Source organism: Castor canadensis, chromosome 1 (genome assembly GCF_047511655.1).
Source record: "Castor canadensis chromosome 1, mCasCan1.hap1v2, whole genome shotgun sequence".
In the NCBI taxonomy this organism is placed as follows: Eukaryota; Metazoa; Chordata; class Mammalia; order Rodentia; family Castoridae; genus Castor; species Castor canadensis.
The window spans coordinates 47,293,824-47,365,912 of NC_133386.1; the positions used below are offsets into that span (position 1 = coordinate 47,293,824).

At 36.4% G+C, this 72,089-nt stretch overlaps 1 long non-coding RNA gene and 1 pseudogene across 1 annotated transcript; one reads left to right on the forward strand and one right to left on the reverse strand.

Moving 5' to 3' along the window:
- Positions 1–19,731: 19,731 nt before the first annotated feature.
- On the forward strand, positions 19,732–56,883 carry LOC141420726 (uncharacterized). Its single transcript, XR_012445281.1, has 3 exons — positions 19,732–20,048; positions 51,117–51,388; positions 56,461–56,883. It is a non-coding gene; the product is annotated as an uncharacterized lncRNA (long non-coding RNA).
- On the reverse strand, positions 49,798–50,979 carry LOC109674795 (glutamate dehydrogenase 1, mitochondrial-like; annotated as a pseudogene).
- Positions 56,884–72,089: the final 15,206 nt, after the last annotated feature.

Genomic DNA, 72,089 nt, shown 5'->3' on the forward strand with positions numbered 1-72,089 from the left:
TGTACTCATGTGTAAATGGAAAAATGGGACCTGTTAAAACTATTTCAGGAATGGGGGAGTAAGGATAAAGGAGAATGATGGAGAGGGTGAATTCAACTATAATGTATTGAAAGAACTTCTGTAAATGTCACAGTGTACCCCCAGTACAACAATAAAAAAAATGAAAAAAGCGATTTAGAAACTGATATAGAGAGTCAAGAAACATAGAAGATTAAGAATCAGGGAAAGTTGACTGGATATTGGATGAGCAGGCTACCTGAGAGGTGAATGACTATAAGTTCTTGAGAACAGCTGGGCACAGTTACTTTGATAATATTAAAGGTATTTGGAGCCAAGAAAAATAGTTTTATTGTAATAGTGTGACCAGGAACTTCTAAATAAAAGGTATCCCTATAAATCAACTGAACTTATTCTGTCAGCTGGAACTTATGAACTAGAATTAATATTTTTGAATAACTGAAGCTTATGTCTTAAGCTAAAAACTAAGCAAATACAACTAGCAAATAACTACATTTCTTATCTCTAATTGGCAAATATATAAATAAAGCAGTTGGACCAGATGATTTTAGAATTTTTACTGAACTATTAATATCTTTGAGTTTAAGGCAAACCGTTGAAAAAACATTGAGTGAAAGAAAGTCAAATTTAAAAAGTTCAATATTTTACAACTTACCTTCCACATTATAAGATATTTAGAAATTGATACTATCTATTTTTAGCAACTGTTTAGTGAAACTCTTAAATGTGGTGTTGAGACTAATTCAATGCTAATGTAAATGTGTTAATAATTATTGAAAACCTTTAAATTATTCATAATCTTTGACTCTGTTCTGAAAATTTATACAAGAAAATAGTTTTAAACATTGAAAAAGTATTATTCAAACTGTGTTAAGATATATAGTTTACTACACTGAAAAATTAAGATTTATTTTTGATAAAAATTATGGTATATCTAGTAAACCAAAAGCAATATTTATAGAAAATAGTTTATCACACAACTTTTCATGAAAAGCCAAACATAAAATTATGTAAGAAGTATTAAAATAGAAAGACAAGATAATTGGACAATATAATTTCAAACACAAAATACAAGACCAACCTATTCTTAGAATATAAAAAGCCTGAAGAAATAACTCAGAATATTGACAATGTTATATTTGATAGGGAAAGTTGAAGATTCTCTGATATTTTCTATTTTTCTGCATCCCCAAATTTCCTTCATGAAATTATTAGATAAACAAATATTAAATAACATTAGAACAAAAGAAAACTGCAGTTCTATAAAAACCTGCAAATTATTTCTTAGATAAAGATAGAAGACCACAAGTGGCAAAAGGCCTTTATTTTTTTCCAGGGACTTAAAAGGATTCACTTGAGTTGACAGGTAGTAATTACATATTTATTATTTCTCTTTTTACAATCCAGATAAATATTTCTCCCTCCATCAAAACCAATTCATTGTTAACTCAACACTATCTGTGTAATTGAGCAAGTATAATTAATAAAAACCAAAGGGGACTTGGGAATTAGAATGTGTGCTCTATCTAAAGACTTTTTTAAACAGATTTTTTTCCCTAAATACTATGCAGTTTGTAGAAAATGCATAAGCCTAGTTGACTGACTTTTGACCTGCTGTTTTGAAGTCAAAAATCTAGACTTCTTTATTTCTGTTACTGTTAGATGAAGAATTCCAGAATCTTTTACAGAAGATAGAAATCTGGATATGTCCACTTAGTAAGCTCTTGTAGATGTCAGAGAACACAAAATGTTTCCATTCTTCTTCTGAGCTGAAAGAAAAAAAAATGAGCACAATTTTATTGAGTTCCATGTTATTGTCTCTCTGCTGGAATTTAAATCTGATCAGCCACTGGGTCAAATAAAAAGGGCTAATAACTAGATTCTGATCTAAAATTATGCTTTTCTTCAAAAGGAGCACAGTTTTTATGCTTGGAGAATTAAATTTGCTTTATTATTTGGAATTAAACCTCTGCTCTGTGCCCTGGGGTTGCATAATTATTCTTTTAGAGAGAATTAGTCTTCTGATGACACATTAAGAGGTTCTTTTAGAAAACAGTACATTTTAAACATTGGAATAAATCCCAGGATATTTGAAATTAGTGTAAGTAATGGTTGGAATGCCCCCAAATGATGGCTGTAAATGACACCCAGAGTGGTAGGCTCAATGGAGGTAGAGACTTAATGGGCACAGAGTCCAACACCCTTTAGAAGTAGAATGCCATGCTAAAGGATTAAATGACCAGTGTCTAACAGGCTTTATGCTACCATTTGAGATTCACTGTGGCTGTTCTAGGATGATTTTCTCAAAATGAACTATGCAATTTCAAACAGTGTTTCCAGGGAGGTTTGCTTAAATGAAATTTGAGTCTGATGGAGCAAAACATTTTAGATGTATGTTGGCTACAAACATACATTCACCTTCTCTTTCTCTCTCTCTCTCCTTTTTCTTCTCTGAGAGGTAGATGCTGTGATGCTAAGCAAGAATTATTGCTAGAGCTGTGAACATTACTCGCATATTAATGGAGTCCCAGATGGGTTGCAAGAATGCTCATGAAGGGTGTAGATGAGGGAAGTCACAAACTGCTGTTATGTTGAAGAGGTGTTTCACAAACATTGGGAAGTGTTGTACCATTATACAAAGAATAAATTTTAAAGCTTTTTGTCTCAACTTCAATGTACTAACTTGTGAAGTAGCAACTGATGACTGGGTGAAATTGTTATAAATATAATCTGCTAATATGTGAAATATTGGCTCCAAAGGAAGCAAATAATATGCATAATCATTAGATAGCACGTTTTTATTCTTAGGTTTGTTAAAATAGTATCCTCCTCTATTCATCTAGATGACTGCTTTTCTTCCCATTTGCTCATTGTGAATACTCATTCCCTAAGGATTCAGACATCATTCAACTCTGTTTCCATCTCTCTCTATCCTTTCAGCCAATGCTGCTAACTTTCCCTTATAAATGGATAGAGGTTCCTACCATAATGCTGTAAGACTATGTGACATGGCCTAAGGGAACAATAGAGAGGTGATGAATTTTATGTCAAAGACATAATTTTGTCCACTTTCTTGTTTTCTCTGAAAGGATTTTTTTGTTCTAATAACCATGGAGATCAAGCCAGTATATAAATATGTAATGGCTGTGAATGGTTCTGAGAGTACATACTCAGATGTAGAGAAAGTGTTAATGGCACTAATGCAGTCTATTATCAGAAGACTTCCAAATTCTTTGTATCCCACCAGAAGGAACCCATGGCAGGACATGCGGTGTAAAGGGAGTTTATTAAAAGTTAGGGAAGAGAAAAACAAATGGAAGCATGTTGGGGCCCAGTAGGAAGCCAGAAGATAAGAAAGCATGGTTCTGCTCTTCAGGTGCTTTTAAAATCTATGATAACCTATTAGAAGGGGAGGAGATTCCTAGCCAATAAGCAATGATTGGGGAGGGGCATGTCTGGGTCCCAGCCAGGTGAGGGTGGTTCCTGAGCCAAAGCTGGTTAATCTAAGAAACAATGTTTTTATTCTATGAGTCCCTAATTTAGCTTGCCTTAAATTCCTCCTGAGAGACAATACTCCAAAAAATTATTTTTGGAGGGTTGCTGAAGTTGGGGAAGTCTATCTTCAGTATCTTCTTCAAGCTGACATGGGGTAGCAGACCATACCTACAAGGGGAAATTGTCTCTCTTATTTTTCCATTAGGACTCATTTGGACACAAGTTGTCTGAATTATTATTCATTACAATTAAGGTTTCTCATGGAAATCTGGGTTGCTCATGATTTGTTTGTAGAGATCAACATCCTGTTGCCTCATGATTTGGGTCCTAAAGGCTTTCATTCTGGAAGAGATAAATCTGATTAAGAAGGCATGACCTGAACATTAACAATGATAGGAGCACAAGAAGGGGCCCTGGCAGATGTACAGGAAGGATAAAGAATCTAACCTTTCATTTTGAAAAGTGACAGTCTTATGGTTACTTTGTCTATAGATGTTTATATCTGTAGCTATTTTTAACTTTTAGATGGCCCTCTATTTTGAACTGTCACTATAATGGGCAGTTAAGTGCTGAATACATTAAGGGCCATGTGTACCAGGGAGCAGGTGTCAGTCCAATTAGAGAGAAAACATCAGTGAGTCAGTTTTGTACAGAAAGAAGACTCACAATGTCCCTAAGAAGAAATTAGACACCATTGAAAGTTATATTGCTTTTGCTTAAACAGAAGGCTTTGGCCAAAGTTGTGAGTTTGCCTTTTGCCAAAAGCCTAGAAGGCTTAAATATTTGAGCACTGTGTAAGAGCCCACTTTCTTAAAAAATCTCTTGGCTTTGGTTACTTTTAGAGGTCTGGCATTATTGACTCCATCTGGATAAGGAGAAGTCCCTTCATTTGTGCAGTCCTTTTGATCTGTCTTGGGAGGCTGAACACCACTTGTTCCTCTAAGAAGTTGGGGGGACGCTGAATGCTTTGGGGTTGTATCTTCTTAAGCTGTTTCTCTGAACAGTCATCTCTGAAGATTTTGCCAATTTGCCAGTTCTGTCCCTCAGTGTAGGAGTGGCTTCTCTTGGAAATTTCAGAAAGCCAGATTTTGTCCCATGGATGAGAGAGAGTTGAACAGATCAGAATTCAGTGTCAGTGTGGACTTTTTCACCAAATTAAGCAACAAAGAGATTAATTAAAAACTGGCTCTTATGCTGGACTTAGTTAAATCTAATTGTCTGTCCCATAGGGGATGTACTGACACTTGTAAATTGCTGTAAAGTGTCAGTAGACAACAGTTATAAAGCTTTGAAAGGAAAATACAAAATGATCCCAATACTTAAGAATGTCTGACATGGTTGATAAATAAGCACATGTCAGAGTCATTTTCCATTAGCTTGTTTGTAAATGTCCCAATAGGATTAGAACTGTGATGACTAAATTTAAAGTAACTGTGGTTAATAGTTTAGCAGTTAATATAATAGTATAGTACTACTAAGCCTCTCTAACTACAATTGGGAACATAGGCACAAACTTGTAAAAGAAGCTAAGACAGCAACTTGGTAGTGTCTTTTTATAACTATTTTAGAAGGCTTATAAACTTGAAGAAGACAAAGACATATGACATATAAAGGAACCAGTAGCAGCATCACAGTTTAAACCTTGAATTTTGGTTAGGTAAAGTAATAAATTAGTGATTATCCATACTATCAATACAGTACTGACAATTAAAACCCCTAAATTCTCCAATGGTCAAGGGAAAGTAGTGTCAGTAATTTCAAGTAGCCGCTATTTTGATGCTCAATTGCATATTATATGTATAAAACAATGTTTATCTAGCCAATGTCAGATAAACCAATGTTTATCTGACAGACAGATGTCAGGACTAAATAGCAGAACTTTTAGCATTTGTCATAAAGAGCAGAAATGTCAAAGACCTTATTCAATAGAAGGGACCTTAGATAAAAGAACTATAGCTGTTTGCATGTATACACTTTTAACTCTGTAAACAATTTTATGACATTTAGATACATGTATAAGGCACTAGGATTATTAGAACCATTTAAAAGAATTTTTACTTAGTTTAAACTTAGTTTATTTAGTGTTATCAGAAAAATACCTTAGGGTTTTTGTGTCTGGCAAGAGACTAATTTAAGCAGGATGTAAAGAATAGTAAATAATCTTAAACGGGCTATGAAGAGAACTAGTCATCTTATTTTTGGTTAGCAGGATCAAGGCATCTCTCAATACTTAAGGATACAGCCAAGTGAATATGTTGGCTTTCCCTATGCTGGCTGGTGGAAAGAGAGAGAGGGAAAGGAAGGGGGAAAATCTGTTTACACTTCCACCCTTGTGTAGCAGGGAGGAGGATCAGAAGAAAACAAACTAGGCCTGAGTTCTGATAAAGTAGCAGGGGGGAAGGGATGGCATAGCAGAGAGCTAAAATCTAAAGAATTCAAAGGTAAAAAAGGTCACATAGCACTAGGGGTAGAAGGGCACTAAGCAACTAGGCTGAAGTAGCCTATAGAATTGTATGTAACCATATATGGGTTAAACCTTGTTTTTAAGTTTTATTGCCTCTGTAAACTGTTTGCAAGGGTATAGAAGGTGAGACCCCTTTGTTCTTGGGGCTCAGGCTTTGGACATGAGTCTGTGGCGTCTGTGCTGGCACAATAAAACATTGCTTCCTGCTAAACTGCTGCAATATCCTGTATCTCAGCTAGCAAATTCCCACAACATTTCTTGGGGGCCATTGTCCAGGATTGTGGAGACACAGTGAATTATCACCTCCTTTGTCACTGGGGTGCATCCCTCTGGAGCACCAGGAGGAGATCCCACCAGGTGCCAACAGACAACTTGATCCAGAGGGGGATTCCTCCTCTCCGTGAATTGGGGTGGAGGCCTTGGGTGCACGATGGAACCTGGTAAGGCAGAACCAGCGAGGGGAGGGGAGCACAGCTCATCAGACTGGTAAGAACCTGGGTTCAAATTCAGGCCTACCTCAGGAAGCAGAAAGGGAGATTGATCTTCTCCCAGAGACTGTTAGTAACCTTTTGGGGTGAAGCATGTCTCTTAGGTTTGGGGAGCAGGGTGGAAGTACTATGCTATGCAAAAGTGTGTAAGACACCTCAGAGAGTTAAATGGGGGTTTGAGCTTTTCCCAGGAAATAGTCACAACTGAGGTTAAAGGATGGATAACAAAACATTCAGTTCCAAAGAGGGGAGACTCCTAAGAGAACAGATGCATTATCCACCATTCCACTGAACCTCTGGGTATAATTTAAATATTTTTTTCTGCTTTTGAGTGTGCATTCTAATTGTGTGTGTGTATGTGAATTTGTTTAAAACACTGGGCTTTCACACATATGTAACACACATGTACATGGAAGCAATGCTAGGAGTCTCTCTGTATAGCTATCTTTACCTCAACTAGCAAAAACCCTTGGTCCTCCTTATTAATGTTTATACTCTCTTCAACAAAATTAGAGATAAGGGCAAAAGAGTTTCTGCTTGGAAGCAAGGGGGTGGTGGGGAGAGGAAGGGAGTGTAAGGAAAGGGAGGGGATGGGGGGAAGGGAGGAGTAATGACCCAAACATTGTATCCACATATGAATAAGAGAAATTTTTTAAAAATCCATTTTTAAACACATTAGGATGTGGATCCAAGATGGTGACTAGAGTGCAGAAGCAGACAGCATGAGCTTCATAAATCAAAAATCTTGCAGAGATGCTAGAGCCACACTTGGCAGAAAAAAAGCACCAAGAAGACTCAAAACCACAACACTCTGAACCCTCAGCCTGTACAAAGCTTCTCCACACCACATTACACTGAGAAAATAGAAGAGCTTCTGCACTGCCAGATGCCAGCTCCAAACCTGCTTGGGAGACACCCAGCAGACCAGCAGGTGAGCAAGTAAACATCACAAAGTATTCCCACAGCCACCCCTGGGATAAACCAGCATAGTCATCTGGACAGACTGACCTCCCCACCCCACAAAAAAACCACAGCTCAATAATAAACAATTTGAACTGAAAAGGAACACGCAGCAGAGGAAGCAGGGTGCTGTAAGTGCACTGGAGAAGTGGTGAGGAGCAAGGAGCTGATCTCTGCCAGAACTTTCAGTAAACAAAGACTGGAAAGGCAGAAGGGCCAATAGTGGGCAGGTGATAAGCCACTGCCAGGAATAAGGCAGATAGTGGTCCACAGAGCCAATCTCCTGAGCCAGCAAGCAACATCCAAAGTCAAACAACATGGAAAAATTAAAAAATAATCACAAACCAACATAACACACTGACAGCAGGGAACCTGGTGACGGATCTCTCACCTTGCCCCAGAGAAAGGGGATGAAGCAAAGAAACAAGTCTCCCCAAAAAACCAACACAGCAAAAACCCAACTCCAAAGGAGGATGGCTGGTGGGCCATAGAGCTGATCTCTGGAACCTGTGGACAAGTCACACCTCACTGAGGGAGGAGCTGACTAAGCAACTGCCACTGAAAGGAAAAAAACACTGGCAAGTCTCCCCAACCACCGGGCGAGACTAAGACAGAGACTCTGCTTAAATGCCAACACCAGGACTGGATGCTGAAGGAGTAACACCAGAACTACTATTGTTCCTGAACCTGGAATTTTTTTTTATGTTTTTTTTTGTTTGTTTGTTTTGTTCCCTGTTTGTTTGTCCAAAACCTCTCCCTGTTGGTTTCTTTGGTGTTCTTCTTTTTCTTTTTCTTTTTTCTTTATTTCTTTGTTTTGTTAGTTTTACTATTGTGAGTTAGCTAATAGAAAATTACATACAGACAAGGTACAGAAACAGCATACATACTCTATCCTAAAACCCAACACATCTACAAAACAAAATTCAACAAAGGGAAAGAAAACAGATGAGTGAAACCACCAATAACCTATCAAAAACATAGTTATACAGTACCAAGTGGAGTGATAGGAAGATGAAAAAGGGATGGGAACCATATTTTCCCACAAAATAAATTAATACAGGACTCAGAGGGAAATGCAGAAAACAGATACCCAGTTCCACACTCCAACAAAACAAAGAAAAACTATGCCAAGGAATCCAACGAAAGCCACAGGAACACCCTGAAAGATGAAATTCTGTAACTAATCACTGAGCGTTTCATGGAGATGTTACTAGACATGGTCAACCAAAACATACAATAGGAACTAAAGAAATGTCAAGACACCAAAAATGCAGAATATGAGAAGACAAAAACAAATAAATGAAATCATAGGAGCCCTACATAAACACCAAAGTGAAATAGAGAACACTATAAATAGAGAGATAAATGGATTACAGACAAAAATTGACAATATTAAAGAGGAAGTTTTCCATGATATGAAAAACCTCAGAAAAAAGAATGCAACAGAAATACAAAAAACAATGGAAGGCCACTTCAGCAGACTAGAACAAGCAGAAGACAGATCTCAAAACTTGAAGATGAAATGGAAATTAAAGGAAAAACTGAAGAGTTTTTAGTCAAGCAACTCAAGACGTGTGAAAGGAATATGTAAGAACTCACCCACTCCAAAAAAGACCAAACCTGAGAATCATGGGCACTGAAGAGGGAGAAGAGGTGCAAGCAAAAGGGAGTCATCATATATTCAACAAAATAATAACAGAAAAATTTCCAAGTTTAGAGAAACTATGCCCATTCAGGTACAGGAAAACTCCAGGACACCAAACAGATTTGACCAAAATAAAACTATCCCACGACATATTATCATTAAAACGACAAGCATAGAGAATAGAGAAAGAATATTGAAGTCTGTAAGAGAGAAAAAAACAAATAATATGCAAAGGTAAACCCATCAAAATCATAGCAGATTTCTCAATGGAGACCTTAAAAGCAAGAAGGGCATGGAGTGACATATTCCAGGCACTGAATGAAAATTACTTCAACCAAGGGTAATCTACCCAGCAAAACTATCATTCAAAATAGGTGGAGCTATGAAAGTCTTCCATGGTTAGAAGAAACTAAAACAATATATGATTACCAAGCCACCACTACAAAAGAATTCTTTCAAGGAATTCTGCACACAGAAAATGAAAGCAAATAAAATCATGAAAAGACAGGCAGTATCAAACCATAGGAGAAGAAAAGGCAAGAAAGTAGAGAGTAACATTGATTTAGCTGCATACAATCAAACCCTTAAACAAAAAAAAACCCTAAATGACAGGATTCACCACATACCTATCAATACTAACACTGAACGTTAACAGATTTAATTCCCCCATCAAAAGACACCGTTTGGCAAACTGTATTAAAAAGGAAGATCCAACCATCTATTGCTTACAGGTGACTCATCTAATCAACAGAAATAAGCACTGGCTTAGGGTGAAAGGCTGGAATAAGATTTACCAAGCCAACAGCCCCCCAAAACAGGCAAGAGTAGCAATACTTATTTTGGACAAAGTAGACTTCAAACTTACATTGATCAAATGAGATAAAGAAGGACACTCCATACTAATAAAAGGGGAAATACACCAACAGGAAATAATAATTATCAACCTATATGCACCCAATTTCATCAAACATACTCTGAAGGACCTAAAAATATAGATAGACTCCACTGCAGTGGTAGTGGGAGACTTTATCAGCCCCCTATCACCAATAGATAGGTCATCCAACAAAAAAATCAATAAAGAAATTCTAGATCTAAATCACACCATAGATCAAATGGACCTAGCTGATGTCTGCAGAATATTTCATATAACTTCTGTACAATATGCATTCTTCTCAGCAGCCCATGGAACCTTCTTCAAAATTCATCATATCTTGGGGTACAAAGCAAGCCTCAGCAAATATAAGAAAATAGAAATAATCCCATACATTCTATCTGATCACAGTGTATTAAAACTAGAACTCAACAACAAAACAACAGTAAAAAACATGCAAACAATTGGAAGCTGAACAACACATTGCTCAATAATCAAAGGGTCATGATGAAATAAAAGAGGAAATTAAAAGGTTCCTGGAAGTTAATGAAAACAAAAACACAACCTACCAGAACCTATGGAACACAGCAAAGGAAGTCCTGAGAAGAAAGTTTATAGCCATGAGTGCATATATTAAAAGAACAGAAAGATCTCAAATCAATGACCTAATGCTACATCTCAAACTCCTAGAAAAACAAGAACAAGCAAATTCCAAAACAAGCAGAAGGAGAGAAATAATAAAAATAAGGGCCCAAATAATGAAATAGAAACAAACAAACAAACAAAAACCATATAAAGAATCAATGAAACAAAAAGCTGTTTCTTTGAAAAAATAAATAAGATTGACAGACCCCTGGCAAACCTGACTAAAATGAGGAGAGAAAAAACCCAAATTAGTAAAATCAGAAATGCAAAAGGGGAGATAACAACAAATACCACGGAAATCCAGGAAATCATCAGAGACTACTTTGAGATCCAATATTCTAGTAAAATTGAAAATCTTGAAGAAATGGACAGATTTCTAGATACTTCTGACCATCAAAAACTGAACCAAGAGGATATTAATCACCTGATTAGATCTATAACACAAAATGAAATTGTAGCAGCAATAAAGTCTCCCAAAAAATAAAAGTCCAGGACCTGATGGATTCTGTAGATCTATGTTTATCACCCTGTACTAGTATCAACTCAAAATGTATCAAGGACATTAATATCAGACTTGAAACTCTGAAGTTAGTATAGGAAAGAGCCGGGAATACTCTGGAAGTAACAAGTATGGGCAAGTACTTCCTCAATACAACCTCAGCAGCTCAGCAACTAAGAAAAAGGATGGACAAATGGGACTTCATAAAAATTAAAAAGCTCTGCACAACAAAAGAAATGGTCTCTAAACTTAAGAGACCACCCACAGAGTGGGAGAAAATATTTGCCAGTTATTCATCAGACAAAGAACTGATAACAAGAATATACAGGGAACCAAAAAAACTAAACCCTCCCAAAAATCAATGAACCAATAAAGAAATGGGCAACTAAACTAAACAGAGCTTTCTCAAAAGAAGAAATTCAAATGGCCAAAAAACATATGAAAAAATGCTCACCATCTCTAGCCATAAAGGAAATGCAAATCAAAGCTACACTAAGATTCCACCTCACCCCTATTAGAATAGCTATTATCAAAAACACAACAAATAGGTGTTGGCAAGGATGTGGGGAAAAAGGAACCCTCGTACACTGCTGGTGGGAATGCAAGCCCGTGCAACCACTCTGGAAAAAAATATGGAGACTTCTTAAAAATCTAAACATAGATCTGCCATATATCCAGCAATCTCACTCCTGGTAATATACCCAAAGGAATGAGACACAGGTTACTCCAGAGGCACCTGCACACCCATGTTTATTGCAGTGCTATGCACAATAGCCAAGATGGCCCACTACAGACAAATGGATTAAGAAAATGTGGTATTTATACACAATGGAGTTTTACTAAGCTGTGAAGAAGAATGAGATCTTACTATTCTCAACTAAATGGATGGAACTGGAGAACATCATTCTGAGCAAGTTTAGCCAGGCTATGATAACCGAAAATCTTATGTTCTCCCTCATGTTTGGACTTTAGATCTAAGGTAAATACAGCAATGTTGTTTGACTTGAGTCACATGCTAAGGGCAGAGCACATATGGGAGGTATGGGGATAGGTAGGATACCCAAAACATGAAAGTTTGATGTCTCCACTGCAGAGGAGCTAATACAGAAACCATAAAGCTACAGAAGTAAATATGGGAAGGGGATGAGGAACTAGTGAAAAGTTCAGGTAGAGATGAATCAACTTGGGTTGTAACACACCTGTGCATGGAAGCAATGCTACGAATCTCTCTGTATAGCTATCCTTATCTCAACTAGCAAAAATATTTCGTCTTTCTTATGTCTTCTCTTCAACAAAATTGGAGAAAAGGACAGACAGGTTCTGCCTGGAAGCTAGTGGGGGTTGGGGGAAAGGGAGGGTGCAGGGGGGAGAAATGGCCCAAACAATGTATGCACATGTGAATAAATGAATTTAAAAAAAAAACACACACACAAAAGTCAGAAGACTTTTACACAAACTTTTAATTATAAACATAAGCTTTAAGATCTTAATTTGTATCTTGAAACAAGCTTTGTAAAAACCTGAATTAGATAACACTGTTTTAAATAAAACTCTTAGTAACCTTATATCTTAAAAGACTTAGGAAGAACATTAAATTAAACCATCTTTTTTTAATAATAGCAATCTACAAGAACACATGGGTCAGTAAACCTAATTATAAAAGAGTTAAGTGAAAGTACACTCACAATACAATGAAACAGATTGAGATTATTGTTCATAAATTTTCTTTAGTACTAAATTAGGGAACAGTTAGGCCTGGTTGGGATTAGAACTTTAGATAACTTTTGAAACACTTGTACACATTAAAGTTATAAATATAGTTTAGGGACCTTCCTAAAGATATCTGTACACATGCACACACAAATATTATAACCTAGGTATGCCAAAGAATATAAGCATGCATAATGAACTCAAAAAAGTAAAAATTAAGTGGCCACAATTGGTAGGAGACAAAGACATATAAAGAAAACACACACAATGACTCACAAAACAATTACATTAATTCACAGTGCGCTCTTAAACCATTTATTTGTCATTATCTTTAGAAGATTAGGCAGCTAGATTCCTAAGTAGTTTATAACAGATTTTAAACATAAATACTGTATTCTTGGCCTAATCCTTAACAGATTAATGTATCAAAAGCATGCATAAAACTGTTAATTTAGAGAATTTTAATCATAAATTATAATTTTCTAGAGGATAACAAGATGGTGTCACCCATGAGTTTCCTATCCCTAGGGAATAGCAAGATGGTGCTGGACATGTGGCAGCTTCATGGTGGTGGCATTCCTGTGATCACATGGTCTCTCCAAAGGGTCTCTCAAGTGGAACACAGACATGTTTCATGCAACATACAGGCTCAAAATAGCAAACTGTTATAGGAATAAAAGACAATTCCCAACCCACTGCCCCCCCCCACCAGAGACAGGTGTCTATGAGTTAGGCATGCTAATGAAAAGACCAAATATATTGCCTATTTAAAACACCCATACATAAGGACTCATTATTTTTAAACTTTTGGCTGTAAGCCAGTCTATATTTTTCTCTATAGGTAATGGAACATTAAAAAAAATATGTTATTTATGTTGTACTTTGTAAAATATCAACAGAGAACAGTTAAAGTTATTAAATTATACTTCATAGGTGACCAATGTCCAATTCTTAATGAAATGGCACTGTTTTTACTACGAGAATTTAAGTACATTTACAGTAGCAAACAGCTGTGTGGCCTGAGGTGCCAGGGTAGGCTGGCTAGGCAGGGCTGGAGTGTCGGCCAGTGCTGAGAGGTGGGGCTGGCTCCCAGGGACACCTCCCAGCCTCTGAGCTGAAGCTCCCAGGCCGGCACTGATAGGCAGGGGCACATACTTGGGCACAGGTGTGTCCCCAGTTCCTCTGATAGTTAGCAGTTAAATGGTGGCCCCAGGAATTACTTTCCAACTCCACTAATCTCTGTTTAAAATTAGGTAGCAAGAGCCCAGAGGTCATCACAGGAAATTCTAAAGTTAGGCTAAATTCACTCTAGTGCCTAATTCACTTTTTACTAAAGACAAATTCACATCTTAAATAACTATGTTTGGAGTAGAGAGGTGTTTACAAGTGAATTTTTAAAAAACACAAAAACCCAAACAAAGGAGCTAGGTAGAGCAAAAGCTAAGAATTTCAAACAGAAATTCTCCTTCCATTATAGCAGTTACTCAATGGTTCTCTTAACAAGACAATGACCCAAATACAGAAAACCACCCTAGGGCCAAAAGAATCCAAAGCTAAGAGTTTCTTAGTAAATATTTTAACCTTAAAGTCTGACCCCATTGTTCTCCCTTTATAGACAAAGCCTGAGGTGGTTAGGTGGGGCATGTCCTCTCACTTGTAGGTCACCATGGCTGAGGCCTGCATTGCTAGCATGCTTCCTGGGCCATGTGGCTGCCTGGTCTTGGGAATTAGAAAGGGAGCAGAGAGACGGAAGAAAAGGGAGAGAAAGGGAAGGTGCAGATGCAGGAAAGAGACAGCGGCTACCAAGGATGATAACTTAAGGCTTCACAGTCAGTCCTGATTGCCCTATCTACCTGGGCCAGATGACAAACTTGTACCCTGTGGCAATAGCCACCCCTATAATTCCACACTTCCTAGCTGTATGTCCAACAGGACAGGGCCAGCATCTTGTGGGTGTGCATAGGCCCAGCATGCTTCTTGCCACATGGGGCAAGGCTAATAAAGTATGTCCCAGCATCTTCCAGCAGTATGTTCTAGGCAAGATGTTTATGCCTAAGGGGCAGGGAGGAATGGCTTAGAAGAAAACAAATCAATAAACATGGCATTTTACTTTTTCAACTCCTGGCTGGATAGCCCAAAATGTTAATAGCACTGGTGAAGTCCATGATCAGAAGACTTCCAAATTCTTTGTATACCACCAGAAAGAATCCATGGCAGGACATATGGTGTAAAGGGAGTTTATTAAAAGTTAGGGAAGAGAAAAAGGGAAGCATTTTGGGGCCCAGGTGGAATCTGAGAAAGAATGTTTCTGCCTTTCAGGTGCTTTAAAACCTATGATAACCTATGGGAAGGGGAGAAGAAGGAGATTCCCAGACAATAATCAATGAGTGGGGAGGGGCATGGGTGGTTCCCAGCCAGGTGAGGGAGGTTCCTGAGCCAAAGCATGGTTAATCTAAGATGCAATGTTTTTTTTCTGAGTCCCTAATTTAGCTGCCTCAAAAGGACACAAGAGTTCATTGATTGTAGATTCTAGTTGAAACTTCTAGTTTTGTCCATTTAAAAAAAATGTTCTCTGTTCTTACTTATCTTGTGGGGGAGTTTTGCTCCTTCAGTAAAAGCTAAATTAATTTATCTTATGCCCAGTAAAAATGTAAATGATCTGAGAGAAAGTCATATTTTCTACTTTTTCATGTTGGTGCTATATTGATCACAGTGTGGGTTTTAAGAAATGTAAAGGATCAGTAGATCAATGCTCCCAAGATACTCTACTAGCTACTGAGTGGGAGGAGTAACAAGGAAGGATGACAATAACATCTGAGACATTGTTTTCTTTCTTTCTTTTTTTTTTTTACATGCTTGCTAGAAAGATGCTTTTACCACTTGAGCCACTCCACTAGCTCTGTGACCTAGTTTCGAGTATTTCAAAACCAAAAACCTACAGGTACAAAGTTGAATCTATGGATGTCCATGTACAAAGTTGAGTAAATGTTCTTAATGAAAGTGTGACTTCAGGATTCAGTTTCTAGAACTAGGTAAGATTACATTTGGCATTTAAACATACTCACAGTTTTGACTATAACAAACCATTTTTCAGCTATCCAGGATCACAGTTAGTACATCTCATCCTGTCCTAAGGAGAACTGGGTCATTAAGTTCTAAATGAGAAAATGGCTAAATTTCTCATAGAAGGATCTTTGTGACTGAGTTTGCTTAAATTTCTAGGATAGTTAGCTAACTCATGTCTAAGGAGAGATTAGAATTGGGGAAGAGAAAATTGGAAATGGAGTTTCAAAGTGGATTGAGACTGAGTCTTGACCTGAACAAACCTGACAAATCGTGAAAAAGAACAGGGAGAACATCAAGAATGTGTTAGGTTAGAAAAAAGAGAATGTATTAGGTTAATTTGTCTGCAATAGATAACCTAGGCTTATAGACAGAAATTTAATTATGTTCTAAGAATATTAATACTTTTTTTCCATCCTAAGAAGTAACTACAATTTTCTCACTACACCAATACTTAGTGTTACATATATAGTACATAACTACTTTGTACTTAATGCTCAATAGAAGTGATAGTAATAATAGTCAATATTATTGAGTGCTTATCATGTGTCAGGTTCTGTTCTACAAATTTTATACACATAAAAATAATAAATACTCACCACAACTCTATCATGTAGTTTTTATTCCAACTTTACAGTTAAAACTAGCTCAGAGAGTGCTCAAGTAAATTGTCCAAGCATGTATCAAGGAAGCAGAGTTCATGAGATGCCAGTCCAGATAGTATGGCCAAAGGCTGTGCACCCTTAGCCAAAACATTGACCCCTTCAATGCACAAATGTTGTCTTCCATTGTAAACAGTAGTGTTCATTCTTTGCTTTAGATTAACTTTTATAGAATGAAAACTTTTAAAATGGAGGTAAGTACAAATAAACTTTTGCTCTTTATAGTTGAGGCAAACAAACCCTCAAGAGTGCAAGGGTATATTCATCTGGCATTACACTGAGATGTCGGAATTGAGTTGCAATGCCCTTCTTTAAGCTTTTGCTATTGCACTTTACCCAGGCACTGTATGATAAGAATTTTCTTGTAGAAGCAGAAAAAAAAAAACAAGCAAAACTCAAAGTCCTGATTATAGTGTTTTTTTATGTATGTACATGCATACATTTATATTCAATGTGTACATATTAAAATACATATATATTTGCATATATATACTCATTAAACATACACACACATACATTAGTAGTATATTTTTTCTTAAGTTATGTGTGTTTAAGGTTGAAGCATGCTTAGGACTTCCTCATTCTTCCACCCAGCCTTCTGGGCACAAGCACAGGCATTCATGCTGTGATCCGGCTGCTGGGTATCCTTGTTGATCTCTCTGGGACTTTATAGCTTTAGTAGCCTCTGGCCAATTCATTCGTCTTTGATGCTTTGGAGTTGGGTGGAATCAGAAAACTGCATGATACACATTCTTTTCCTTTTATTTTTGTGGTTTGTACCATGCTTTGTGCTTAGGGTTTCTATTCAACACAAATGATCAAAAGTACATATGGGGTTATCTGCTTTCACATCTTTCTTGTGTTTGAGCATAAAATGAAAACTTGTTTTATTTATTCTGACAAAAGAAAATCTATATTATTTGCTTTGTTGGGTACACTTTTATTAGTAGAAACTTTTTATATCATACCCTTATATGATTTTAGGTTGTCACTTCCCACTGTATTTTCAATCTTTTGATAGCCATCTTCCGTTGACTCTTTTTGTTACTAGTAGACTAGTCAAGTTCTGACCTTGGTTAAACTCACTATCTGTCTAATCTGCATGTAGGAGAAAGAACTATTAATCCTGCTTAATTGGTCTCAAAAATCATGAATGATGGAGGGAGTGAATTCAGCTATGATATATTGTAAGAACTTTTGTAAATATCACAATGTACCACTAGTACAGCAATAAAAAAAAAAAGCCAAGAAATGATGAATGCAAATCTCAAAGGGCACAGAGCACTCTCCTGAATTTGTAGTTTGCATTTGTATGGTGCTTCTACTTTCTGAAAATCTTACATTGTCTCTCTTTTAAAAGTTCCTATGCGCCTATGTTGTGACATTGCATCATACATTTGTGAGAAGTTAGAAGCAATCAGACTTCCTCATCTTTTTTTTCTTAGACTGAAAGAGACACAGAATGGAGAGACAGCTCAGATGCCAGTACAGGGTGTATTGTGGAGAAGTGGGCAACTCCAGAAAGAGAGCTGGAGCCCATAGCCCCTTACAGACTGGGAGCAGATAAAAGGAGGTGGGTGGAGAAGTCCCAGGACAGCCACTGGGTGGGATCATCTTCATTGTTCCTCTGACCTTCCTGAGATAATGGCTTAAGGGAGGGTCATTCCTTCTATGCTAGATGGGGAATTTCTAGTAAATGGCTAAAGATAGATGTTTATGTTCTTTAGGACTGAGTGGAAAGTTTCCAGTAAGTCACTTTCAAGAGGGAGGGAGTCCAGATCTAACTTGGCTTCATTTTGCTTACCCTAACACTTTTCACTAACAGATCCAACTGCTAATTTGTATCTGAATCTTCAATTTCTGCTTTTCTCTTTGTTAAACTGCTCCCATTAAAGGCCATACCTTCCATTTGTGTTCTGCACCTCAGTCTACATCATCTTCTAAAGGACTTTGCTAGCTATTTTCTAGATCTGGATTATTCCCTTTGTGTTATACGTTAATTACTGTATCATTCCCCTTGGCTGTATACCAATTAGCATCTCTGTAGGAAGAAGAAGGCACAAAGGAATTGACTAATTTGAGACATGCTTAAATAAAAGTATTGCTTACGTAGAGGTGGATAGGGTGTAGTAGAATTTCCATGAGAGGCAGTGTGGTGCCAGGGATATGAGGCTCCCTGACCTCCATACTCTATTACTATTATTTTTTAACCTTCTAGGCCTGAATAGTAGGAGTAATGAGTGATTACCTCCTAAAGACAGAGGGAGCTATGTGGGCAAAGTATCCTTAAAGGATTCCTGACCTCTAGTGGTAGAAGAGGCACAGCTAAATTTCTGTGACCTCATGGGGAGGGACTGAGGTGTGCAGATAAAAGTCCTTCTCTCCTCCTTTTTTCTGGGCTCTCCTGCCTGTGTTTCCCACTGGCATATCCCAAGGAAGGGAGAAGGTAAAACAGCACATTGAATAAGTGGAGGAAATGAATGAGTCTGGAGGGCCAGTCAGCATCAAAGTAAAAACTTTATTGGACAAAGTTGAAAAGACAAGAACACTTTATTCAAGGTTGTGCAATGGCAAGAAAGGCCAGACCTCTGCTCCACAAAACAAAGGACAGTTGAGTCTTTTGTTGTTAATAAATAGACACATAATACTTGTATGTGTTTATGGAGTGCAATGTGGTGTTTGGACACATGTGTATATTATATAATGATCAAATCAGAGTAATGAACATATCCATCACCTCAAACAGTTATTTCTTTGTGGCAAGACCATTTGAAATCCCCACTTCTATTTTGAAATTTACATTGTTATTAACTATGGTGTGCCTACAAGTTGTAGGGATTTTAAAGATTAGGGTATGCTAGTGAAGAGGAAGATAGCCTTGAAACAGGATTGTAAAACATGGTAAACTGTCAATTAAAAGCTGTAACCTTGGAGGGAGCTGTGAGGAATTGCCCATTAGAGCCATGCAAAAGTTTGGAACCAAGATGAAAGGCACCATGCAGAGATAAGCACCCATTCCTGCCTTCCTTTGTCTCCACTTGTAAATAAACTTTCCAAAGCAGGCCTCCCCTGCTGTTCTTATCTAAACCTTAGGTCTCTAACCCACTACTAGCCTTACTATATGGGAGAGCACATTCCTTGTAACCTGATACCCTCCACTGCCTTTTAAATATCCTGTGTGTCCTTTGTTCGGGGCTCAGACACAGGTACACATCTGGGCGTGCTAGCGTAAAATTGAAATCTGAGTTCTCCACTCCTCCGAGTGTTGCTTGGTTTCTCCTCTGACTATATTGCCACAACAAATGGAGGCCCCAGCGAGATTCCAACCGACTGGCCCCTTGTGCCACCAGCTGGCAGCTGGGCTGCATTGGAGTAGGGAGGGACATGGGACTGAACGAGGTGGCATGCCACCCGATGGTATTCCGGGTCCTCCTTCGCCCGGGTGCCCCAACTCTCTGAGCAGTCTTGACCCAGTTTGAACTCCAAGTAGAAGTGGATCAACTCATCTGGCAGTCTCCTCCAGACTTGGTAAGCACCACCCCCGGGAAATCAGTCCTAAGTCAGGTCCCGTCCCACTGGACAGAAGGGGAGCTTGATCCACTCCAGGGAACCTCCGAGAGGAGTTCCACAGGTCAGGCACTTCTCCCAGAGAGGGGGAAGGAAGGTGTTATAACTTTGGTGTGAATGTGTGTGTGTGTGTGTGTGTGTGTGTGTGAATTTGTTTAAAGCATGGGCAAAATTTAATCTGCTCCTGGAATTCCAGCTCATTTTATGTGCACTTAAATTGACAGTTTTTCTGGCATGCTTAATTTATAAAACTTTTTGTGTGTGCATGTAAACATCTTAAAAATGGTTCTTAAATTGATACTATAAGATTAATATGATATTCAAGGAAAAAAACCAGGATATTTGTTTTAAAGATCTTTGTTATAAACTGCTTAGACTTTTACATTTAAATATGTAAACACCTTAAGGACGATTCTTATTATAGAGTAAACATAAAAGTTATTACTCTGTTCTACTGCTACCTTAAACAACAACAACAACAACAAAAAAAACAAGCTTTCAAACCTATTTCAGTCAGGCCTCACTAAGATGTAGACATTCAGGGGTTAACACTCTGGCTTAGCTAGGAAGGAAAAAAAACAGAGGCTACAGTCTGCAACAAAGTCTTGGAATTTAGGTAGTTGAAATGACCTTAGCCTGTTTCATTCTGTCATAAATAAAATCTGGGATTTAATTCTCTCTTATAATATATGGGTCTATTAATAAATGAGTTTTCTATAAATTGCTTTTATACAAAAAAATAATTTCAGGGTTGCTTTCTCTCTTGTTTTTTTTCATGCAAATATAAGGCTCTAAGTTAAAAGATTTTATGAGTTATTTTCAACAAGTAACAAAATATAGAAAAGGTATTAAGGATATGGTTTTTTCAAAATAAATAAAGTGTTAAAAAAATACTTTTAGATAAAAAAGAGGATAAAGACCAGCTCCTCAGAGGATACAAAATAAATTGTCACAAAGATACAGAGTAAATTGTCATAAAATGATACAGCTTATAGATGGTATATAACTGGTTAAAGTTAACTAAAATCCAGTTACATTAAAGGTTTTATAACTTCAAAGTTTAATGTACTGATGTTAAACTAAAATTTAATTCTCTAAGCTCATAACAACAAGGCTACCTTAAAAATATAATATTGGTCTAGATAACATTTACAAAAATTGTTTTATAATTGTTTTGTTTTGTCAAGATAACTCAAAAATTTTTGATACTCCAGGTTAATCCATAAATTTGTCAAGATAACAAGAGTTTATTAAAACACAGAGAGACAAGAGGCAGCTGAACACAGGGAGTACTGCTGCACTGATATGAGGGTTAAGACAGATTTACTTATGTAAAGCCAAAGTGCACCTTCCAGATAGGATAAAAATAAATAAATAAATAAAAACTCCAAAAGGAGCACTACACTGGAAGTCAAGATCTCCAGTTTTTATTAGACATAACAGAGTGGAGATGTTAGTCCTACTCCTTCCACATGGAAGGCAGAGGAAATTTTTCCCTGAGATGACCAGATTGGGGCTGTTATTTTAGAGGGGGTTCCATTGACTGCAGGTTGATGGGATTCTGCTATATGTCAAGAGCCATCTGTTAATGTCAACAATCTGGGATATGATTTCTTATCAACATCTGAGCCATGGTTCTTGGCCACTATGTTTCCTAACTTCACACTTAGTCCCCATAAGGCATAATACCTGTGTTCTCTGGTGATTTTTGTCAGGGTTTTAACTACTAAGGTAACTGAGTCATGTTCATTTAAGAGTTGGTTTATGTTGGGGTTAACAATGAGGACAGCCATGTTAGGACTAGACCCTCCCCCTTGCAGCTGGCTCACCTTTGTCATCCTGGATATATGCCAGGGACAGCTGGGCAGACAGTGACTTTCCTGGTATTTTTCCACTAGCCCCCTATGTCTAGCCCAAGCCTGTATATGGCAATGGGCTCTTGCTTTCTTGCTGGGGTCCCCCTCCACAAGGTTCCTGCCTAAATAATAAACCCTGCACCAGTGTTTCAGCTGTCTCTGTGCCTATTCCATGCCTCTTATTTTCTAACAGTTATGTAAAACTTTCTAGATGACCTCATGGTTAAACAACTGTTGTCTTGGATGATTCTAATACAGTTTGTACCCTAGGCTAGTTTGTGACTGGGCTGTTTGGGTTTGCTAAAACTGTTCTTTCCCCCTACAACTGATAAAAATCTAAAGTTTTACTTCAAGAGCAACAACTAAATTAATATGTGTATTAACCTCTATAGAGTTGTGATGCTGTTGCTGGTTCCTGTGTATTAAGTATATTTGTATTTTCAAGTATATCAAGTCTTCTACAATACAAAATTTAGATAAACATGGTAACAAAAAGCTAGTGGTACTGATGTACTGTTCTGTTGGTTGCTAAATTGTCCATCAAAATTTTAACCATGGTTCTTTTAAGTTTTTGTCATTTCAGTTCTGATCCTCCTGGGACATTTATAATCAAGTCCATAAAAATGACTAATGAGTGCCTATGTGTCAACCAAGCTAACTACTTAGACATCTGCTTTTGTTAGAATTTGTTTTGTATTGTCCTTGTCTAAAAGTGCACTGCCTAAGAGCCATTCCTTCTAAGCCTCTTTGTTGCTTAAATTTGGCCAAAAGGGTCTTGTTGGCACTGATTCCCACCTGATCTGCTCATTATTCCCTCCCAACGTGGGACTGAAACCAAACAAACAGAATCCAGGAAAAAGCAGCCAATCAAGAAAGATCTTCAGTCTGCAGCCATACCACCCTGAATGCACCCGATCTTGTCTGATCTTGGAAGCTAAACAGAGTCAGGCCTGGTTAGTACTTGGATGGAAGACAGATCTTCAGAAGAGACTGTTCGGAGACTAACAATTTGGAGACAAAGGGGGGAATGCCATCAAAGTTCCAATGGAGTCATTGGTGCCAGACCTCTCAAAGATAACCAAGGCCAAGAGGATTAAAGAAATGGTTCTTATGCATGTGTGGCTATCTGACATTAAAGCTTCTCCAGACACAAACTCACATTTTTAGACAGGGTGTTCTACTTAAATAGAGACAAAATAACTATTTTTACTGGACCTAAACATGTCCTTTAATACTTAAAGATGATGTTTTTAACTTTAAAAAAAGTTTTCTTGGACATATATACTGACAGTATATTGTTGCCAAGGTAATTCTACTCAGTTAAAAAAAATAAAAGGAGAGATATGATACATAAAAAAAAAATTAAAAAGAAACTACTCCAATCCAGTTGTACGGGTCCCCATCTAGTAATGTTGGCAGCTCTTAGGACTGTTGAAGTTACAGGAGTCACTCCTGGGACTCATCACTCCTGGATAAAAGGACAGCCGCCCCTGCAGAGCCCAACATCTGACAGGCTCTCCATGATTCAACTAATACCCCTCAGATTAAGGTTCCAGAGTACTTCACAACAGCATGCCATCACGGGAGAGATCTCCAGCCCTGCCCCAGCCACATCCCGGAAGCTGGTTGGTCAACGCACGGCAGAAGCCTGAGGATTCATTCACCAGGACACAGATGTATCCTCTTCTCTGTCACCCATACCTTATCCTGCTGATTAGCATTGTGCAATCTGTTTACACGAGGACTGGCTGTCACTGCTCCCCAAGATTGAAATGTAAGCCAGAGATTACTGCTGGCCTTCTGTTATCTCCTCATAGTAGGAAGCCTTACTGCTGTTTGGTGTGGTCTGTAGCCCAGACTCCAGTCTCAGGCATGAGGTCTCTGATGTGTTATTGCCTTCTGACACTGCTACATTTTGAGGTTGTCCAATTGGGAAGCTGGGATGACTGCTCAGCCTGCATAAGGATGCTTTCCTTCCAGGGAAAACTGAGGTATGCCTTCACCTTTTATCAGTATCTGTCACTCGTGTACAACATATCAATCTCTGAATGCACCAGGAGAGGGACGATTTACTATAAAAAAAGCTGATAGCCTAACTGGGTTGCAAAAACAAAGACATTATAGGGCATATGGGTTGCTGGGAGAGAGACAGGGACCCCTTAAAGTCATAAAACAGTGGAGGAAATAAACCTCCTTGGGTCACCCTACCCTTCCACCCCACTCCAATATCAGTTTACTAAAGGGAGAGCCGCAGATCTAAAGAGGCCACCCAGAGGTGATTACCTAGGTGGACCTGGGCCAGTAAAAGACATTGATCTGCCACCACCATGACCCCCGTTAAGGCTTCCTTCTAGGACAGGAAACCTTAACTTGGAATCTCAGCTGTACAGCTACCGCCATTAGATGTACAGTTGACAGGCTATGGTGCACCAGCCTGGGATTCTTCCTTGTCTGAGGGACCTTGATTACCAGTACCTGCCAGCTGACTGGAAGGGCATTTGCACATTAACATTCCTCACCCCAGATAAACATAGTGCCTAACAATCAGACACCCCCACCTTTAATGGCTCATATGCGGTCGAAGAGAGCTATCCAATTTGTACCTTTATTAATCGGACTGGGGATAATGACTGGGAAAGGAACAGGCATACGAGGGACTGCCTCATCAGTCGCCTACTATAATCAATTATCTGTGGACCTAACAAATGACATAGAACAAGTGGCTAGGTCTATAGTGACCATGCAGGACCAGCTAAACTCTCTAGCATCAGTGGTCCTCCAAAACGAGAGTGGGTTGGATTTACTCACTGCCAAAAAGGAGGGCTTTGACTTTTCTTAAACACAGAGTGTTGCTTTATGTAAAGCAGATAGAAATAGGCAGAGATACAGCTGATTCCATTGTCTGGCCCACTCCTTATGCTTCTATTGACACTTGTGTTTGTATGTGCCTTCTTAATGCCATAACTAACTTCATTAGCTTGCAAATGGAGGTGATAAAGTTACAGCTCCTGGTAACACAATATAGGTCTTTGGGACAAAAAAAAACCTTATAAGATTTCTAAAGTCTAGTGTTGATGCTTGTCCACAAGTGGAAAAAGCATCAAAAGGGGGGAATGAAGAGGAAGATAGCCTTGAAACAGGGTTGTAAAACATGGTAAACTGTCAATTAAAAGCTGTAACCTTGGAGGGAGCTGTGAGGAATTGCCCATTAGAGCCATGCAAAAGTTTGGGACCAAGATGAAAGGCACCATGCAGAGATAAGCATCCATTCCTGCCTTCCTTTGTCTCCACTTGTAAATAAACTTTCCAAAGCAGGCCTCCCCTGCTGTTCTTATCTAAACCTTAGGTCTCTAACCCACTACTAGCCTTACTTTATGGGAGAGCACATTCCTTGTAACCTGTTACCCTGCACTGCCTTTTAAATATCCTGTGAGTCCTTTGTTTGGGGCTCGGACACAGGTACACGTCTGGGCGTGCTAGCGTAAAATTAAAATCTGAGTTCTCCACTCCTCCGAGTGTTGCTTGGTTTCTCCTCTGACTATATTGCCACAACACTAGCACTGGAGGACCTTAAGGGCAGGGAATAAGCTACCTGTGTTTGCTAATAAACTTCACCTACCTTTAAGACAAATTTTGCAACTTGGAGCAAGGGACATTGCTGATGGTATTCCTACCCATCCAAACCCCTGTGGGAAATGAGAGACTGAGAGGAGAGGGGGGACACTTTTCTTGATGATTATATTCCAAAGAGAAGGCTTCAGGGTCATTGAAAAAGACTTTTCTGGAGTGAAAATGGTAAGAAGCCTTTGGAAAGATTTACATCTCAAAGGGCAGAGAAAGAATTTACAGTTACATTCACTATTCCAAAATAAGTGCTCTGAGAAAAGAGAGGTCAAGAGGTAACAGGAAGAAGCCAACTGAAATTTAGTCAAGCCCAAGGAAGCCCTCATGATCACCAGGTAACATCATCATCGCATGTGTTAAAATAGACAAACTTTTTCCTTCTATAGTTGCTGCCCCATTTTCTGCTTATCTTCACAGCGAAACTTGTTGAAAGGGTTATTTATAGTCACTGTTTCTGTAATTAATTCTAGTCATTACTCTATTCAGTCTGATATTCTCCAAATTCAGTGGCCAGTTTCTCTGTCCTCATGTTTCTTGACTTCACAGCACTCAACAGAGTTAACTGCCCCTTTCTAGAAGCTCTTTCTTCCCTCACATTCTGTTTTTCTCTTTCACTTTACTGGATGCTCCTCTGATTCCTTGGCTGACATTCCTCCCTGATGACTGTGTTTAGAGTGCGTCAAGGCTTGGTCTTTAAGTTTTTTATTTTTTTCTTTCCTTTTCTTATTTAGTTTTTTGAATTATACATTCTTTCCAGGTAATATCATACTGACCTACAAATTTACCATCCTTGTGCTGATGACTTACTCCAATATTAACATCCTAATCTTCTATAATTCCAGAATCAGGTATCTAACTCTCTACTTTTGATTGGATGTCTAATAGGCAAAACAAGCTTGACTTTTGCCAAAGCAGAAACTCTTAATTTCCTCTCTTAACTCAATCTTGTCCCTCTCATTTTTCCATCTCAACAAATCGTAACATTCCCTACTGCTGTTTGTTTAGTTATGTTTTAAATGTATCCACCCCTTCCCCCAAAGGCTTATATATGTAAAAGATATAATTCCCAAGGTGGCAGTGTTGGGAGGTGAGAAATCTTTAAGATATGGGGACTAGTAGAAGGTCCTTAGATCTTTGGGCATGAGATAGTTCTGGTAGAATCCTTTTTGTTCTGGAGAGAGAGTTACTCTCTGCTTCCTGGCTCAAGATGTGAGTGCTTGCTCCAAATATGCTCCTGCTATTGATGACACAGCCAAGGGTGCCCTCACCATCGAGCCTGCAAGTATGCTATTTGGAGTTAAGTTTCCATAAATGTGAGTGAAATGAAACTGCTTTTTTCATAAGTAGCCTGTCTCAGGTATTTTGTTATGATCTAACTAGGTGTTTAAGTAAAAAAAAAAAAAAATCAATGAGGAGTCTATATTTACTTTTTTCGCCGACTTTCCATACTCAAATCTTTAACATGTAAAGTTGATTCTACCTGTAAAAATAAATCCATTCTACTTCCACCACTACATTATTACCCCATCCTGAAATACTCAATCTCTGATTGTGTTTCTTTTTCCTGATAGTTTATCCTCCTCAGAGTCAATACAGCGATCTTTTAAAAACATATATTAGATTATATAAATTACTTCTACTTAGAATAAACTCAAACTCCTCCTTTCCTGACAAAGCACCACAGGAACTGATCTCTGTCTTTCTTGATGTCATCCTTAACAACTCCTTTCCCACTGCTCTAGACTCTGGCCTGCTGTCTTCCTGAAATTTTCTTTCTCCTGATTTTGTTGTTTTTATTTTTAGCAATCTATCTATCTATCTATCTATCTATTATCTATCACCTATCTGTATCTTTAGATAGAACTTCCCTGACCTCAACCTAAGGTGGCCTCAATAACATTAGTCTGATTATTTATAGGACATTTACTAATTCCTTACATTTCATTGTTTATTTTAAATTGTCTGTCTCATCTGTGAGATTTGTGAAATCAAGCTCTTACCTTATCTTGTGCATTGGGAACATAATAGTTACTATATAAAAATGTTCATAGAACATTAATGTTCATAGAAGAGTGAAGGCTACATACTCAAGCAAACTGAATATTGTCTGTGTCAAGCTAAGACTACATTTATAAAATGCATTATTTTGTTATTTGACAGCAAACTAGTGTGTGTGATGATCATTGGATCAATTTGACTGGTCTTGGAAAGTCCATATAGTTAGTGAGACAATATTTTTGAGTGAGTCTTTTAGGGTGTTTTCAGAAAACATTAGCACTGGAATCAGTAGACTTAGTGAGGACCACCCTCATCAGTGTGAATGTCAGTTAGCTACACTGAGGGTCTGAATAGTCAAAAAGGCAAATTAAAGGCAAATTTACTCTTCCTGGAGCTGGGACATCCATCTTCTTCTGCTCTTGGACATTGGTGCACCTGATTCTTGGGCTGTTATACTTGGCTTGGGACTTACACCATTGACTTCTATGGGTCTCTAGCCTTCAGATAGAATTACATACTACTGACTTTCTTGGGTCTCCATCTTTCAGATAATAGATTGTGGGACTTCTTGGCATCCAAAATCATGTGAACCAATCTTTCATAATAATTCTTTCTCTCTCTCTCTCTCTAGTATCGATCATATTGGTTTTGTTTCTCTGGCAAACACTGACTAATACAGTGTATTTCAATTCAGTTAGAAAAGATAAAAATTAAATGATTAACTGACAAAAGGAACTGACAGATTGATAGATTGCTGCTTCATGTGACATATTTATAAGGTTTTGTAGTGAAAATATTTTTAATGATACATTACATAGATGTATGTATGTATTAGGGGTAGGCTATGTAACTTGCATGAATACCATGCTAATTCATTATATTTCAACACAGAAATAAACAAGTAATAAAACAAATGGGAAGCTTATATAATATTTTAAAATACTGATTTGTCTTCTCTTCTTGAGTTTTTTATCTATGATCTCTTAGTATCGATTGAGTTGTTTTTGTGTGCTCTCTTTAAGCTCATTGAACATTCTTATAATTCATCTGAGATCAGAAACTGGGAATTAATCCCCTTCACTTTCCACCAAATCCTCTATTAAGTTATTGTTAAGAGTTGTATTTTCCTGCCTAGTTTTTCTCCCCATATTTCTATTTTGTGCTTTGCTTGTGTTATTGATTAGTTAGTTGGGGACTTTAGTCACCTGTTATCTTTCCCTTGACTTAATTTCTATGCTTTGACTAGCTTAATTGTTAGCTAGGTTGTTGTAATATTTCTGTTCCCTGACCTGGAGTTATAAATTAGTAATAACAAACTCACAAATCCAATGCTAAACCAGTTATTTACATAATATATAAAAAACCTCCTTGACTATATTATCTATAAATAGTAGGTATTGGGGAGATAACAGTTATTTGGATAAAAATACTTAAGTAATTAAAAGGATGGTGCTAAGAGGGGGCAGGGAGAGGGAATGGGCAATGGGGAGAAGAGGTGTGAGGTGTGGGGCTATAGGGTAATAAGGCCCTAATGTGTATAAAGGTGTAGTTCAGTAGTTGTGGGAGAGGGTGCTATTGTCAGGTGTTTTGGTGGGATTGGAAGGATGGACGTAACTTGTAAAGTTGGTATAATAGACTATTCAGTGAGTGGAGAGTGTGGAGGAGGTAGAGACAATGGGGGAAAAGGAAAGGGGAGGAAAAGAAGGAAAGGAGAAGAAAGAAAGAAGAAAAGAGAAGAAAAAATTGGGGGGAGAGAAAGGAAAGCAGAACAAGAGAGGGATAAGAAATTGACATTTGGACAGAATGGAACAGGGATAAAGGTAACAATAAATTGAAAAAATGAAAAATGATAAAAAAATGAATAAAGATATTAAATAAAATATCAGTTCAATGAGTCTTTGGGGCTCTGATTTGAAATTCAGGTGCTGACACTTTTGATAGGGGCTTTCTCTGTGTCTCTGACCTTTCTTAAGGTTGTTATGTTGGGCTGTGTGCCAATGGATATTGCCCCTGCCTATTGGACAGCTTTTGGGAGGGTGGGGATGGGCTCAGGGTGTTTGAGCCCTTAGCTTTCCTCGTGCGATGGGCTGTCTGGTACAGGTGGGTTCTCCGAAGCTGTCCTGCGAAGAGTTGGTATGTGAGTAGTTGCCAGCCCCTTCTGCCCACAGGGCAAGGCTGGGAGCTAGAATTGAGCTTTTTGGTCCATCATTTTCTCTGGGAAGTCTGTCCGTTTCAGCTCACTACCACTTTCTCCAAGGTGGTCAAAAGTGTAAACCTGCTTTAAAAATAGAATATAAATTTATGATAAGCAACTTTTTAATTCTTGTTGCTTCTTCATTTCCTATCTTAATGCAAATAATAAAACCCTGAATAGTATAGTTTAGAATGCACACTTAATATCTAAAGCAAACAGAATGAGTGGTGAGCATGCAATGATCATTTCCTTCTGCAAATCAGTGACTTTAGGGAACATTTAATTTAAGAAAAGTATTATATGATAACAAATATAATATTACCATCTCAGATATTTAATAATTTAATTGTATCTTTCATCTGTTAATACCCCAAACAATATTTCAGGCAATCCAGACATTCTTTTGTTTAAAAGCGGTCATTTATCATGATCTTACCATATATAATCTGAGGTCATAGCAAAATTATATTACTAGACTAGATTAAGTTGCAGTCACCAGACCATCATTGGATTTTCAGAAATCACTCTTAAAGCTCTTCTCTTTCATCCCATCATTTTTCTTCTCTTGTCCCTATTTCCAGCAGCTGTGCTATTTACTTGGTTGTTATGTTTATATCAAAAGTTCAGTGATCCTGATTGGGCATTAGGAAATAAATCACAGCTGAGGTCCAGAAAGGCTACCTACAAAGTGCAAGTTACCATTTTACCTTTTTCACATAATAGTTTATTTTGTCACTGGCATTACTGCTTGAACAACAAGGCCAAAATAACTCCATTTGTTTTAGCCACTCTCTGACTGTTGCACTGTAGAGCAATTTTGCTTTGTTTCCTTCTAATGCTTTGGAAAATAAAGGTATTTAAGCATAGTTCTGTGTTTCTTATTGTTTCTAAAGGTCATCTGCTCTGACCAGAAAGGTTTCTAAGCAATGAGAAATTGATTTACCTCGAAAACAGAGAGCTTCATTTTTAACTCTTCCTAATGGCCTTCACAGGGGAATTAGAACATCCTCCTCAGAAAGGTTGACATACTCTGGCAAAGATGGGGGTCGGGCTGCACTATAAACATGTTAGTGTCTTGACTGTGAATTGCTTGCCACCTAGATGAATGCTTGTCACAGTCTCTAGGAGACACTTGTCACAGCCTCAAGAAGACCTGCTTATCATTCATGTGGTCACTTCCATTACCTCTGCTCAGACTGTGCTGACCTGCTATTAGTGACTCTAATTTAATTTCCCTCACCAGTGTCATGGGTTATTTCTTCCATTACTTGAGAGATTTAATTTACAGGGTAAACTCCATCACATGAGAGAAGAAATTTTTCATGACAGTAGGAACAAGCACCTTTTGAAGATTAAGATGATGTTGGCTATTTATCTTGGTCAACTCAGGAGCTGTCAGTTGAAACTTCATTGAATGGTAATATATTCACATATCAATGGTGTCTCTGACAGGCACTAAGCATTGTATGTTTTACGGATTTTATGGAGTCACTTTTGTTGCTGTTCATTTAGAAATCATAAGTAACAGGTAGAACATAATTTCTGGAAAGTGGAGGAAGAACAAAAGGATGTTATTTCCCTCCTCTTCTCCTATAGATTTAAGGATCATTCAAGGTTCTCTGTACACATGTGTGGAATTATCACCATGAATGTATGATAACTCAAAAATAAAATTAAAAATTAAAAAACCCGACTTGCCTAGATATAATTAAATTAGAATATTTCAAAAGAAAAATAGTGGGGAAAATGTCTTGTCTAAGAAGAGATATACTTAAAAGGTATTATTTTCCCATTCTTAGATTTGATTTAAAGAAATCAAAGCCTGATAAGGGGCTCCCTACAAGTAATAGGTGCAGGACAGGTGGCATTGTAGATATGGAAAAATTAAAGTGTATCCATCATTTTGCCCTTCATATTTTTATCATTAATTGCCAGAATAGTTAAATATTTTCATTTACTTTTTTTCCTGATTCCCCAGTTTCAGGACCTTGCCTAAATTATTTATTCATGTCTTTAGCTTCTTTGTTATAAATAAACTCTCTTTGGGATGAGCTCAGTCCATAAATGGCTGGTGCCTTTTGAACTTTATTAAAGAAAAAAGTCAAACAGAATTTCATGTTTCTGTGAGTCTAGAGGTTGAAGAAGAAAGAACATATATTCATTTAATTTTTCTCACACTAATTGTTGGCAGTCTTGTTCAGACCTCAAACCTGGGCTCATCCTTAATTGTCTTTTATTCACATACTAGATTTAATCCATTTAAAAATGAATAAACATAAATAAATCCTTCTGCTTTCAAAATTCATCTGGAATGTGATCATTTTTCCCAAACATGAATTTCTTTGAGGTCTGAGGTAGGCACTCTCAGAGAAAATAGTGTATATTGCATATTGTATATTGTGTAATAAAAGTACAATGCAAGAAGGGAGACAATAAGAGGGATGAAAATACTAAAGGTTTTTTTCTTTCTGTCCTCCCATTTTTCAATTCTAAAAGTGCCACACAGTCTTATTCTGACCAATGAGTTAAACAGGAAAACTGTTGAGGAAATTTCATCCTTAAATTCCAAGGATAAAGCTCTTTTCAAAAAAGTCTTCCTTCCTTTTTGGAACACTAATTGATATTTGGTGTCAGAAATGTCATATTATAACAAGAGGGGAAAGTATGTGTGATAAGCCAATATAAAACAGAAAAAGAGCTTGTGTTCTTGCTGACATTGAGGAATGGTTGAGTCCTTAACTTGCCTGTATCTGGAATTCTAGTTACATAAAAATTTAAAAGAAGCTATAGTTTATTTTAGTTTACTTTACCATCAGTAGCAAAAATATTCCAAGGAAATCTTGCCTTGAATTTCCTGTCATGCTCCCCCAGCCACCATCAATGATGAGTGATCCTATTCCATTTTTAGGGAGCTTTGGTGCACCTAATTTGCTTAAACCATGACTGGAAAATGTATTATGGGTTAGCATGTCTTGTCCCCTACTTGAATTAACTAGATGTTCTAGACTTAGTGCTTTTTTCTTTCCCTGTGTCATAAGAGATAGAGATTAGAAAATAAACACCTAAAGAATCTCTAAGGCTATAAAATTTGATTGTAAACTCAGTAAATGTGGTAACATATATAAAGAAAAAGCGTATCAATACAATTTACTTGTGTTGATTTACTAGGAGAGCTTTATCTGCCTAGGAAGCAAAGGTACAAGAGAGTTTTAGAATCAAACAGAGACTATGTCCTCAAGACCTTCCAGGGAAGAGAAATCAAACCAGTAGGTCTTTTACGTTCTGGAACATCAAGCATTCTTGGATTTTTAAATTTCCATTCATCCACAAACTCCCCAGTTCTCTTCAAAATAAAAGGATTTTCAAGCTACTTTGACAGAGCCAGTCACTTCATTAGCAGTCATTGAGTTTTTATGTTTATACCTATTTTACTTCTTGGTGGTTGAATTTGTTTTGAAGCATACTTTATAACTTCTCATATTTTTAAAACTTCTAATTTGAAAGAATTGGAGTTGATGTTTGACTTGATAGAGTGGACTCTATCTTGATAGAACTTTCTTTCACTCTGAAAATTAGACTTGAAGAATTGTTGACCTTCAAATATTTGAGAAATTGCTGAGTTTCTAAACAGTAGCAATTGTAAACAACATTAATACAACTATCAGTCAGTTCTGTACTTAAAAATAAGATTTGTAGAGACACAATGTTTAATATTGTTGCAATATAATTTTTGCTAATTTTCTATTAATGTGTATACAAGATATTGAAAATGAATAATTCATTTTGAGTTTGCTTGATTAATTCTTCTGTGTACTCCTTTGTCCTTGGAAGCCCAGAGGAGTAAAATATTACATCTGCTGTTGGGCCTGTCTATGAATGAATGGATCTAAACGCCTAGTTGGGCAGTGATTAATCAGATCTAGCCTGCCCTAGAACAGCTGTGTCCAGGCCATGTCCCCTTGGAGTTGGTCAGAAGCATAATTTACCTCTAAGGATGGCATATGTCTCAATTTATTTTACAATTTACCCCAGTGATTTTTTTTAAAAAGCTATCAAATACAGGTGACATTTTCTTAAAGAACTAGGCTTGTGGTCAAAGATCAAGGTTCTAGGTCTGTATTTCCCCACTGATTAACAGGTTGACCATTGGGAAATCATATGTTGGCCCCTTATTATACTCTGGGGTACAGTTTAACACTTTCTTCCTTAATTATCTTACCATGTTGTCAGGAGTGACAAATGAGATAGTATATTTAGAGAAACAGCTTTGAAATAGTTAAAAGGTCTTGCTTTTATAATAAATAAATTTTATTATTATCAGAATTATATAAGCACTGGGATGCAACTTTTACAGCATATGTTCATGTGCAAATTATAAAATTTTTGTTTTTCTATGTTTTAACTTAATTTTCCTGTGAATTCTCATTTTGTTTGAGCACTCGTTCTATTATCTTCTGAGGAAGTTTGAACATGTCAACATTTGTCTTTGTAATTTTGAATTTCATTCAGATAATTTGAATTTCTTTCTCTTTATCTTTTTCACCCAAAAGCATCTTTCTCAATCCCAGGAATCCTGCCATGAAAAACTGTTGTTGGTGTGGGTAGGACCAGGAGCCATCTGCTCTATAGGTATCCTTCGCCATCCTGGGGCATAAACTGGGTTGTACAATAATCTTAGCTGTTTTCTTTCCTACTCATTCTAGTTGTTTTCCAAGAAGCTGTGTACCCACAGCTAGTAATCATACTGACAATCTACATAAAGTTCTGTTGCAATGTTTTTCTTTTACCACCAATGAGGCTGTTACTATCACTAGTCTCAATGTGCCTCCCTTACCATTCTTAGTCATATAGGGGGGCAGGACTGCTCCCTAGATAACCCTCACTCTCTGTGCACTACCAGGGTTCTGTGGAGACTTGTTTTCCTGTCAGTGATCAAGATACAACGCAGAAATTTGGTATTCTGTACCCAGATTCCTCAAACTCGCCTAAATGTTCAGCTCTCCTTCCCACACCACCATCCTAGTTTGTCCTGGTGGACCTGTCTAGATGAGGGCTGTCCTTTGTCTTTTGGTATAACTCAATTTTTACCGTTTTCTGCCACTCGTGTATCTTGAAGAGATAGTTGGGATAAGGAGTGGCCATTGATTCTGCTAGAGCATATTCCATTCAAATCCAGCCTATATAAAGTCTAGACTGAGACATTTGTAACTGAACGGTCAAGATACTGTAATCTTCCTGTGTTAGCTTTTCTACCGTGATTACTCTATCAGACCTTGGTGGGTAGGAACTTGATGAAAATGAAAAAATTTAATGAGTAAAGTGAGCAAGGATGCAAATTTGCCATAATAGTAGATTATGGCAAAACATAATCTACCATATAAATTTAAGTCTGTTCAATTTCTTTCATATAAGAAACTTCATAGTATTGTTCAAAAAGATAATGGAGGATAAGAGGAAAGAGTGTAGGAGGGTGAATTTGGTGGACATATTATGTACACATGTATTCAAAGGGAAAAATGAGACCTATTGAAACTATTCCAAGAATGGGAGGAGGGGAGGGACAAAGGAGATTGAGGGAGGGAGTGAATTTAGCTAAGATATATTGTAAGCACTTTTGTGAATGTCACAATGTAGCCCTACTACAGCAATATGATAATAAAACTAAAATTAAAAAAAATTCTGAGAAAGATGGAAATTTGAAATATGAACAATGTCTATTTGGATTTCTAAAATACTTTAAAATATATTCCTGGAAGTAAAAATTATGCACATGACATCTATATAACAATTTATATTTTAAGCGTTTTATTTTTCTTATGTTCTTAGAAAACTGTTTGTCGAGTGATTATTATCTTTTGGGAAAGCATGACATCTTACAAAATTAAGTCTTATGTAGAGCAAGATAAAAGATACTTGCAAATTCTTATGAAGTTTACTGAAATGTTAAGGATTTTAATTAATGCCAAACACTTTCTTGCACACTAAGGATGCAAATAAGTATAAGTTAAAAAATTTTTAGAATGAGTAGGTTATGTTTTCACTTGGTACTATATTTGCATAAAGAAGAAATATTGAGGAATATTAAATAAAAAGGGAAATTGGTGGAAGAGATTCCTAGAAATATTATATATAAAAAATTTTAACTTAGTGCACTATTTTTATGGTTTGGTACTAACAAAAGATATATTTTGGTTATTGATTTTATATAGCAGTTCCCTTGTGAATAAAACAGTAATCCTGAGTCTCAAGGTTAATAGTCTATTCAGAGAAATTAAAGCTAAACAAAAAATCAACAAAAATCCCAGTCAAAAAAAAAAAAAAAAACCCCTGAAAGTACAATAAGCATAAGTACTATAATCAAATATGATTCAACAATATCAGAATTCTAATGAAGAATCACTGAAATACCAATTTCTTCATAAAATTGCAACATATCTTTATGAATTTTTAGACTCCATTCATGATATAAAAATATGTAACAATATCCTGATGCTTACAAAATTTAATTCACTAATACTTTGTCACTAATATCAAACAACCTTCCATCACCTAAGAGTTAATGGTTTGTAATGTGTTCATGAGACATGACTGGGATAAACTAATTCTTCTAAAACATTGAAATTTCAATTTACTATTTCCTAGAGGAGAAGTTCTATGGAAAAGCCATGCTGTACTTAAAATTATTGTGAGCAATTTAGTTGATAAAGCCAGTCTGTCTCTGTTTGCCTCTTTGAGTGATTAGTAAATTATTGAGTACAAAGCTCAGAGGCACCCAGCCCAGCCTAACTCAGAGAAACCTACCCAGTCTAGAAGGCATTTTGGCAAATAACTATTCATTAGTCTGGCCTAGCAATCATCTCATATCCTGTGTTTCTTAGTTTCCTCCTAGCATACCCACAAATGGCACTTTGCATAAATAATCATCTAGCAATACAACATAGCCTCTCTCCAGTTTCTCTGGTCAGTCTTCATTGAGATTCTTAAACCTCAAACTCCGCCCTCTCTGAAGAAGAAGTTACTACACCTCAGCATCAGCAGGAGTGGCAGCCTTGGTGTGAGTCTCTGGATGTTTGTCTTTAAGGCAGGATGAAAGGTGGAAGTAGTGAATAATACAACTCTGCTTTGCCAGTACTTCTTCCCAATATCTCAAACACCAAAAATTTAACTAAGATCTTCCTAGAATGAAGTTATTTTCTGTTAGTGATTATTTAATTGAGGCCTCAATTATCTACACAGGGCCTCTCTTCTTCCGGCATCAGTTTCCTACTGGAGTTCTTATTTCAAAAGAATGGTCAAAGCACCTGCCACATGAGGAATAACCTTAACTAATTGTCTTCTGTGACTGAAATAGTTATTGTTGCCATAAAACAAATGCATTCTTTAAAGAATAAGAAAATCAGGTCCAGAGGTCTAAAACAGTAAAAAGTTATTATTTTTAATAAACTATTTATTTTTAAATGGTCTCAGAGTTACAGAAAAGTGTAAAGATAGTGAGTTCTCATAAATCTCACACTCATTTCCTTTTCTAGTAATATCTTACATTATTATAGTACATTTGTCATAATGAGCCAATGTGGATACATTATTATTAAAGTTTATATATTTTCTTTGAATGTTTTTTAAAGTTTTTAAAAGTTTTTACTGGAAGTCCTTTTTTTCTGTTTCAGAATCTTACTGCATTAAATTTAGTTGTCGAATCTACTTAAGCTTCTCTTGACTTTCACATAAACAAGATGGCTTAGTATTCTCCCCAGTTTAAACTTTAAACAAGTTTTTGATCTCTCTTTTCTTTTTTAGAAAAATTCCCTTAGAATAGTTATAATTCTAATTTAATTTTCTGCCCCTTTGAAACATAAGTAAACATTCTTCCAGCCTGTTGCCAGTTTTATAACCCAGAAATGTCTTTCCCAAGGCCTAGGAACCATCTCTTTGAAATATAATCACTGAAGGAGATAGCTCCTATTCTCAGTGTCTGTGGAAGGGTAGGTCCTAACTTTGATGGGCTCCTGTTAGCAAACACAGAAAAACATGTGCAAACTTGGAGTATCTCTCTGTGCTTGATCAGCCTCTTCCCGATGCCTCCCAGTACTTTTTCAGCTAGCTCATCCCAGTGATTAAAAACTTGCTACCCTTTCATTTCAACAGAGTTGAGTTGTTTTTCTCTCTTACTGCAATAATCTTGAGCAGTCTTCTTTGACTGTTTAATTTTTTTCCAGTGCAATTTTTGTTTTGACAGCAATTTCTCAGATTTTCCTTTTATTTATCTTTTTTAATTTCTGAAGTTTTCTGGTCAGGCATTCTTTTAGAATGTCCTTTAACTGGGATTTGTTTGATGTTTTCTCATGATTAATGTTGTGAACTTTTGGGAAATGGCATAGACAAAAAGTGCCATTTTGTTCCAGATCATATCAAGAGTACTTTCATCAACACGACTTACCAGTTCACCTAGAAGAGGTCACTTTAAGCAAGAACCTCCCACACTTTATGCTGTGCTCCCTGTGTACACAACAAACTTGGGGAGAGTTATGTCTCTCCATTGTGAAGATGGAGCATACACATGTTCTGTGGAGTTCACCTGTATGGGAGGAATGCATTTATTCTCTTGTCCAATAATTAATTTAAATTGACCAATTATTTATTTCTGTCTATGTAGATGTTTGCATTTTTTATGGTCTGGGTTGTAATCCAATTCTATTTTTATCAATTTTGTTGCCTTAGCCACTGAGAATCATTTCAGTTGGCTCCTTTATTAGTTTGACATGCCTCTATCTTTGTTATTTATTTATTTTTGTGTACAAACTTTTTTTGGCAGTGAGATGTTCTCCAGGTTCATCTTGTATATTTTCTGCTTTAATCCTGAAGTCACCTATTTTCCCAAGAATTTGAATTTCTGATACCTTTAATTTCAAAATGCTATCAGAAATAAATATCTAGACATTAGGTTTGCCAGTTAATATTGAGATCACCTTGGATATAGGCCCTCTTAGCTCATGGAGTAATAAAATATGTAATAATGTGTGTATATACACACATATGTATATATGTGTATAAATATTTCTCTGTATAATCAACTATAAGATAATATAAAGCTATATTTAATTAGTTCACATTGATGTATTCCATTCTTATTTATTAACTAGTGGAGTATTCTAGCCTTGCTCCTTGATCACTTTTAACTCCCATTCCACACAGTGAGAATTCTGACTCATAAACTCTGCCTTCCATGTACTTGTTCTGTTCCAGAATACATGAATACCAGTGTCAGTATTGTTGACTTATATTCATATGAGGAATGACATCATCTGCTAAGTGCAGTGCTTATGACCAGTTTTTTAGCCTTTACTTTTACAGATCCCTTCATTCCTGCCTCCTTTTCAGTGAGGTTGTTTCATACATTTGTAATAGTTTGATTCTTTTCATCTTGTCCTGGAATTTCCTCAGCTTCCTAAATGATTTTTTTTGAATTTGCATTTCTTAAGTTTCACTCATTGTGACTACTGGTTTTAGATCTTTATTCCTTTCTAACTAGGTGTATAATACTATAAATTTTGATTTGAGCACTGCCTTTGTTATATGCCACGACTTTTGATAAATTGTGTCCTCATTTTCATTTAATTGAAGATATTTCTTGCTTTAAATTTAAATTCACCCATTTTCCCAGGGAATCCTGGTTCCTTTAATCTTTTTTTGTGGTACCTAGAGATACCTTCCTTGATCCATAAGTTATTTGAAAGTTTGTTGCTTAATTTCCTGATATTTGGAGATTACCTAGCCAAGTTTTTGTCATTGATTTCTAGTTTAATTCTAATTGATCTGAGAAAATGCTTTCTAATGATTTCTGTTCTTTTAAATTTATTAAGGTGTTCTCTGGCCTAGAATGTGATCTACTTTGATAAAAGTTCTCTGTGAGATTTAGAAGATGTGTATTCTGCAATTGTTGATGGAGTAGTTTATAAATGTCAATTAGTTCAAATTGATTGATAGTACTGTTCAGGTCAACTCTATCTTTACTGACTTTCTGCCATCTAGATATATCAATTACTAAAAGACAGAGGCTGAATTCTCTGACTCTAACTGTAAAGCTGTCTATTTCTCTGCTTACTTCTATGTTTTTGCCTCAGTTTTATGATGCTCTATTGCTAGGTGCATGAATGCTTAGGATCATCTCATCTTCTTGGAGACTTTACTCCTTTACCATTATCTAATGCTGTTCTTTATCTCTGACAATTTTTGTGGATCTGAAGTCTGCTTTTCTGAAATTAAAATAGTGACTCCAGCTTTCTTTTGATTAGGGTAAGTACAATCCTGTACTTTGTTATATTTATATTTTAAAATGTCTCTCTATATAGTGTCAATTTCTTGTAGACATTTTTTCTCAGTGTGTTTTTCATCTATCCTGACAATCTCTGCCTTTTAAATGTCTTATTTACATCATTCATATTTAAAGTGATTTACCTAGATAGTTGAAGTGTTTATAAAGTATTTATATTGCACGTCATTCTCCAAGCTTCTTGTATCTGTGGTTTGGTGTTTGAAATAATTTTGGAACTCTCTTGGTAATTACTGTTTTAAATAGTTCTTCTATGTTCTCTCTTTTTCATCTGGCATGCTAGTTGCACATAGATTATGACTTTTGAAGTTGTACCTCAGATTTTTTTCCTCTTTCTTTAATAAGTCTTTTCTTTGCATCTCAACTAAAGGAATTTCTATAGATATATTCTCAAATTGACTGACTTTTGCTGTGTTAAATCTACTGATGAGCCCACTAAAGGTATTTTTTTCATTTCCATTACAATGTCATTAATTTTGAGTCTTTATTATTATTTTCCTGAGCATTTCCATCTCTCTGCTTTGATCACATCCATATGTTTTTACATATTTTCTACTTGTTCATTAGAGTGTTATTTTAATCACAGTTACTTTAAATTCTCTAATAATTGTATTTATCATATCCAAGTTCTGATGATTTCTTGGTCTCTTCAGATTGTGGATTTTCTTCATTTTTGGGCATGCTTTGTAATCTTTTCATTGAAAGCTGGTGTGTTGTATTGTGCATAGGAACTTTTGTTAACAGTTCTTTAGTGTTAGGACTTATGTTAATCTGTTATGAGTTGGGTTACTTTTAATGTTTGTTGTACTTACCAAAGGATTCAGATGTCTTTAGTGTCTTTGTTTTTGTCTTCCTTCTTGACTTTGGCCTCCCCAAGGTATCCCTATTCAGAGTCTGGATCTTGTATCTCTTTCAGCTACATGCTTTTGTTACATTCTAGCCCGTTTTATGTGATGCAAGGTGAGGCCAGTGTGGAGAGGAGGTACTGTACAATCTTTTGATAAATCTAATTTTGTTTTTGGTGAGCCTGTGTCTTAGAGAATTTTGCCTTCATAGTTGAATCTTTAGAGTTTTCCTGCACCATCACTTATTCTTGAATAGGCCTGTTTGGAACAACATGAACTTTACTCCACTTTGAAAACTATGATTTGCAGGAAGTATTTCTTTCAAAAAGTAACTCAATTCTCACAGGGAAACAATGCACTAGATGCTCCTGCTTCTCACAAGGAAGGTTTTCTTTTGAAAGTTACATGGTTGCAAAATTTCCTTCTGGTTTCCTTGGGGGCCTTCACATGTTTCTCCCCATTATAGAGAGGAAAACTAAAGAAGACTGGAGTAGGGAGAATACTCTTCCCACAGCTGGCATAGTTCTTTAGTAAATTCTCTTTTGGAGAGTAGAGTTTTGTTAGGAAGAACATTCTGGATGTATTTTGTAAGGATTGCTATCTACCTTTGTAATGACTACTATTTAGTTCTTGGATCTTTTCTATAAGAACTTGGTGGGTTGTTTGTAGGTAAAACCAAACAAGTGCAGGAGGCCCCGCTCATACTGTGACATCAGAAAGTTCTTCTAATTCATTAAGTGCCTATCAGTTTGAAGCTGTAGCAGCTTTGGCTCTTTGCAATCAGATTACTAATGCAACTCTGTAGCTGTTTCTTTAGGTTCTGTGATAATCTCATTTTTTTCTGATGGATCAAAGAAAAGTCATTGATTTTCAGTTTTTCTGGCTTTTCCTTATAACAATGGGAGGATGATTTCCAAACTCTGTGCCTCAGAACTAAAACTGGAAGTCCAAAGATTATTTGTTTTATGTAAATGTCTTTACCAATAAAGTTCTTGGGAATATAGAGAACTCACCCAGATGTTTCTTAAATCTGTACCTCCAAATAGTATCTTACTTCTCCTACTCCCATCCTGAGGAGTAGAGTGTAAGAAAAAATTCTAAATATGCAACAAGGAATATTCTGAAGCCGAGAAAGTTTAAATCATGTGTGAAAAGCGATATAAAATTATTACAGCAAATGTAGTTATAGAACTTAAAAAGGTCAGGTGTTTTCATGTCTTGACCCAGTTTTGTGCTCTCTCTCTCTTTCTCCCCTTGCTACTTTCTGCTCCATACCTCTGTCTCTCTATTATTCATAATAGTAAGTATTCATCTTGAAAAAAGATGACTGTATATTTTACTGTAGAAGTGAGAGGTAGGAGATTTCTGGCTAAGTGATGCTGTGGAACAAATAATAATTTTGATCACATAACAATACTCCTTTTAACACATCATCTTTGTTCACATTCTAATCTCAAATGATGCTGTGTTTATTTTTATCCACTAGTCCAACAAAGCACAGCAGTAAAATAGTCTTAATTGTAATCTTTGTCACCAGGGATTCGATATGAGAGAATAGAGCTCAAAGCTTTAAAATATCTATGTAATGATATCTTTTTTTGTGCATCTTACAAATTCTCTAATTCCTGCTGAGAATGTGTGTGCACTAACTTTTGAAACTGAGTGTGCAAAGTGGAGGATAGGAGCCAGGAAGCTTGATTGAGGGACAAAACAGTGAATGTGTGTATTATTGTTTGATATTCTGGGTGTTTGCGGCCCTCTTGCCAAGTCTGGCTTCCTAAGTCACACAGAGCTCTCCAGTTAACTGGCTCACCCTGCTGTTCCCAAAAGATAAGGAAGAGTAGCTTCGATTGTGATGCTGACCCAGCAGTGTGAAAGAGGGCTGACAACACATAGCCCTGGCGCCTGCGGCAGAAGAGCACCCTACTTGACAAGGGTCACGAATCCAAAGTGATATAGATGCAGGATGTGTCTTGTCTCAGCAGCTACCAGCCACAGTGTTCAATGCCAGCAAAAAGAAAGGTGAATAAGTCTCTTTAGTTCCTATTTTTCTCTTGGAAGATCCAAAACACTGAAGTCAGCTGTTACTTTTGTATTGGTTCTTTTAAATAAGTAAAAGATATCATTAGCATACTAAAATTTTATTTCTAAGTGACAAAAAGGTAAAACAGGAATGTGACGAGTGACATCTTTGGGCAAAATATGATTATCTAGGGAGAAAAAAACCCCTTGAGTCACACATTTTATAAAATAAGTTTTGGGATAAGTTTTTTTCATGGAAGACTTAATTATTTAATAAGAAACAAATGTACGCACAAAATAATTTATTGAAATAGAAACTGACAATTATAGAGTGGTTTTTACACTGGATTTGAGAAAAAATCATGATATGGTGACTAAAATGAAAATATAGGGGAATGCGTGGGTAAGCATTACAGTACTTAAAATATAGTTGTCCTTTTTACGTTCTCTGTATTTCTAAAACCAACGATACTACCAAACTCTACCTATTCTATGATTTTCTTATGTACACATACTTATGATATAGTTTAACTTATTTATTAGGCACATTGAGATATTGACAACTAGTAATAAAATAGAACAATTATAACAATGTACTATACTAAAATTTATGCAAATGTATTCTCCCTCTTTCTTTCAAAATATCTCATTGTCTTTTCAACTTTTCATTTTAAGGAAGCACTCGATGCTTTTTCCTTGCATATCTGAATTGCCAGAATCTCTTCTCTGGTGTTTTGAAGTCATTATTCAGTAAAATAAAGGTGGCTTGGACACAAGCACTTGCAAGACTGTGACAGTTGATGTGATAGCTAAGATGTCATGATGGGCAGTACAGACAGCAGGGGCATGCCGATCAAAGTTGATTCACTTACGAGAGGGACACAGTGGAACAGCACCAGATTCCATCACACTTCTCAGAATAGTGCACAATCTCAAACTTATGGGTCGTGTACTTCTGAAAGTCTTCCTTTAATATTTTTTACTCCATAGTTGACAGAATAGCCTTTGTTTGAAGTGCTTGCTTATTTTTATAATGAAAATAATGCGATCATGGCTAATTTCAAGCTACTAATGTGATATTAAGCCATATGTACAAATGTTCAAAAATTTACACTCAACTCTTGCAAATCTATAGAGGGTTGCTCAGCATACTGGTGGTTCAGACATTGTTTTGAGCTGTTGTGGTCAAGAAATGCATTTTGAAGAAATTGAAAATTGGTTTGTTGCTAATGAATACATGATATGAAACTAGTTTTGGAATGGGTAAAGTCCTGTTAATTGCAGATAAGGATTGGTTATGAGTTCAGACTAGAATTAGAAATGAACTTGAGAAAATGGTCTGGAAAAAGGAATTTGTAGCATTATAGGGATGGAAAGTTAAGATGTTGCTATACTCCAGAGAGGGTGTTAAGTGATAAAAGATGGCTCACAATTCAGTTTTTAACTGTACACCATTCTGGTAGTGTGATGAAATCTCATGGTATCCTACTGTGCCCCTGCTGGTATTGGAATCATCCTTTTGTCCAGCGTATCCAACACTGCCCACCTCCTAGTCACCTAGTAGCCATCTTGGTTGGCAGTGTTTTGCTGTATGTGGTGGGAAAATATTAAAGATTTTTTCCAGTTCTAAGCCAAGATTATAAGGTAGTGAATTGTGAAGATGAGACTAGAGAAAGAAGGGAATTGAGACCTGAATTATGGAAGGTAGTTTTCATCCTATCAAAATTCAGGCTCCCTGGAGAGAACACTTGGAAACAGAGCAGTTATTTACTTATTTGGTCCTGCTCTCAAGATCAATATGTGTTAGGAGAATGAAGAAAACAACTTGGGCAAGGAGAGCAGTTGAACTGCAATGTAGTTACAACAAAGACTTCAGTCAATCTTTTGATTATTCAAGATAATTTTGGGGTAATTCTTCAGTGATGTCTCAGACTGGGGTGAGTGAAGTTAGTCTTTTTGTTCAGACAATAGGTTATTAGATATGAGCTTTTCCCAGAAAGGAATGTGACCTTTAGGCATTTTTCTTTAGTCAAGAACAAGTCCCAGAGAGGGACTAGTTGATACCTGTTGACTACCAACATTCCAGATTGCTGGAGAAATAAATGCTACAGTCTTGGAATAGGACCTTGGGGGTTACATAACAGCACTTTTTCTTAAAATACAGGATAATTAGAAGCTGTGGGTATCTCTCAGTGGTACAGTGCTTTTCTACTATTTTTGAGGCTCTGGGTTTGATCCCCAGCAAGACCCACCCCTGTCCATTTACAAGATGGGTAAATTTATGGGAAACAATTACAAGGTGGAAATGAAACTGGAATGCAAGACACACTTGTGAGATACTTTTTAAAGGCCAGATGTTTTATTATAAAATCATATTTTCTAGTTGTGTTCTGTTTTTTCAACATATATTCATTTTCTCATTTTGATTCTTTTACTTTCTAAAATATTAAATTTTTAAGCATTATGCTTTTTTTGGATGTCTCAGCTATTTAAAACACTTAGTGTATAGCTCTCTTGCTTGTTTTCCCAGGGTATCAGTAATGACGGTTTATCTCACTGTGTGTTTAGTGATATTGATGATGAGGCCATTTTTATTTGATCATAAGATAATAGTAGGAATCCTGCAGGCCATCATAGAGAAGGTTTGCAATTGTTCTCTTGGGCAACCAAGTGTCCTGCCAATCTGAGGTCCCTTCTAGGATCCCCAGCTCAGTGTTGGCATTTCTGGTTCATAGCTCACCCTGTGGCAGTCTTATGCTTTCTGGCCTCTGCTCTTTTCTCTAGATTCAGTTAATTGTGCTTTGCTTTAGTTTTTGAGGGGACAAAAGAAGGAGTTTCCTTTACTTTCAGAGAATCCACTTTTGCATTAAACTGGCTGTATGGAGGAGGTGCTTATTCCATAGTAGGAGGACACAATATAAAATCTAACCCACCGTAGTGCTGGAGATCAGAAAAATTGGGGATGTGTTATGAAGAAAATGAAGGCATGAAACAGGAATTCCCATCTTCTGGATTATAATGCTGGAATGATATGGAGAACCAAAATATGAAAGTGAAGAGAGGAAGTCATATTTTCTTAATAATTTGGGAGGAAGGTAGTATGCTCTACTGTTCTGTATTCTATCCATGATATGCAAAAGTTTAAATACTCAAATATAAACCAGTATTAAATTTGTACGCAAAAATATTTCAAATAATAGCTTGCACAGCTGTCAGGACAATTAGGTAACCTACAACAAGGTTTTCATATCCATTACTTCATTAAACCCACAAAGCTGCCCTGAGGAAAAATGCTTTTAATTAGATTTTTATAAAATGATAAAATGGACTTTCTCATGATAATTTAATTCCTCCTTTAAAATTTTAATTTTCTATACAATAAAATTAAATTTTCATATAATAATAAAAGGTAAAAATCAATACTGTAAAAATGAAAAACATTTTAGGAAGATGCAGGATTATGGTCCACACATATTTGGCTAAGTAGAGAGGCAACAACGAGGAGTTCTGTGATAGACTGAACACCTATTAGCATGACAGCCTTTGGCAAATTTCATGTCCTCTCTGAATGTCAGTTTGTCTGTTATACTCACCTAGGAGATGGAGATGTTAATTCCTGATTGTACACAGTCTTGAATAATACAAAGTTACCATAGGATAAGTTAAGCAATTCTTGGAAACTAGTGTATTCTACAACAAAGCAATACATGTGAAGTCAGAACTTCACAAAGACAGTGCATGTAGAGTCAGAACATAGTCACATATGTTATCTTATTTGGCCCTCTCCTAAACTGTGTTTGCTGAAATGGTCAGTCTATCTGGAAAATACAGAAACCTTACTCAACCTCTCCCAAATACCATGACTTCACCCAAACATTTTTGTAGTTCTCATGATTGTCTGTAATTGATTCTTCCTCAAAAAACTTCCATGGTACTCTGTACCCTTTTTTGTGACACTGTTTAACATTTAGATTTTTTCTGTTTACATGTCATTTCCCGCTTCTAGGCTGAAAGCTTCAGGATAACAAAGACTATATTTATACTTGGTTAGTTCCTACACTCTGTCCTTTGCAGAGAGCATGAAGTTCAATACATATTTTTTCCATTGGATTCTATAAAAACAGTATTAATATTAATGAACTTTCTCTGAGATATTGCCAGTGTAGCAACCTTTGATATTATACATAAAAATGTAGGGTAAATAATAAAATCAAGGTTAGTAAGGTTCTGTTTCTGATTTATCACTATTATGAAATAATCTCAATTAATTTGATTACATCCATACTCCTTGACATGTTGTTATAGTTCTTTATGTCCCCATAATGAAATTTTATCATTGCAAAGCAATAAAAATTTACCCTGTGATCTCAGCATACATATTACTAATAATCCTCTTTAAAGAAGACCTAAATGAAATAGATTCCTTGACATCAGTAGTATATTTTGCCAAATTTCTATTATTAGTTCCTTCAGGGTTATTCTCATCAAAATAAGTGGTTAAATTCTTTTTTTTCCTTTAGGGTAGGAATCTTTTTGTAAGAGGTAGACTTTTAACAACTTACAGTTACAAAGTAATTAGAAATTTCCCAAAGTATTTTTGTTACAAAATAAAGGCACCCATATCCAAAGGCAATGACAACAACAAATGCTAACAAAGATTCAGCAGAAAAGGAACCCTTATACACTGTTGGTGGGAATGCAAATTTTCCATAACCACTATGGAAAGCAGTATGGAGATTTCTTAAAAAGCTAAAGATAGAACTGCCATATGAACCAGTGATACCACTCCTGGAGCAGCTACCCAAAGAAACATAAGTCAGGATACAATAGAGACCAATATTCATTGCAGCATTATTCACAATAGCCAAACTATGGACACAACTCAGATGCCCTACAACTGATGAATAGATCAAGAAAATGTGGTATATAAACACAATGGAGTTTTACTCAGCCATAAGGAAAAATGACATGTAATGGATGCAATTAGAGGACTTGATGTTAAGTAAAATAGGCCAGGCTCAAAAAGGCAAAGGCTGCATGTTTTCTCTCATATGTGGAAGATAGAAACAAAAGATAGACATATACACAACAACAAGCATGATCATATTCAAACTCATATGTAGAACATGTCTGTGATATTGGAACTACTCTACAGAACTTAGTGAAAGAGGGAAAGGAAAAGAGAATGATACAGCATCAGTAATATCATAAAACATAACATCTGTAAAGGTAGAGGATATAAGGATGTGTACTGAAAGCTGTTGAAAAATAGGGATGGGAAGTAAAGGGGTAAGGGAGAGTAATGGAAGGGGTTGGGGACCAAAGTGAAGTATACCCACAGTGGGATACAGTGAGACATCCCTTTGAAGATCATTTTAAATATTAGTAATGAAAGACAGGACTGTAAAATAGGTACAGTGTGTGTTTAGGGGGGTGCTAGTAGGAGGAGAGAGGAGTGAAGGAGATTAAGCTGAGGGTATGTAGTTGAGGGACTTAATATACGAAATAGAACAAAGAAACCTCTTGCAATTGCTTCAAGTGGGGCAGGGAGAGGCTTGAGGGGGAGAGACGATGAGGGTGTTTTAACCAACTAATTGGAATTGCCACTATGAATCCTCCCATATAACAAATATATCCTAATAAAAATTTATAATAAAAATAGTACATGTCAGTACAATTATGTACAATAATGTACATAATTATGTACAATAGTAGTCTTACATAAATTGTATCTAGTACTTCACTGAGACACTTGCTCAAAAGGCCCTGGCCAAATAATACCTCAAACAAAACGCTCAACCCAACATTGTTTTCATCTCACTGTTAATGGAGCTAGGTGCAGAAAAAGAGGGCACAGGCAAAATTCCAGCTATTGGAAATATTCAGAACTAACTAGACTATAAACAGGAAGCCCAAGTGTTTGTTTTTTTTGTTTGTTTTCTGGTACACTTCGCCTGACTTATTATTCAATTAGCCAACATGATAGATAGATTGTCACAATGGAAGAACAATCAATTAACATAATGGAGAGTTCACTGCATTCTTTGGATTATGTGTCCTGTCATAAAGCTAGTTAGGAAATTCTGACATTCAATAAAAATAGCCTCCATCATTTGCAGATAGGAAGATAGTTATCCATTTTTTAAAGTTTTCATTGGGCAACAATACATGACTGATAAGCTATAAGTTACATTGCTTTATCTCCAAAAAACACTAGCTTTTATGTTTATAGGTTATTCACTGCTTGAGTCAAGGTTGGCCTTGTTAAGTGGTTAAAAGCAACTTTATTTCAGCAGTATGTACTTACTTTATTCTAAAAGAATAAAATGAATAAAGAGAAATACATTTTTTCTTGGTTGTAATTTATAAAATTAAGCTGTTTTGCTGATGTAAAATATCAATACCTCCCCTGAGGCCATGCTACCTCCTTGGATATTTCATACCCCTACTTCTTAAATGTGTCAAAATTACAGCACATCCCAAATTTGTCCAGAGTGAAAAAGATGAGCAATTGACTGCTCTTAACTGAGTCTTCTCTGGCAATATCACTGACTACATTGAGCAAGGAAGCCCAGTCACAAGTGACATTTTATTTAAAGGCTAAATATAAAATGACTCTCCAAGGCAGGTGATTGCTACTTTCACATTTGTCGGCATGAAGATAACTCCCTATCCCTAACATCTTTCTTCTTAAGGGCCTGATTTAGTTAATTTGCTGAGAATGGTGTTCATTATCTAATGAGTCATGAGAGAAAGATTTCTGTGGTTACAGGTAAACTTAAAAATAAGTATGCAGAAGTTTCAGGTGCAGAGTGTGGTGAGAAAGTAAATGATGATCCACCTATGTGAAGGTCATAGCAGCTTCACTGCATACTTTGAAGACTTTCTGAATGGTGTTGGCTTAGGTAGCTATTCTTAGGTCCAATCATAGGTTATGTGTTGTGGCTGTGTACATAATATATCTGGCAGATGTACCACTGAGTACGCTAAGCCGAAGTTCATGGTGTCTTTCTCCAGTGCACCTGATTGCCTATTCTGAAACTCTGCTGAGGGTATGATAGTAATAATTCCACTGTGTTTTCAAATTTTTCTTTCTAAGCATCTTTGAACAAACATGTGGAAGTGGTAGTTAGGATCTCCTTCATATTTAAGGTCAAGTCAGCATAGCACATTATTTATATTTTTTAGCCACCCAAATTAGGATACTTTCACTCTTCCATCATTTCAATAAAGATATGAATTTTTAGCTGTCAGTTCATTGGTACCTTTAGAAGTGACCTTGGCTTTGGCTCTGAGTGCATTGGATTTGGTCAACTGCTTCTTGCTGACAGCAGAGAATAGTGTATCATAGGTCAGTCTCCAAGATACTTCCTTTATAGACTTTGCCTCTGGGAAGCCCATATTGATCCATGCTGCAATTTGAAATTTTCCAGTTCCTTTGAGTTAATACCATCTGGATTCTATGCACTCCCATGAGATTCACAAACATTATATATTCAGTACCAAAATGATGTAAATGTGTCAGAGCGCAGGTTCACATTACCAAATCCTTGAACAATAAATGGTTTGTCTCCATACCTGGCACCATTCCTAAAATTCTCATCTCAGAAACTTACTTGATGTTTTCAATCTGGTGGAAAACAGCACCTCTAGCAGCAGAGATGCATCTATGGGTGCCTTTTTGACTTGTGGGTTTACCTGTAACCTAGGCATGTGCATTAAATAGTGTGTGCTCATTCTGACATAGATGCTAGTGATCTAGAACATCTCCCACTCATCTGTGCTTCAAACTCAGAGCAGGCACATCAATGACAGGACCAACAGAACTATTCTTTGCTAGCTCTACCGGAAACCTTCTTGTGAGTTTTCCCAATTTGTTATGTTAAAAATTCCTGAGCTTGAACATCCCCTCCCTTTAGCACTGTCAAATGGTACTTCTCTGTAGCCTACATGTCATCAAAGAAGCCAGCACTGTTACTTCATCTACACTTGTATGATAACTGATACTTGTAGGGTGTGACATGCAGGTTAGGCTGGGCTGGGTTGCCCTCAGTGACTATCCAGGAGCAGTTTCCAGGAGTGCTGGGTGGGGAAGAAGAGCTCGTTATAAGATTCCAGGGCATCATGATTTATTGCTTCTCCTCTCTCTTGGGTTTTCAGCTTCTCTACCAGCTTGTCCTTCATGGTACTGGACCCAAGGTCACAGAAATTCTCCACTATCTTGAAGAAGTTGGAGTCAACTTCACAGTCTGCCGCTATGTTGAAGTGGCTAGACCATGACTGGAGCCTGGCTGTGTGGTGAGGATGGAAGGCTTTTGGGTCCAGCCTAGCAGAGGGGCCAAGTGGGCAGCCAGCCAGCCCAGGAAGCTGCTTGGGAAGGCTGCAGTACTTTGTCTTGGACATGGCAGTGGGAGGAGGCAGCTGCAGGACAGGTAGGTTCAGAGCCTGTGGACCAAGAGAGGAAGGGAGGGAGGGTCTGGCTCCATACCCTTTTAAGCAACAACTTCATCCTTGAGGTTTTTTTTTTTTTTTAATTGCATTTGAGACTTTTAGAAAAATTTTGGATTTTGAAATAGAGGAAGTCATTCCAATCAATCCAATAATAACACAGATTCCCTTATATCTTTCATCAATCTTCCCTCAAGGGTAACAATTTACATAGCATAGAGAAATATCAAATCAAGAAACTGATATTGGTGAAATATCGTTAACTAGACTATAGACCTTTCTCAGATTTCATCACTTTTCACATATACTTATTTGTGTGTGTATGAGTGTGTGTGTGCGTGAGTGTGTGTGTGGTGTATAATTCTATACAATGCTATTCCTAGTCTAGTCTAGATTTTTATAATCACCTAGGAATGCATTTGGAGTGATTGCTGATTTATCCTGTTTTAACATATTTCTGGATGGTTAAATACTTAAACTGAACAGAGTTATATATATTCAACTGGACTGTAATCTCTTATCCAAGTAGGAGTTACCCTATTATTTCACCAGTGCTTACACTGGTATGTGATATATAGGTTTTAATAAATAATTTTATTTGCTTTTGTCTCCAAAAATTACAGTCTTTGTACACTAAGGCTACTGCAATAAAGTGCCAAAGATTAGGTGACCTAAACAACATATATTTCTACACAGTTCTCTCTCCATGGTTCATAGGTGCTCATCTTCTCTTCACAAGAACTCCCCTCTCTCAGTCTCTTAATCTTATATATAATTTTACAGGGAGATACTCTTCTTGGTACTTTTGGGTCCAGGCATATGGCTGAATTTTAGTTTACTTATTTAAAGACCTATCTCCAAGGCCTTTGGGCCACTAGTGGATATTATTGTTTCTTCCCAAAGAAATGTAACACATTCTGCATCCAGAGTAAATTACCCAACCACTGAATGGGTTAACTTATGGCTTAACTAATGGTTAACTAATGGCTTAACTCTTGATGTGGTTTTATTCTTTTTGTTCTTTCCTTTCAGAGAGAAAACTTGAAAGAAAATAAAAATTCATTATGAAATTTAATTATTAATTAGCTGCTCTTGTTAATTGAGACTATTTTTTTTTTAAAAAAGATCAACTCTCTTTCTTCCACTGATGGCAAGACTCCATCTCAACCAATAGCTGGATGTGGTATTGTGTGGTGCTATGTGCCTATCATCCTAGCTATGGCAAGAAGTAAAAAGTAGGAGGACTGAGATCCAGGCCAGCCTGGGGAAAAAAGTGGGACCTTATCTCAAAAATAACCAGAAGGGCTGGAGATGTGATTAAGTGGTAGAATACCCACCTAGCAAGCACAAAGCTCTGAGTTCAAACCCCAGAACGGCCCTCAATTTTTTCACTAAAAATTATATGCAAAAGAGGAGTTAGCTCATAGGGAAAAATAAAATGGGTTTATTTTTATTAGTGTCCTATGGGGTAATAGTAATAAAACTAGCAGTTATCTTACAACCTAAGGAGGTATGTGAAAATTCACCTGTTACAGAGCATAGTCACACCCTGTACTATCAGGTAAGACAATGTATAGAAATGGCATAATAAATTCCACTAAAAAGTGTAAAAAAAGCAGGAGGAGGGGGTGGTATATGAAAGAACAATAGAGGGGATGAGTTTGATCCAAGTATAATATATGCATGATTGGAAATATCACAGTGAAACCCTTTGTGTAATTAATATATGCTAATAAAAATAACGGCAAAAATAAGTAATAAAATGTATGATAATTCTACTTACAGATTTTTTAAAAAATGATTTTTAGTTCACTCCACTTTGCACTCCAAGAAAGCTGGAGTATTAGAACTTGAATAAACTGGCTTTAGTTACGGTTCTAGTTATCAAACTGTTCTATATGTAGTTTGAGGAATAAAAAAATTACATCTTTAGAGACTCTAATGCTTTGCTTGTGAATGCTGTGATTCCTTAACCTAGAATGAATATTTTAAACAAGAGCTGCAAATCAATGACCCTTTGTTATGTAAGTAGACCCACACCCTCCCCACACAAAATAAGTTGTTAAGAATAAGTATGCTGTATGCCTGTATGAAAAGTTCATAATGAAATCCATTTAAAAATTGCAAGAAAGATTAAAAACAGAGGTGGGGAAGGGGGATTAGAAAGAAAAAGAGGGTGTGAATATGAGGGAAATATATTACATGCATGTATGGAAATATCACAAACCACTCACATTGTACAATAAATTAATTCATTAATTAAAAATGTCAGAAAATGATTTAGTTTCATTTATACAACAAATATTTTGAGAATTTATCATGTTTCAGATGCCATTCGGTTTTCTGGGGAAGAAGCACTGAACTAAACAAACACAGACTTGCTCTCATTGGACATTTTTTTATTTCTGCAAGTATTAACTTACGAAATTTAAGATGAAAAAATTACAATCTTCCATCTCTCATGCTGTCCTGTAAGTTTCATGATGCCAGGTTTAATGACTTTTGCCAGGAGTCTAGAACAATACCTGGCACATATTAGACTCTCATTAAATATTTGTTGAATGAAAATGAATGACAGAACTAATTTTGGTTAAATTTCTCTCATATAGTAAGCATTTTATGAGACCATGTAGATGTTACTGGGTAGAAGTGGAAAGTTGGTACAGTTTTGTCACAATAACAACAAGAAGTCATATTTTCTTTCTTTTTTTTTTGGCTCTATAGGGAATCAAACTCAGGGCTTCATGCTTGTTAGGCAAGACTGCTATCATTTGAGCCACACCCCCAGCCTGTTTGCTTTAGTCTGTTTTTGACAGGGTCTCATGCTTTTTCCTGGGCTAGCCTTTGATGGTGATCGTCTTATCTGTGTCTCCCAAGTGACGGATATTACAGATACGAACCATCACATCTGGCTTGATTTTTAAGGTATGGTCTTATCCAGCTGGCCTCAAACCATCATCTTGTCTCCACCTCCAAGTAGCTGGGAGAAATATTTTTTTGACCTCTATCACTTGCATAAGCCAAATCTTCCCATGTCTTCTAAATTTTAGTCATCTTTTTGACATTCCTCAGAGTATGTCCCAAATATGGATAAATCTCTCCTCTAGAGTTACCACCTAACTCTGACAGACCATTCCATTAATGACCTAGGTATATTCATTGACGTCCTGTACAGGTGAAGCTGCTCAGTTATGTTCACCATTGATATTACTGCTGGGCAATGAAGTGGTTTGTGTCAGGTGCATGCTCCCCTATAATTCTGAGATGCATAGGCTTCTCCTCCCTCACTTTGCATCACAATTCACTGCAGGAGCTCCAAAGTGGTGCTGCTATTGCTGTGTGTCTCTCAGACCCCTTTGGAGAAGAGTGTCAACAGATTGTGCCAGTACCACTCTCTTCACAGAGCTCTCCTTGTAAGAGCTGGAAGGCATAGGTGGGCCTTGCTGCTCTCTCACAAGCTACTTCTCTTCCTTGTGTAGAATGATGCTCAGATATGGTGAGTGCAGAATGGTCCATGCCCGAGTCTCCATTATAGAATTAACTCCATGAGGCTCAAACAGTAAAGAAATTGTCCAAATTTACAAAACTAGGATATTACAGGAGATACTATTGTTTTGATAACGGGGAAAGAATTTCTAATCTAAATTCTGTCATAAAAATCTTGCCATCTTCAAAAACTTATTTTTTCCTAATTTCTGAAAATTGAACATTCTTGTCCTTGAATAAGCGAACCACCTATATAGGTAGCAAAATTGTAAACATGAAGATACATTTGTAGCTTCTGGCTGCATCTTATTCTGTTACAAATCAGGCTGAATAAGATTGGTAAGAATTCATTAAGTACTTACTATACCTGGTACTGATGAGTACAGAAGGATAAGACAGAGTTCTTATTAAATTGGGATTTACTTTCTTTTGGAGGGAGAAGAATGCTCAATTTTCACTCAGATATTAGTAGAATATACAGCTATATATGTGGTATGAGTTTTGAGGGTTTTTTTAATCTCTTGGTGGTGGTGGTACTGGGGTTTGAATTCGGGGAATCCTGCTTGCTTGGCCAGTGCTCTACCACTTTTTTGTGTGTGTTGGTTATTTTTAGAGATAGGTCTTGTGGACTATTTTCCTGGACTGGCTTCAAACCATGATCCTCCTGTTCTCTGCCTCCTGAGTAGCTAGGTTTATAAGCATGATCCACCAGCACCTGGCTATTTTTGAGTTTTAAGATCCACTGAATCTCGTAACTGTTCCTTGTCCTGCATGCTTATACAAAGATTATATTAGGAGAGATTCATTTCTATTTTCATCAGTTCAATGCAAGCTTGGCACAAAGGAATTGACACATTAAACTTTTCTTTGAAGGAGGTTTTCATGGTGATAGACACAGAGAGACTTGGAGCTATTTTCAGCACCCTGGTTTTCTGTAGGGGTGGGGGAAAAGAGAAGGGTGAAGTTGGGTAGGGGTTGAAGGAAAGTTGTGTTTGCAACACAAATTCAATAAAAAACATTTCAATATAGATAAGATCTGGACTACTTAGCATAGAATCGAAATTAACATCATAACATGGAGATGCCCCCAAATCATAAGATTCTAGAATCAAAGTGTTTCCATCATTTAGCTTTTTTGGATCTGTGATCTTTGGCAAGTCACTGAAATGTGGCAGGCTTTCTCATTCTGATATGCAAATGGAGGAGGCCTCTTGGTCCATTTCTAAATCCCTGTGATTCCAATAGTTGGGTTGTGAAGACAGACTGAGAAAATGATCAGTGTTGGCTGGAACAGTGTATAAACATTATGGGGAGGATAAGTCAAGGACCCTAAATGCTTCTCACTTTTTGCTACAGGGATCTTAACTTGAGAATAAACACATCAAACCCTGTGCATCTGCACTTTTTTATTTCCTTCAGGCTGAGGCTGGGATTTTCTCACTCTGGTCTCATAATATCTTGCATCAACCTCTATTGTTTCTTTGACACTTAAGTATCTATATGTATGTCTTTTCACCACACTGTGAGTTTATCAGAACAGATACATCTTAGTTTTACTTTGAATCCACAGGTCCAACAATGAAGAGTGCTTCAACATAACTGGTTGAATGAATAAGTCACCGACTGATAAATTTTATACTCTGTGTTTTATAATGGAGACAGTGATCTTGTTGGAAACTGAAGGAACTTTCGAGCCCAAGTATGTTTTAATACAATCTTGCCTTCTGTTTTTCCCATAATATACTTCAGACTCTGGTAAATCTTAGTGACAAAAGAAAACCCCAAAGCTCTACTAGTAAAGAGAAAATATTCAGACCTAAAAGACCTCAAATAGAAGATCAATAGTCTGTGAAGGCAATTATCTAATTTTTCTGGGTCACCCTCACCTTTATTGCTGGAAGAACTGGCTTTATTTCAATTCAGTCATAAAGCCAGTGGGTTATTAGCAAGAAAACAGGCAAGCAGTTCCTCCACTATAGCTATAGTTAAGAACAATTATGGTATTAAGTTCATAGATACTGAAGAGATTAATAGACTTTTCAAGGAGTTTTATGGACAATTATATATGAATGATAACTGCATTATGTGTTAAGGGAAAAGGCCATATATCTGCATTTCCTTCAATGTGAACAAATTTTAGAAGGAAAAGAAACCTTCTTGAATAAAGCTATTCTTCCTACTTAAAACTGCCAAAGTCCTAAAAAAGACTAGGTAAGGTCAGTATGCAGCTAGCTCCATTAATGCTTTGCATTAAAGGTTTCATTAATCTTTTATAGGTTGTATGATAATAAGACTATTTTATCTCAAATGATCCTGGCCTGGATTTTGCCTGACATGCGTTTTATTAAGTGCTCTTATCTGCCATTTTAAAAATCTAGTACTGGTATTTATTAATTTTTTTGTTAAAGTACATTTTTTCTATGCCATTCTTTCATTTGAAGAAGTTGAAAAATCTTTTACAGTTATTTTACTAATATGTGCTGTCTTTCTCTGCTGGAAATGTGTAGAAAGTATTTCTATTTCTGTTATCCTATCATGTCCTTCTATTGTGCATCACCTCTGCTTATTTCTTCTCAAGACAGTGTCTAGAAGAGGCAGTCTGAAGATTTTTCTCTGTTGGGTGCAGGGAACAACTAAGTACTGATTCCTCACTTAAAGGAAAATTGAAGGAATCATGATCCACATTGTTTGGAAAAGAAACAGTTATTTTATAGAATGATGAAAGTTTTATGTTTCATGGATAAGCTTTAGATTCTCTAGTAATTGGGCTTCTATTTTGACTGACACATTCTATAAAAGGTAGATGTAGTCAAGCTATCTATATAAAGGACAGGCTGGTTTGGGTGGATGTATTATAAGTTCAACTCCTTACAGCGCAGACTCTTTAGTTTGTTAGGGAGTTATTAGATCTCAAGGAACTGATTCACTTTTCAAATTCAAAATATTGATCTTACAAACTATTATGACTATTTCTTATTTTGCGATATATGGCATTACTTATTACTGAGCAGAACATGAAGGGATATGTAACAATGCATACTGCCTAGAATATTGCAGGAAATAATTTATTTAAAATTCCTTAGCCAACTTCCTGGTATTTAAAGTGTACATAGAAATACTAGCTGCATCTGAAGTAATAAGGTGCCTGAAGAAAAGCTTTAATAACCAGAAGCTATATTTGAAAAGAGTAGCTATTTTGAGGAATCCAGGCAGGGTGTCATTCTATTGTGGGACACTACAATAAGGTAGAAGTCACCACAAAATAAAGTACAATTAAAAAGCCTGTGGATGTAGTTTTTTCAATATTACAAAATATTTTCATGTATGTTGGCATTCTTTTGTAATAAGGATATTATGTTAATTAGCTACTCCATTCTCTCTTTTGTACAGTGTTGTATAAACATTGATAAAAATGATTTCTCCCAGTTCTTAGCATTGAAACATAGAAAGAAACATTTCTCTAGTTTTCCTCTTCCTTTTTCTTTTTCTTATCGTGAAGTCTTCCAGATATTGGAATTGCTGCCTTTCCCCAGCCAAAAGATCCAATGAAGTGCCCTAGCTCACAACAGCTTCAACAGCTATGGATGCCATCCTACATCAGGCCAAAGATTACCAAGCATCCTTTAAACTTTACAATATGACCTTTTGTTCCTTCCTATAGAGTATCAGCTTCATTTTTGTAAATTCCATTCATGAGCAGCTGTAGGAGGTTCTGTTCTATATGAGGCAATGCTACCACCTCTCTGCTGACCCAGAACAGCAGTTCTCCAAGAGTTTATCTTTTCATTTATGCTTTAAAATCTTCATCTCGCTCATATGGAAGATACCATATTTTCTCTGACTTTAGCTTTTTTTTTTCTTCTATTGGCTAAATCTTTGGTACTAGTTCTGCTAGCTTTGTCTGGTGTAGTTTTAATTTAAGAAATGAAGTAAACACACTTTTAGTTCAATACAGGGGCATATCTATTGCTATATTTTAAAGGAAAAAATCTTAGAATAAGATTTTTATTTCTACTACTCTTAGCAACATGACAACAACAGCATCAGAGTTAGCAATATTTATGAAATTATGTTTTCCTACATGTAAAATAAGGCTTTTTCAAATTTCTAGCACCTTTCTAGTCAGCTCATTTTGGGACTAAGTGGTTTAGGGAGACTGCTATAATTGTGTCTAAGTCTCAAATTTTTGGAAGAGATTAATTGCCCATTTAATCTCAGAGTTTTCAAGTAAAATGAAGCCCTTGGGTAGAATGGGCTAACTGTACAATTTTAAAGGATCATAAAATGTGTTCTGTGTAATAGTTACTTGAGATGCTTACTTAGAAGCCAAATTCCAAAGGTCCAACACAAAGACTCTGAGTCAGCAGCTTGGAGTTGAAGCTAGAAGTCTGCCTGTTCTTAAAAACCTCTGGAGAGCTGAGGCAGGCAGTTCTAGAACCCCACCTAGGGAAATTTTGCCTAAGAGTATGTGGATGGGGAGAAAAAGCATGAAATTTGTGCCCTTCAGGAGGACATTTGAAGGGGAGTAGAGTATTTTGAGGATCTGGTTTTCCGGTCAGCTCCCATGGTATTTTTTTTGAGTCCTAGAAAAAGTAGAAATGAAAAATGAAATAGAAATAATGACTTTCACACTCAATATTTAGAGAAAGATTTTCCTACAGTTTCACATTTGGGAAAACTTTGACAGAGTTAGGAAACAAGTTATATGAAGGTTAAGAGGGAAGTGACTCTCCCCATATCAGAGTGCCTGGTTCTGTGCTTTGTGGTACTAGAACAAGGTGATTTTGGCACACAGAGCAGGAGTGACACTGTGAAGTGGTCCTGTTGAAGATGTTCTCTTGTCCTTATGGTTCTTGAGACTGTGAGAGTAGAAAGAAGACAAGGAGTTCAATACCATCTTGAGGATGGAAAGTAATGACTTCTAGAAATATTGAGATCTTTTTTCTTTTCCTTTCCCTTCTTCCTTCCTTCCTTCCTTCTTTCCTTCCTTCCTTCCTTCCCTCCCTCCCTCCCTCCCTCCCTCCATTCTTCCCTCCCTTCTTCCCTCCCTCCCTTCCTTCCTTCCTTCCTTCCTTCTTAAAGAAGAGGAGATAAGCATAGGTTTGAGTTTCTAAAACTGGAGGAGTTAAGACTTGGAAGAACATAATGTACACTGTAGGTTGTTAAGCACTGTGTTTTCTAAGACTGTACTTGTCACTTACACAAAGACATCTCTTAAATAAATTCAAAATAAAGCATCATGCGTTTGAAGGTGTGAGAATGTGAACATTTTTAACACACTTGAGTGAACATTTTCTAAATACAAAGTGATTTTCTTACCTACTTTAGGCGATATCCACAGATACATTATAATAAACTTTATGTAAATGTTAGAAAAACTAAACTTCTTTAGCATCTTTACCTAATAATACATATATTTATATGATTATAATATTGAATGAGATCAAAGCTATGTATATGTTCTGCAAAATGTGGTTGAGAGTTTGGTTTTTTAAAAAATGAGCTCATGTCTATTTGTGCATATGGCTTTACTGCTTTCTTTAATCACGCTCTGGATCTGCCCTTTCTGTTAGTATATGGTGTGGAAGCATTTTTAAGATGGTCCCAATTGACTAATGCATGCTAAAGTGAAGAAAAATGACTTCAAATTAAAATGATATGGGAATGAAATAATAACAATCCCTAATTTTACATATTGCCTTGTATCTTAAGGAATTTTCATATATGTAAACTTATTGACTCTTTACAATATACCAGTGAGGTATGTAAATGCGTCTTAATTTCAGTGATGATAAAATTTATCAGTGGTTTGAAGATTATGTAGCTCAATGTAGTAAGCAAAATCTATGCCTCAAGTTTTATCTGAATCTTAGGGAAAATCATTTTTTATCCAGTGCTTTACAGTTTTTAAACCTATCCATCTGCCCACCCTTAAACTTTTTCATATACACATTCTTTCAATAAATATTCATGAGAGATATAATGTGTATCAGGTAATCTGTCATGTGCTACAGATACAAAGATAAATAGGACCCAAGCCCATCATTATAAAGTTTATAGTGTAGAAAATAGTGAGAAGAAATGATAAAGGTAGAGTCAAAAACAAATAAGGACAAAAATAGTCTTTGGCTTGCTTTGTTGAGTGTGCTATGGGGGATATTATATAATACAATACATTTGTTTTTCATCACTCATTCTCCCTGCTTCCCAGCCGGGTGTAAGTGCTGAGACTTCCCATACCATATCACTATTACTTCATTAGTATATGGAAGGCATCCTCCATCATAGAGACCTGAGGTGTATATCCTGGGATTTGGTTTACTGGATGTGCTTAGGTATACCTGAGACTGTACAATCCTCAGGCAACTTGTTGATTGAGTTTTATAGATAACAATAGCAATGGTAGCAATTATTGCTTCTTAGAATAGATGACAATCAGAAATTGCTTCAGTGGCTAATAGATGTTCTGCAGATTAAGAATCAGCTATTGCAGGGCTCTGTGTTGCCAGTAGCAGCTACTGTTCACCTTGCACAGGAACCACAGTTTCCCGATGTCACTTCTTTTGCCTCCTTTATGAGATTTCTGTTCTTTACATTCCCTGCATATGATGGAATCTGTATTTCCCCAGAGACAGGAAGTCCAGGTCATCTTCTATCTTCCCCAATCTATTAAACTAGGTCAGGCTATCATGACCTGCTGATATTTGCAGATGGGCATTCTTGAAGTAGCAACTAAGCAAGTTGATTTTAAATTTATAATTCAATAATATTAGGTAAATTAAAAGAGTAAAACTTGTACTATTTATTTTAACATTTATATATAAATTATATATACATAGTTTTTGTCACGAATACTGATAAAAATATTACATTAAATGATGACAAAGGAAGTAATTTAAAAGAAGTCAAACATACAGTTATTTCTACTACTTTTACATGAAAATATGATATGTTATATTGAATTTAGTTTTATAACTACATTTGGTGGCAGAGTGCTAAATTACTAAGTATTGTTTGCAAAGTTATACAAGCTAACAAAGAAATGAAACTTCCAGAAGTGAAGGGAAATTTACATATAAAACATAAAGTAATAATTTGAAAATAAGAATTCCTTGAAGGCAAAGGCTTTGAATTACAAAGCCAACAGAATCAAACCTTTCATGTGTCACATATAAACAATGATGATTTGTGGGTGTACTAGTCAGCTTTCTGTCACTACAAGGAAGTGCCCAACAGAGTTACTTAGCTCACAGTTTTGAAAGTTCAAAAGCATGGTGACTGCATCAGCTCAGTTTGATAAGGACCTGTGGAAGATGGTGGATGGCCGATAGCAATGGCAGGAGCATGTGTTGGGGCAAGTGGTCACAGGTTGATTTAAGTAGAAGAGAGAGACTGGGGCCCCAGAATCTCTTTCAGCAGCATGCCCTAACTGACTCAAGGACCTCTCACTAGGCTTCATCCTTTAAAGATGTCACAGTGCTTTCTAATAACACACCTCTGGAAACTAAGCTTTCAATTTACAATTCATCCTTGGGAGACACTATGATCACAGATGAGCCATAGAACTGGGCTTCTTCTAAAGTAGTTCTTTGTGTTTAGGAGACTAAAATACTATGAACAGTTCTGAAACTTTAGTGAGGGATATTTACTTGCAAATCGTGGTGAATCCATAGCAAAGAAGATAGCTCAAGTACTATTTTCCAATGACACCATGGATCAACATATTCAGGACCTGGCTAATGATATAGAAAGTAATTCATAGAACAAACAGAGCTATCAAATATACTTATTGAAACTTGACCAGTGCACAGATATTGCTAACAATAATTTTTTTACTATATGTTCACATAACATTATGGTGACATGAAATAATTCTTTTTTCTGCTTTATTGCTGATACACACAATTAGCTTTGAACTGCAAAAATGTAGTTAGACTGCAATGTCAATAAATATATTTTTGAAGTCTAAGTTTTATGGGGGAATATATTCTGATGGAACAACTGAAATGGCAAGAAAACATGTGGAAATATTTAGTGCTTTTCTAAGAACTACCTATGCTTCCTTTTTTTTCCTATTATCTCATTTAAAATTTTATTTTATTTTATTTTTATTGTTTTATTATTCATATGTGCATACAAGGCTTGAGTCATTTCTCCCTCCTGCCCCCAACCCCTCCCTTACCATCCACTCTGCCCCCTCCCTCTCTCCCCACCCCCTCAATACCCAGCAGAACTAGTTTGCCCTTATCTCTAATTTTGTTGAAGAGAGAATATAAACAATAATAGGGAGGAACAAGGGTTTTTGCTGGTTGAGATAAGGATAGCTATACAGGGCATTGACTCACATTGAATTCCTGTGCGTGTGTGTTACCTTCTAGGTTAATTCTTTTTGATCTAACCTTTTCTCTAGTTGCTGGTCCCCTTTTCCTATTAACCTCAGTTGCTTTTAAGGTATCTGCTTTAGTTTCTCTGCATTAAGGGCAACAAATCCTAGCTAATTTTTTAGGTGTCTTACCTATCCTCACCCTCCCTTGTGTGCTCTCGCTTTTATCATGTGCTCAAAGTCCAATCCCCTTGTTGTGTTTGCCCTTGATCTAATGTCCGCATATGAGGGAGGACATATGATTTTTGGTCTTTTGGGCCAGGCTAACCTCACTCAGAATGATGTTCTCCAATTCCATCCATTTACTGGCGAATGATAACATTTCGTTCTTCTTCATGGCTGCATAAAATTTCATTGTGTATAGATACCACATTTTCTTAATCCATTTGTCAGTAGTGGGGCATCTTGGCTGTTTCCATAACTTGGCTATTGTGAATAGTGCCACAATAAACATGGGTGTGCAGGTGCCTCTGGAGTAACCTGTGTCACAGTCTTTTGGGTATATCCCCAAGAGTGGTATTGCTGGATCAAATCGTAGATCAATGTTTAGCTTTTTAAGTAGCCTCCAAATTTTTTCCCAGAGTTGTTGTACTAGTTTACATTCCCACCAACAGTGTAAGAAGGTTCCTTTTCCCCCGCATCCTCACCAACACCTGTTGTTGGTGGTGGTGTTAATGACGGCTATTCTAACAGGGGTGAGGTGGAATCTTAGTGTGGTTTTAATTTGCATTTCCTTTATTGCTAGAGATGGTGAGCATTTTTTCATGTGTTTTTTGGCCATTTGAATTTCTTCTTCAAGAAATTTCTGTTTAGTTCACTTGCCCATTTCTTTATTGGTTCATTAGTTTTGGGAGAATTTAGTTTTTTAAGTTCCTTGTATATTCCGGTTATCAGTCCTTTGTCTGATGTGTAACTGGCAAATATTTTCTCCCACTCTGTGGGTGTTCTCTTCAGTTTAGAGACCATTTCTTTTGATGAACAGAAGCTTTTTAATTTTATGAGGTCCCATTTATCTATGCTATCTCTTAGTTGCTGTGCTGCTGGGGTTTCATTGAGAAAGTTCTTACTTATACCTACTAACTCCAGAGTAGTTCCTACTTTTTCCTGTATGAACTTTAGAGTTTGTGGTCTAATATTAAGATCCTTGATCCATTTTGAGTTAATATTGGTGTAGGGTGATATACATGGATCTAGTTTCAGTTTTTTGCAGACTGCTAACCAGTTTTCCCAGCAGTTTTTGTTGAAGAGGCTGCTATTTCTCCATCATATATTTTTAGCGCCTTTGTCAAAGACAAGTTGGTTATAGTTGTGTGGCTTCATATCTGGATCCTCTATTCTGTTCCACTGGTCTTCATGTCTGTTTTTGTGCCAGTACCATGCTGTTTTTATCATTATTGCTTTGTAATATAGTTTGAAGTCAGGTATTGTGATACCTCAAGCACTGTTCTTTTGACTGAGTATTGCCTTGGCTATTCGTGGCCTCTTGTGTTTCCATATAAATTTCACGGTAGATTTTTCAATCTCTTTAATGAATGTCATTGGGATTTTGATGGGAATTGCATTAAACATGTAGATTACTTTTGGGAGTATAGACATTTTTACTATGTTGATTCTACCAACCCATGAGCATGGGAGATCTCTCCATTTTCTATAGTCTTCCTCAATCTCTTTCTTCAGAAGTGTATAGTTTTCCTTGTAGAGGTCTTTCACATCTTTTGTTAGGTTTACACCTTGGTAGTTGATGTTTTTTTGAGGCTATTGTAAATGGAATTGTTTTCATACATTCTTTTTCAGTTTGTTCATTGTTAGTGTATAGAAATGCTAATGATTTTTCTATGTTGATTTTATATCCTGCTACCTTGCTATAGCTATTGATGATGTCTAGAAGCTTCTGAGTAGAGTTTTTTGGGTCTTTAAGGTATAGGATCATATCATCTGCAAATAGTGATATTTTGACAGTTTCTTTACCTATTCATATACCTTTTATTCCTTCTTCTTGCCTAATTGTTCTGGCTAGGAATTCCAGTACTGTGTTGAGTAGGAGTGGAGATAGTGGGCATCTTTGTCTAGTTCCTGATTTTAGAGGGAATGGTTTCAGTTTTCCTCCATTAAGTATAATGCTGGCTGTAGGTTTGTCATATATAGCTTTTATAATGATGAGGTACTTTCCTTCTATTCCTAGTTTTCTTAGAGCTTTTATCATGAAATGGTGTTGGATCTTATCAAAGGCTTTTTCTGCATCTATTGAGATGGTCAAGTGGTTTTTGTCTTTGCTTCTGTTAATGTGGTTTATTACGTTTATTGATTTTTGTATGTTGAAGCACCCCTGCATTCCTGGGATGAAGCCTACTTGGTCATGGTGAATAATCTTTTTGATGTGTTGTTGAATTCTATTTGCCATTATTTTGATGAGGATTTTTGCATCAATGTTCATTAAGGAGATTGGCCTATAGTTCTCCTTTTTTGGAGGTGTCTTTGCCTGGTTTTGGGATAAGTGTAATACTGGCTTCATAAAATGTATTTGGCAGTTTTCTTTCCCTTTCTATTGCATGGAGCAGTTTAAGGAGGGTTGATATCAGTTCTTCTTTAAAGGTCTGATAGAATTCAGCAGAGAATCCATTAGATCCTGGACTTTCCTTTTGTGGAGACTCTTGATTGCTGCTTCAATTTCATTTTGTGTTCTAGATCTATTCAGGTGATTAATTTCTTCTTGGTTCAGTTTTGGATGATCATATGTATCTAGAAATCTGTCCATTTCTTTAAGATTTTCAAATTTATTTGAATATAGTTTCTCGAAGTAGTCTCTGATGATTTCCTGGACTTCCATGGTGTTTGTTGTTATCTCCCCTTTTGCATTCCTGATTCTACTAATTTGGGTTTTTTCTCCTCATTTTAGTCAGGTTTGCAAGGGGTCTATCGATTTTCTTTATTTTTTCAAAGAACCAACTTTTTGTTTCATTAATTCTTTCTATGGTTTTTTTGGTTTCTATTTCATTGATTTCAGCTCTTATTTTTATTATTTTTCTCCTTCTATTTGTTTTGGGATTTGCTTGTTCTTGCTTTTCTAGGAGTTTGAGATGTATCATTAGGTCATTGATTTGAGATCTTTCAGTCTTTTTAATATATGCCCTCATGGCTATAAACTTTCCTCTCAGGACTGCCTTTGCTGTGTCCCACAGGTTCTGGTAGGTTGTGTTTTCATTTTCATTGACTTCCAGGAACTTTTTAATTTCCTCTTTTATTTCAGTGATGATCCATTCTTCATTAAGTAGTGAGTTATTTAGTTTCCAGCTGTTTGCTTGTTTTTTGTCTTTACTTTTGTTGTTGAGTTCTACTTTTACTGCATTGTGATCAGATAGTATGCACGGTATAATTTCTATTTTCTTATATTTGCTGAGCCTTGCTTTGTGCCCTAGGATATGATCTATTTTGGAGAAGGTTCCATGGGTTGCTGAGAAGAATGATATTGTGTAGAAGTTGGATGAAATGTTCTGTAGACATCAACTAGGTCCATTTGATCTTTTGTATATTTTAGATCTTGGATTTCTTTATTGATTTTTTGTTTGGATGACCTGTCTATTGATGATAATGAGTTGTTAAAGTCTCTCACAACCACTGTATTGGCGTTAATATATGCTTTTATGTCTTTCAGGGTGTGTTTGATGAAATTGGGTGCACTGACATTGGGTGCATTCATATTGATGATTATTATTTCCTTTTGGTCTATTTCCCCTTTTATTAGTATGGAATGTCCTTCTTTATCTCATTTGATCAATGTAGATTTGAAGTCTACTTTGTCAGAGACAAGTATTGCTACTCCTGCTTGTTTCTGGGGGACATTGGCTTGGTAAATCTTCTTCCAGCCTTTCATCCTAAGCCTATGCTTATTTCTGTCAGTGAGATGGGTGCCTGTAAGCAACAAATTGTTGGATCTTCCTTTTTAATCCATTTCATCAAGTGGTGCCTTTTGTTGGGTGAATTAAGACCGTTAACATCAAGTGTTAGTACTGATAGGTATGTGGTGATTCTTGTCATTTAATTGTCTTAGTTGTTTGAAGGTTTGATTGTGTGTACCTAAGTTGAGGTTACTCTCTACTTACTTGCTATTTCTTTTCCTGTGGTTTGGTTCTGCCTGTCTTTTCATGGTTAAGTTGAGTTTTACTTTCTGTGTGCAGAATCCCTTGAAGAATCTTTTGTAGTGGTGTCTTTGTGGTCACATATTGTTTTAGTTTCTGCTTATCATGGAAGACTTTTATTGCTCCATCTATTTTGAATGATAGTTTTGCTGGGTAGAGTATCCTAGGGTTGAAGTTATTTTCATTCGGTTCCCGGAAGATCTCACTGCATGCTCTTCTTGCTTTTAATGTTTCTGTTGAGAAGTCTGCTGTGATTTTGATGGGTTTACCTTTGTATGTTACTTGTTTTTTCTCTCTTACAGCCTTCAATATTCTTTCCCTAGTTTCTGAACTTGTTGTTTTAATGATGATATGTTGTGGGGTAGTTCTATTTTGATCTGGTCTGTTTGGTGTCCTGGAGGCCTCTTGCATCTATATGGGAATATCTTTCTCTAGATTTGGGAAATTTTCCGTTATTATTTTGTTGAATATATTACGCATTCCCTTCGCTTGCACCTCTTCTCCTTCTTTGATGCCCATGATTCTCAAGTTTGGTCTTTTGATGGAGTCAGTGAGTTCTTGCATTTTCTTTTCACAGGTCTTGAGTTGTTTAATTAATAGTTCTTCGGTTTTTCCTTTAATTACCATTTCATCTTCAAGTTCTGAGATTCTGTCTTCTGTTTGTTCTATTCTGCTGGATTGGCCTTCCGTTTTGTTTTGCAGTTCTGTTTTGTTCTTTTTCCTGAGGTTTTCCATATTGTGGGTGGTTTCCTCTTTAATGTTGTCTATTTTTGTCCTGAGTTCATTTATCTGTTTATTGATTGTGTTCTCTGTTTCACTTTGGTGTTTATACAGTGCTTCTATGGTTTCCTTTATTTCTTCTTTTGCTTTCTCAAATTCTCTATTTTTGTTGTCTTGGAATTTCTTGAGTGTCTCCTGTACATTTTGGTTGACCATGTCCAGTATCATCTCTATAAAATTCTCATTGAGTACCTGTAGTATGTCTTCTTTTAAATTATTCTTGTGGGCTTCATTGGGTCCTTTGGCATAGTTTATCTTCATTTTGTTGAAGTCTGGATCTGAGTATCTGTTTTCTTCATTTCCCTCTGGTTCCTGTACTGAGTTTTTGCTGTGGGGAAACTGGTTTCCCTGTTTTTTCTGTCTTCCTGTCATTGTCTTTGGTGTTGTTACTGTACCTGTACTGTGTGCAATTAAGTATTTTCTATCTTGTAATAATAACAATGGTAATATTTAGAATGGAAGGGTGAGCTGAGATGGAAAGCAAGAAGTTAAAGAAAAGGGAAAAGCAAACAGACAGGTAGGAAAAAACAAAACAAGGAACCAAACAAAGTTTCAAAGGTATAAACAGGGAGTGTTAGTGTACTAATCAACAGTAAGCTGAACAGGCCTTGTCCACGTCTTCTCAAGCCATCTGGGCATGGGCGACTGGCGGCCTGGGGGCCCTCCTGATTTCTCCATTTAACGTGAAGTGGAGATGCTCTGCACCAGCTGGAGGTGTGGAGGGGTCAAAATTTTGCCTCTTTTCCGTGGTTTTGCCTGCAAGGTGTGTCTCCAGCATCTCTCTAAGATTTCAATATAGGAGGCACGCTTTCTGTTTCCTCCCTCTAGCTGCCATCTTGTAATCTCTCCCTATGCTTCCTTAGTGAAGAATCTTGCTATGAAAAATAATCAGCAGAACTAAATTAGTGTGCGTACCAATATGGTGAAAATGCATTAAGTATGTGATAATATGAAAGTTAACTATAGTCAACTGTTATCACATGTTAAGGTATGAGGGATATCAGGTGGAAAAATTAATTCAAGAGAGTATAACCATGCCATAAATTCAGTGATTTTGCAATGTTAGAAAGCAGTGAGGTCTCAACTTTATATTATTTGTTGTATGTATTTAGTAATTTTAATGATCCTGATACTTTCATGCAAGGAAGGAAGGCAACTACTTATTTTTTTTAGTATTAGATCAGATTAAAAAGCAAAACTTGGAAATTTACAAGTTTAGAAGAATGCAATCTAGAATAAACTTTCTCTGGTGTAGATAATGATCTTCATATTGCACATCTATTAAAATGTACATATTTGAGAATCTTAAATTTCATACAATTTGATTTCATTTTTCATCAAAAGAATAGCTACATATAAAATTATGAATCTGAAATCCAATTATTTCACTAAAATATAATTTAAATTAAACCATAACTTCACAAGAGAAATTGCTGTAACTAGATACATGTAAGGGCTGGTGATGAATTTAGTAAATATGACACTTGGCTATATTTTGAGTAAAAGTTAAAAATGAATTTCCTGAGTCTTCAGTATTATATTGAAATCTCTTCTAAATATTTTCATCAACACACATCTGTGATGGTGGTTTCTCAATCATGAGTAGAAAAATCATTTGGAAATACATTATCCCTTACAATAGCACTGCTGTTAGTTCAACTTGGGTTAGATAAATATTTGAGAATGAAGCTCATTCATCCAATTTGAAACTGTAAATGTTGATGTGCAAAGTGTTCACCTAAATTGTGCATGTAGGCATTTACAATGGGGAATCACTGTTTCACATATTATTTTTTCTATAGGTACAACTATGAAGAGCAAAATTTTCTGAGTGTGGTAGTGATCTTCTACATTATTTACCTACTTAATCACTTTCAATCAATGCGTCAGTTTTCTTTCCCTTGTGTTTTATTTCTTCTGGTTATATATTGCAATGTAATATTATATCTGTTGACTTTGATAATAAAAATATATTTGGATCTTGATTTGAGTATCTTTTAAATTGAACTTTTCTAATAATTCTTTTATATTATTGTATAAAACTATAAATATGTAACTGATTGTAAGTCAAAAATAAGGTGGCCAGATTTGAAATTCAAAGGAACCAAAAAACTACCACAACAAAGGACAGCAGAAAAATGGGTAAAAGTTACAGGAATTGATAGGACAAAGACAAATTCCTAATATACATGTGAAGAGGTACTTGAACTCATTAAAAGCCAGAGAAATGCAAATTAAAACAATGATGGAATATGTATATTTATCCCTGTATTAAAATCCCAAAGAGACACCTTTGTTAAAAATGAGGTGGGTATAGTTGTGTGGATTCATATTCAGGTCCTCTATTCTGTTCCACTGGTCTTCATGTCTGTTTTTGTGCCAGTACCATGCAGTTTTTATTGTTATTTCTTTGTAATATAATACTGTGATACCTCCAGCATTGTTCTTTTTGCTGAGTATTGCCTTAGCTATTTGTGGTCTTTTTTGTTTCAAAATGAACTTTAGGGTAGATTTTTCAGTCTCTGTGATGAAAGTCATTGGGATTTTGATGGGAATTGCATTAAACATGTAGATTGTTTTTCATAGTATAGCCATTTTTACTATGTTGATTCTACCAATCCATGAGCACGGGAGATTGTTCCATCATCTGTAGTCTTCCTCAATCTCTTTCTTCAGGGGTTTGTAATTCTCCTGGTAGAGGTCATTCACATCCTTTGTTAAGTTTACTCCTAGGTATTTGATTTTTTTTTTTGAAGCTATTGTAAACAGAATTGTTTCCATATATTCCTTCTCAGTTTGTTTGTTGTTGGTGTATAGAAAAGCTAATGATTTTTGTAAGTTGATTTTGTGTCTTGCCACCTTGCTGTAGTTGTTTATGGTGTCTAAGAGTTTCTGAGTAGAGTTTTTGGGTCTTTAAGATATAGGATCATATCATCTGCAAATAGGGATATTTTGACATTTTCTTTACCTATTTGTATTCCTTTTATTTCTTCTTCTTCCCTAATTGCTCTGGCCAGAAATTCCAGTACTATGTTGACTAGAAGTGGGGATAGAGGGCACCCTTGTCTCATTCCTGATTTTAGAAGAAGATGGTTTCAGTTTTTCACCGTTAATTATGATGTTGGCTGTAGGTTTGCCATATATAGCCTTTAAAATGTTGAGGTACATTTCTTCTATTCCTTGTTTTCTTAGAGCTATTATCATGACATAGTGTTGGCTCAAAGGTGCCAAAAATATATGATGGAGAAAAGGCAGCTTCTTCAACAAATGTTGCTGGGAAAAGTGGTTATCTATCTGCAAGAAACTGAAACTAGATCCATGTCTATCGCCCTGTACTAGTATCAACTCAAAATGGATCAAGGTCCTTAATATCAGACCTGAAACTCTGAAATTAGTATAGGAAGGAGCAGAAAACACTCTGGAATTAATAGGTAAAGGTAAGGACTTCCTCAATAGAGCCCCAGCAGCTCAGTAACTAAGAGAAAGGATGGACAAATGGGACTTCATAAAATTAAAAATCTTCTGCACAACAAAAGAAGTGGTCTCTAAACTGAAGAGACCACTCAAGAGTGGGGAAAATATTTGCCAGCTATACATCAGACAAAGGACTGGTAGCCAGAATATACAGGGAACTTGAGAAACTAAACTCTCCTAAAATCAATGAACCATAATCAAGAAATGGGCAACTGAACTAAACAGAACTTTCTGAGAAGAAGAAATTCAAATGGCCAAAAAACACATGAAAAAATGCTCACCATCTCTAGCAATACAGGAAATGCAAATCAAAACCACACTAAGAGTCCACCTTAACCCTGTTAGAATAGCCATCATCAAAAGCACCACTGACAACAGGTGTTGGCAAGGATGTGGGGAAAAAGGAACCCTCGTACACTGCTGCTG